The sequence below is a fragment of the Ischnura elegans genome, chromosome 9 (genome assembly GCF_921293095.1).
Source record: "Ischnura elegans chromosome 9, ioIscEleg1.1, whole genome shotgun sequence".
Classification (NCBI taxonomy): Eukaryota; Metazoa; Arthropoda; class Insecta; order Odonata; family Coenagrionidae; genus Ischnura; species Ischnura elegans.
Window position 1 is genome coordinate 96,677,993 of NC_060254.1, and position 70,232 is coordinate 96,748,224.

The window sequence follows — 70,232 nt, forward strand, 5'->3', positions numbered from 1 at the left end:
TAAACTAAAATTACTTATCAAATCAATCCTCAACCAACTTAAAAAAAACACTTAAATATTTATACTTGTGAGAAACCTTGGTGTGGGAGCAATGCACCAATTGTAATGGGAAGATCCTAATTTGAATCATTGTCGTAATGGAAACTCTAATGATTTTTTACCCCAATTATTTTATTCGTGCCCAAGCACTGATGGATTAAGCTATGAGTGAGCTTATCGTATCACTGACTCAATTCGTCCCTGTACTCGGGATTTGCCATGACTTTCAAAAGCTTAGTTTATGTGCAGTACCTCCTTCAATCAACCTTCGGGTTGAAACGTTGATTGAGTCTTATTTTCTCGTGGAGACGAGAGTTGTGTAAGCTAAAAAACCAATGAACTTCAATATTTTTTATATCGTACAGCGCGCGCGCGTGATGAAAAGTCACCGCGAAGCTATTTGCTGGGAGTTTTATCCATTTCCATAGATCTCATTATGCAATCGCTTTTAATCCTAATCCCACGCCCGTTTGCGCTAAGAAACGCAAAATATTCTCGCAATTTAAATTCATAGTGTGGAACTTCCATTTGATTCATTTTTACGAAGACGCATCTCTCCGTCTCCATCAGTTTTATTTCATCTTTTTTTGTCTCGGGTCAATTGCCGTTAATTTATTATATTTTCTCAAAATATTTTCATCAAATCCATGAAGTAGAGAATAGTTCTGAGATAGTAATGAGAAGAAAATAGTTCTTTTTTCAACATTTTCCTGTACCTTAAATATTCAACAATTACTTCTTTTAAAATCCCGATATGAAATCTTCACATTTAAGACATAATCATTTTTTGACTAAGATCGACTCTGTAGTTCCTGACATTTTCAGGAAATTTCCTGGGCAGGCTAAGGTGCCTTCACAGCTCTGCGTTGCGTCGACTCCACGAGAGCTCTTGCCCCGCCAGCAAATTTTGCCCTTCACAGCTTTGCGTTGCGAAAACAAATGAAAGGCAATAAGCGTCGGCTCCTAAAAATTGGCCTGGAAGCATATATAATCCTATGATTTCGAGCCAAACGTAAAATAAATATGTTGTTTTGTGCATTTTTACGCTATTTCATTCCTTAAAATATTATTCTTAACTATAAATAGCATTTGAAGTTAATATGGCGACCATAAAGTCGATAATCATACATGTAGTGACGGCCATTGCCTATGCATTATTGTGACCTTAAAATTTTATTTCCTAACTCCGAATATTCGAAAAATAACAAATTACATGCACTCAGTGAACATGAGTAACGTGGAATGTTATCAGGAATATTTATTAATGATAACTGTTGTTCAAACAGATTGTCCTAGTCATGTTATATAAATAGCTCCAGCTGAGCAGATCATGGGGGCACAATTATTAGATATCAATTGGAATTTAAACGACCGTAGTCACCAACAAGGAGCTCTCATACTGTATTTAGGTTGTGATACCATTGACGATTATGTGTTATATTAATCTATGCTCCTCAGTGCTTGCAGTCTAATTTAGGGTTAGCATTTGTCTTATGTTTGGGAAAGGTACAAAATATCTATGCTTAACTCTTCAAAATAATAGTAAATAATGAAATCAATAGCATTTATCACTCCCATTAGAGCTAATTTTGCATATTTGTATACCTAAGCTTCCCATAAACAAACACCAATGCGAAATCGTCGTCGTCCTGCCGCCTTTACGCAGAGAAAATCCGACAGGTTTAATTTTTCTGCGACGACGCAGCGAGCTGGCGTCATGACGTCATTAATCCTCAAAGACGTGCTCTGATTGGCTCGCGAGCCGCGGCGTCAGCGCAACGCCGAACTGTGAAGGCACCCTAAGAGGACAGCATAGTAAGCTGTACGCTGCCCCTGCAAATACCGTTTTATCAATTGTACAAACGGGTTTATTAGTTGAAATTCAATCTCTTCAAACTGGTACATTGTGCATATTATTGTGCACTGTGTATATTATGCTGTATAACTACTGTATTATGTACTGGGTATATTGTGTACTGGTATTATATTTCATACACTTTAAACAGTTTGGCGCATTTAATATCGATTTTATCTAAATATTTCTGGCCATTGTACCTTATTTTTTTCAAAACTAAATTAAATATCTGTGGTAGAGTTTTACTAAATTTACATTTTTAGGCTAATTTTTTATTTAAAAATTTCCGAGGAAATCCCTTTTTCAAGTCCTTTTAGTATATTTAAAGATCACTGACGAGGTTTTAATCGCATATTTATTTATTTTCCGGGAATTATTTCAATATTTCCGAACAATTTGGTTCTCAAAAAAATGTGTATAGAATATAATATATATTGTAATAGCACAGTATGTATATATATTCAAATAGCACAGTCTGTATCTAATTTACCTTGCTCATTCCTACAACTACAATTACACTGTCAATTTTGCAATTAATTACAATTCCAAATTACTCTGTGAAAATTTATCAGCCGGATTACTACTACGTTTACAATTAATTTAAATTACCATAGCAATTACTTTTAATTTTGTTATTTTACACAGTCCAATCGCTGTCAATATTTTCTCAAACAGGGAGTACTTACATTAAAAACTCACATTTTAATTATTACTGGAGATGGACGGATCCAGGAATATTTTCAGATCCAGATCGGATACTTGATACTTGTCGGATCTTCCGATACTTTCGGATCCAAATGCATTTATACTTGCCTGCTGCAAAACGAAGTGATTATTCAATTTTCTTACGGATGTCATACAAACAAAGTAATGCTATTTAGATTAACGTACACATTTTACAATTATTACTGATTAAAAGCTTTTAAGCTTTTCTAAGCTTTCAAATTATTTTTTTAACCCTAATATCTTTACACACTCTGGATCTAACCCGTTACACTTGCGTTTGAAAATCAAAATATGAGTTTCAATTTTCGGATAAACCATCGACTGAATTCAAATTTTCTTCACGCACGTTTCCCCCGAATTTCGTAATTTTCTCATTGCATTGATATGTTTTTCTTGCGATAATTTCACGCCTCAGTGCACGCACTTGGCATACATTGAGTTCTCCTAATCTCAATTAAAATGTTTCTACACAATGAAAGACATTTTTATTAGTATATCATTAAATTAAATTGCGACTGTGCAGTCTGTGTTATGTTTGTATTTTTAATTATGAGGTGATTCAATAAATGAGACTCGATTGGTTCGATCAGCAAGTCACCTACTCCGGCTCCTCAAGCGTCACTTGTTTAGATGGGAGTCAGTTAACTCCTTACCCTGCCGCCGGCCAGTCGGCTCGTTGAACTCACCACGGTGTTTGCACAGTAACCCGTAGTTGGCTTCAAAGCGAAGCCGGGCGGGCTATTTGATAAATGCAGTTGGCGTTTCCAGTCCGTCTCTTCTGGTTTGAAGATGCTATTGATACGATTGTTTCTTTGAAAGTTGTGCTATTTGGAAAGTATTGGCATAGTCTTGTTGTAACTAAAATATCTAAATGCTGTCAGAAATGCATCGCGTCTGATCTTATGCTTTTTTGAACCCCATGCATACCATTCAATTGCCGATGGCTATAGAGACATCTTCGTGCTCAGTCACTCACCGAGCATTTGTCCTCAAAAAGCGGAGAATTGAAGCAGGTGGGACGAAAAAGGTTAGTGGATGAGTTGGGGTAGGGACAGTGCTGTAGTTGGGCCGGTACGGCGTACCCCCTAAAATCCAAACTCGTTATAAGCGTATCGGTTAAACTACCTTTTTACAAACGTAAAAAATTTCCCTAATTTAAATTGTCCAACGGATTTCAGAAAGAAAAATCGGAACTGATTATTTACTTGTTCAGAGTTATCTCGTGGCACAATTTGGTACTAATATAAGAGTTGGAGTTCGACATTTCAATCGCGGCCGGAGGTATGTATAGTGCATGTTCAGCTGTTGGCAATTTTTGGTGAGTACCGCCTAATTTTTTTTCCCAACGACAGCACTGGGTAGGGATGAAACAAGTTTGCCATTATTCCCGTGTAACTTGATATTTTCCTTCGAAGATTTATCATCTGGGTTGTCTGGGAAAGGAAAAAAAATCAAAGGCCAAGGGTGGTTTTTCAAGAGGGAAGGCCAAGGGTGGTTTTTTGAAATTGCGGCGTACATAGTTATTTACGACTTGTTTATTGTCCTACATCGGTGAGATTCCCCCGATGGTTGCTAAATGTACCTTTCGTATTTTGCCTCGAAATTTTCCACGAAATTTGCTTGAAATCCTGTTACGTAACCCCTCGAGAGGCAACCCTTTTAAACAAAATGCTTCATGAGTAGGACAAGTATCACAGTGCGACGGCGCATGCGAAGAGAGAATCGGAACTCTTTGCACTCCTCTTATGGGACGCCCTGCGCTGAAGCGTTAATATAAAATTTCATATCTAGATCTGATGTATTCAGCGAATTTGGATCCGAAGTATCCAGTGAAGGGCAATATCCACGGATATTTGGATCCGATCCGACCATCCCTAATATTACTAAGTCCATTGCATAGAGTAATAATTAAAACTTTTTATTTAGACACTTTAGGCATAAATAAATTTGTTCTACCAAATATTTCCACATGTGGATGATGTTAATGTAGGCGGAAATGCCTTTCGATCAGCGCGCGTGGAATTCAAATATTCACTTTCGATTACTATAATTTAACGGCTACTTAAATGTAATGATCACACGTATGAACTTTGGAATTGTGTATAATGTGTCGATAAAAAGTAAAGGTTACCAAAGATGCAATCGTTAACCGTAAACATAATAAAAGGTACACTGAGTTGTATGTTCCACAGAACTTTTTTTACTTAACCGCCCCAGGTTTCGACATGAACACTATGTCAATCTCAAAGGGATATTGTGTAATGTCGAAGTCGGTGGATCTTTTGTTATGTTTCCTGTCACTAAGTTCCACAAAGTATCGCCATTCATCTTTAAGTTGATCGTTAACAATAATTCAATTACTTTCACATCAATTATCACACACATTACATCACATCACTGGTTATGACTGCCGCGTCAGATACCAAAAACACCATGGTATGGCCATCATTTGGATGTGAATAGGTGATATTTTCACAGCTTTGAACTCTTCGTCACCAGAGAAACTCTGTTCGGATCTGTTTCTGCGTTTTTTTCTTTAGTTTGGAAAAAGCATGCATTAATTGCTGGTAACATATATTAAGTATTTCTTTACAGCAAACTTTCTTCCTTGTACGTTTGTCAAAGTAGTATAATATCTGCCCTGATCTGAGAAACATTCAGTACTTGATTTTTATCCATTTGAATACGTAAATAAAATGTGAAAATGATCTGTAAGATGCTAATTAGTGGCAAAAATGAACATGAAAGACTCTATGGAAACAAGTTAAGCTGAAAATAATGACCGTAATTAAAACTACTTGCATTGTTCTACTCTATGCCTCAATTTAATTCAGCCAAATTATTATGACGTTTGCATATGACGTTTAAAAGCAGTTTCAATCAGCTTGAATCCACATCACGCACGGAGAATAAATTACATTGTGAGCTTTATGTACAATCAACATGTTAAAATAGAAGTTCACCTGCGTAATTGGTGATGTTCCACGTCACTCAAATGCATCAGTGCCCTTCACTGGAGATGGTAGCAGAAGAGCGTGTTTATTTAATGATAAAGGAAACAAATTCGCGACTCACATCGCCGTTTCTTCCAGAAATTGTATTGCATTTGCAATTGCATTTCATCGTTTCCACTCCTACGTCTTATTTCATGATGATTCAAAGAGAGACTGTGGATATGATTATGGGAGAATATGTTTTTACTCCTAATTTATATTTTTTACTATTTTTTCATAAATTGAGTCTATTCTTTCTCTTGACCTCCATTTCCAAACTGATTATTGTCATGGAGTGTCGGTCTTCAACCCTTTGTAACCCAAAGCTGCTTCCAAGAGAAATTAAATTTCAAGACTTCTCATTCTAAAAATGTGAAAATTTTCCACTCAATCATAATTACTGTGGCAGCTTCTTTATTTCGCCATTAAACTTTATAGCGCAAATGAACACGTAGTTTATATCTTTCCTGTGTAGAGCTGATAATGTACACATTTTTATGTTACTTAGAAGCAACATTGGGTTGTAATGAATGGGTTAAGTATTAAAGTATTAAATGCTAAATTTTGCGGCCAAAGCTTAGGTAAATGTGTATACCTTACTCAGGGCTATATATATAAGTGATTGAACGATCTACGGCCGTTGAGCAGTTGAAAGAATATAAATTCCATACTCTTTGGTTTTTTTCTGTTTTTTTTTTTTTTTATTGACACCAGGTGTTTCTCCTGCCAAGCAGGCCTCCTCAAAGGAGAATGTTCAAAAATATTGGAATATTAGGCGTAGTAATGATCGTTGTCGGGTAATGTGGAACGGTTGATGCAATTGGTCGAACGTCAGGGGCCGGAGGATGTATAGAGCCAATGATGTGGTGAGTCGGGTTTTGCGGGGGTGGGGGGATGAAGTGGGGGTGAGGTAGGTCGTTGGGATATGGGAGGGAGGGGGGAATGGAAAATTACGAAGCGGGTGGAAGAGAGCCGTTATAATATGTTTTGCTGTTTTTTGAAATCAGGGAAAAAAGGCAAGATGTGACTGGCCCTTGGTTTTTTTCTGGTTTTGCCTCGGTGTTTTTATGTGTGGATAGATTCATAAAAGTCTAATATTTGCATCTGGGGAGTGTTTAATTAGGCTGATGTCATTGATGGCAAGATGTGACTAACCGTAAAATAGGATTTGTAAAAAGAATTCTCGGTTGATGCCCAAAAAAGGTGAAAGAAATGAGCTACCTGACTCCATGAGTGAGGCCTCACTTAGAATATGCTGCTAGCGTCCCTTACCAAGTAGGACTAATACCTGAAATCAATCAAGTACAGCGCAGGGCGGCCAGATTTGTGATGGGTTGTGACGACAAAAAGTGCAGCGTTTCCCTGTATGCTGCACGAGTTGAGATGAGAATCTTTACAGGAGCGTAGATCGAAGTATAGGCTTAACTTACTTAGGAAATTCGAAGAAAATATTTTCTCAGACGACGTGAATCACATCCTTCGTTTACCATCGTACTATGGTAGACGTGATCATGAGAATAAAATAAAAGAAATAGACGATCGATAATGGATCATTACGTCAAAAGCGTATGGAAAATATTTATCTCGGAATCAATTCCGAGCATGGAAGATTACCCAGACTGTAACGATTTCCCGGAACGATTCAATGATTTTCCCCTTCCACACACTATCCCATTCTCCTGGTCAGTGTGAATGCTGCGTTGTGATGACTTCTCGCAAGCGACCGGTGTTTCTTCACTTGCGATGAGTCGACCCCATTGATTGGCTTCGATTTTTCGCTCGGTGTTAGTTTTAAGACTGGTTTTATCGCTACCGCCATGATGGTGCAAATCTCAGTAACTGACAGGTTAAGAGTCCCACACAGATACCACGTGTAATAGGGAACGAGTCATTCTTTTGCATTTAACACTGTCTCTAAGGTTTTTTGAGTGATTAGCCGCAATCATTACAAGAATTAAATTCATCTACAAGTACTACTAAGTACCATAAAAAATTAATACTGTGATATTTCGAAGCCTGCCGCGTGAAAGGCGGTGTAATATGCATGAATTGCCATGATATAAATTCGCCTGGACTGGGAAGCGAACCACGGACCTTCAATGGTCCAGTAGTTGTGAAGTGTAATCTTGGTGCGATGTTTATGAAGCAGGTATTTCTTATATCTTCACACCTACGTGCAGCAATTAAAATGTCATTGTCCACCATTTTATTTAAATTGCCGAATTGTAATTATGTTAAATAAGAGTTGATGCTTTCCTGGCGAATTATGTGGGTTAACTGTTTTCGGGATTCCCACCGGGTCAATTCTTTCATAACGGCCAATGTTTCAAGCTCTGTCTCGGCGCTCATCATCAGGGCTGAATGTAATAGGCTAGTTTCCTTCATCAAAGAAAACGAACGGTATTGATCGCGATTCGTTATCCACCATTAGTGTATTCATAATATACAAATTATTTGGTTTTTGAAATCCCAGTTTAGACGAATGGCAAGGGTCAATTTTAACTGCATTTGAAAAAGGCCAGATTGGCGCCCACGCGATGCCACTCCACACGACGTCACAGGTACCTAGTTTCTATAGATACGAGTAGATAGGAGTTTTACATCGTCTGTGATTACCAATGCATGCATGAGGCACAGAGCTCAGGGCAGAACAGTCTCTTAATAATCACTTATTAAAACTGCTTATGGTCGGAAAGTTTCCTTCGTTTGATAAGGTATTAATAATCCTTATTTAAGCCAAGCGCTACCTGCTAGCAGACAGCATCGCAGCGGCGCACAATATCCTCGCCCCAAGGCGAACCTCACACGGCGAAAGCGGGATGCAGAATCACACGCGCTTTTCCCAGCATTCATACTTAGCCGTCGCGTTTTCGCGCGCTGGAAAATTTTCACTTTTCAATTAATCGCGAAAAACAATATCGTCATTCAAAAATCTAAGATCTTGAACTCCAGGAGTAATAATCTTTCGATTTAGGCAATAAAAATATTACAGAAAACCACCCTATTATGTTACTTTCCAAGGGCTGTCTCGCGCTGCTATTTTTCTTTTGGGTGACAAAAAGGCTTCGCCACGGATTTAAATCGGCGGCACTTAGTTCAGTAGCCATACCCACTAAGTACTTCCGAGAACCACAATGGGTTCGTCAAACAATTTTGTCATTATCGATCGTGATTGTATTTTAAAACTGAAGTGACCCATTTCTTTCCGTTTTCCGATTCGTCCCCTACTTCTCGAGCGGAACGCGGCGAATAATGGACGGCCTTTAACCCTTTCGCAGAATAAGTTGATGAAATCACGAGCTCACGCCGAGCGGGTCACCCTCGGCCTTGTGAATGGTTGATTTGGTGTTTTTAAACACTCTTGCGAGCGATTCTTTCCCGCAATGAGCGGCTCTCCCTGAATGAATAAATGAACCCGAACCCTAATGACGTCCTCATCTCATGAACCGTATGCCACCACTTTTTCATTTTTAATTAACGATAGAATGGCTGACATGGGTAGATTACTTTCGCTGAAGCTTATCTCCCCTTCCATCTGCGGGAATCTTTTCATGAAGAGAAGTTTCCTACGATGTTGGTGATCCAGCTGCAAATCCGAGAGTAGTTTATAGCGTAGTGACGTGAAAAAATAGTGTTAGGTAAGGAAAAAATGAGAAAAGTTTTTTTTCACATTTTTTCATTCAATAAATTAAATTTTTACCACCAGATGTATGTCCTTAGAGCATTTAGTATATAATATTAGTCCCGAAATTTATGCACTGATATTTTATAATTTCCAAGGGTTCCTTATATCTTAGAAACATTGAAGCATAAAATGTGAAATCATTACGAAAGGTTTTTTCCATGAGATATATCCGAGGTACATACAATGAGATTCATGAGGTGTCTGTTAAATCGCATGTCAACACTCATCGTCACTGGACTCGATCACGTGCAATCGTGCATCTTGGGGACCCGTTATTGAGAAACCAGTGAAGAAACTGGAGGAAGGAGGTAATAACAATTCATAAGGTATTAAAAAAATGGCAATTATATTTAAGGTAATTAAATTCGCGATACATGTACTATGAAAAGCGCTATATATTGAGTTATTAAGAAAAACTTTTTTTTTTCAAGTCGAATGAGGAAAATAATTTTTTCAAACATTTACAAGGCTTCTTTGTTTCGAGTAGCTCATCTCTAATACGGCTTGAAAGTGGGCTCTGACTAATAAGTACATTTGACGTCAACGAGGGTGTTTTATGGAGACAAAATGTGGCTTATTTTAAAGCTAAGACTTTGCGTAAGACATTAAACGTGCAAAAATTAATAAAATACCATTTCAAATTATTGATTACACAAATTTTTTTAAAACTGTTTATTAGCTTTCCTTAAATAATCCATCTCAGAATTCACCGTAGTAATAAGACTTCAGTGATTACTATCAACGCAATCAATATATATTTTGTATATACATATTAAAAATGTGTTTTTGGCAAACTTATGCACTGAAGATTTTGATCAGGCGACCAGCTGGAATATGAGTCACCCGGGTAAAAATTAAAAATGCGGTCGCATTGCCGCATAATTTAAGAAGAGAGCACCATCATCAGCGGTATTATCTTTGGTAAAAATATATCCCTCCGGTTTTAAGCGCCGCTTCTTGCAAGGCACTCTTGAAGTTACATTAATGACGATCTTTCCATTTTGAATGGCCTAATTATTCCAGTTCTTATGTAGCGAGGTTAGCGAGAGTCTGCGCGCACATTTAAAATTCAACAAGCTTCATCTGCACATGACAAATGCTCACAATCAGCGTGAAATCAATGTGTGGCACCGTAGGTGGATATATTTGCCCTCACCAAAGAATTAAGAGAGATAAGGCGGAAAATTTATACTATACTTTACATATATTCCCATCGGCAAGCATACATATCGGTGTACAAGAATTTTTTTCAAGCTTTCTCTTCCTCAGTTAACTAATCGTAATCATGCCCAAATAGGTAACTACTACATTTAATAGCTATTTAGATTGGCTATAGGGAATTCACTATGTTCACCAGGAAATGGTGAGAATCGAACATGGATTCTGGATACTTTTCTTGCATTGAGTGCTTAGTTTTCTGGCGTGGTATTTGTGGCAGTACCAAAATGTTTACAATTTTTTTAACTTATAGTAGTAAATTTGCATTAATTCATACTTTTCATTGACATCACTTGGTTTTATAATAATTTTTGTGATTTTTTCCTCCTTGAGTTCCATTTGTCAATCCCTCACAGTTTGTTACGGACAATCTCAGATCTCCACCCATTTTCTCATCTTAGAGAAACATCGCTCGGAATGCGCGTATATACATACACTATAGGAATTTGCTTCTGCAACTTTTATACCAAACTGTAATAGTGGTTCCACCCGTATTCTTCCTAAGGCCATGGTGAGACATTTTCCGTCGAAATTCTTGACGTCTGTTTTCAGCTCTCTGGAAACTGTTTGTTTTCATTCATACTATCTTGACAATGGGATCATGTCGTTATGTACTACGTAACAATTGAGTTTTTTGTTTGCGCTAGAGTGTGTCTTTATAGGACACACCACTCCCACTCGACTAGTTTTTTTTCGCGACGATGCACTGACTTCCAGGGAGATTTTATGGGTAACACATCTGTCATCATTTGCCTGCATCTTAAATCTGAAAGTTTAACATCAGTATTTTCTCAGATAAATATGTTTTATGTGTATTATGCAGAAGAATTCCTGGATGAGGACTAATTCGGATTTTTTGCATGTTTCTTTATAGGAGCGAGGCCTGGACGTTGACTGCAGCACATGACTCAAGAGTGTAAGCATTCGAAATGTGGTGCTACAGAAGAAGTATGAAGATAAAAATGTATCGGCCTAGTAAGTGATAACTAAGTGCTTTAAAGAGTGGGAGAAAAGAGAATTATTCTAAAAATCTTTAGAAGAAGGTGGGACAAGTTAGTTGGCCACATTATGAGAAATGATGGCCAGATGAAAACAATCCTAGAAGGACAGGTGGAAGGGAAGAAGGGCAAGGGACGACCCTGAATGAATTATATAATAACAATATAACTTTACTCCATATACATTCAAATATATTACATTAGGAAACACTTAAATAATTATGGAATATATAGGTACCCCTTATTGAGTAGTTATGGGGCTACCATCTTACACTTTTTGCACAGGTCTGGTGCTAACATGCATGAGAAGTAAATTTATTTCTTTGCATTCAGTTATTTGTTATCTTACCGATTGCATTCATTATTATAATATGACACTTCAAGTATTTACACAAGGATAACTATCTTTCTCATATAAACGCATAATTACATACAAATAATATACAATATACCTTTTATTGTAAACTTTGTATGCCACCTTTCTTAGCAGAAACTCTACTTCCTCATACCTCATAAGCCATTTTTTTACAGCGTATGCAAATCCCCATCTTTTTTTCCGAGTTTGCCACATTACTTGGTAACATACTAAATAATTTATGCGCTAAGTATTTGTATGACTGTCGATAAATTTCAATCGTCGGCCTAGGTATATCAAATTTTCTCATAACATAGGACAGGTTATAAGGAATGTAAAAGAGAACTAATATGTCGCTATGAAAAGGTTGGCGGATAGGAGAGTGGAATGGGGAGCTGCTTCAAACTAATGTTAGGATTGTTGACTTATGATGATGATATGTGACGCAGGAAAATGTCGACAAAGGTCTACCCTGTACATTCAAAAATGCTTACATCAATTATAAACGAGTGATTCGTGGCGGAAAAAAAGAAAAATACGATCAGTTGGAGAGGGATTAATACGTTTTCTTAAGCTAATATTTTATTAAGCGGGTTTTTGCAGAGGCTAATTAATCGTGTTTAAATTTCGACTTGCTAACAAGATAGTTTCCGAAATTTTTCAACTCCCTCTAAAAATGATTTCTAGGCATTTGGCACCCGGGTGCTTTCCCTGGTGCATTCTCTAAAGAAAGTTGGTGTCAAGGTGCCCTGTCGCTTTTAGTTATATTCAAGTTTAAAACTCCATCTAACGTGTCACGGAGGAAAACTCGTGACGAATCAAACTGTGACATTAAATCAATAATTGCTCAGTATGGCATGCTATGCCTAAAATTGAACGCGAACTACTTGAAAATGGTTAATTCAATGAAAACGATTACTCTGTTTTTTTTAATCTATTAAAATCCTCCAAAAATTTGACATGATGGTTTAGTTTTGATATTATGAAAACCTCTACTTAACTGGAACAAATAGTGGATATATTTACGATTTTCGTCATTTCTGAATTTTTACATCTTACTTGAGCATTTTTTATATTAAAGCATGGAACAAAGTAATTGACGTTAAAAGAATATTAGACATGTTCAAAATGGAGATGTTATCGATGAAGAAAAATATGGTAAAAAATTGGAAGATGCCGGTTGTTTACGTGTGGAAGGGAATGCCATTTTCAAGAGAAAAATAATTGCAATTCCTTTCACAAATTTGCCGTTAACCTTCACGAGCTCAATACTGCAGAAGTTGTCTGAAGAAGAAGTCTGGGATTAAGGTCGGTGCTCACGAGGCCAACTAAAGGAAGTTATATTACAAATGAGTTTGTCAAAATATACGAGACATTCAACCAATATCATGAGTGTTAAGTTTCTCATATATTTAGACAGACGCATTTGCAGTATAACTTCCCTTAGATAGACTCATAGCACCGACCTCTATCCTAGGCCAACTTCCATAGTCTGGAGCTTATGAAGGTTAACGGCAAATTGGCGAAAGGAATTGCTATTATTTTTATCTCGAATAAGTCATTGCTTACTCTACGTAGACAACCAAGATCTCCCAACTTTTTTATTATGTTTTGCTTCATTGTTTTCATCCATCTCCGCTTTGAACATATATTTTCACCAAACGGTGCTCCACGTCGTAATTTTTTTCCATTTGTATTTTTTATCCTCGGCTATATCAACGTCGATGATTGTGTATGTGTGTCCCGCGTAGAAGAAATCAAAACAAGAGCGCGGGTTCTTCCATTTTACGCTCCTTCTTTTTTTCTCACTATCGTTCATTGAATTCTTTTCAATAACGGATACAGTCACGGAAATCGTCGCTTTTCCAACCGTGTTTTTTTATTGTTACCTGAAGCATACTGTGATTTTCCGTGATAACAAACGCGTTTTTTTTTTTCAAGAAGATCACATCGGCTTTCCTCAACTGCTGTTTACCAAAGCATTTACAGACATTCAAATGCTACACCCATGTTGACTTATTGTTTCCTAACTAGCTGTATTCGTGAATCATAAATTTAAGTAAAAGGTAGAAATAGCTGAAGACTATGGTTATTAAACAGGATAAAGTGAATTTCATGATGGCTCTCAAAAAAAATCTTTCAAAATTTATGATTCATAGATTGCCTTTACTGCATATCGGTCATTCCACCACAGTTCAACAAATTTTTATCCTTTAGCGTCTCATATTTTTATGAAAATATGAGTATGGCTATATATTCACCTCAAATTAAATACGCCGAGACCGTTTTGTGAAAAATATTTTGTGCGTTTTTTAATATTGTAATGTTTTCACACTTTTGCCAAAACAAAAGGTGCCTTTAATTATATGATTCATATATTCCACCAAATTCTCAAATGGCCCTGAAATGTGGCTTATTTTAAAGCTAAGACTTTGCGTAAGACATTGAACGTGCAAAATTTAATAAAATACCATTTCAAGTTATTGATTACACAAATTTTTAAAAACTGTTAATTAACTTTCCTTAAATAATCCATCTCAGAATTCACCGTAGTAATAAGACTTCAGAGAGTACTATCAACGCAATCAATATATATTTTCTATATTACTTAAAATCTGCTTTTGAAAAACCTTATGCGAGTGCTGTACTGAAGATTTGGATCAGGCGACCAGCTGGAAAATGAGTGTAGAAAGATTTAGGGCTTTCCCGGCGAATAGACTGAGTGAAGTGTTCTCGGGATCGCCACCGGGACAGGAAGTGCATTACTGCCGATATTTCGATATCCGACTCGTCCCTTGTCCCCGGGGCTTATGGTGGCCGAGTCATCCGTTTCGTCGTATCATCAATTTTGTTTTGATTCGACGATTATATTTATGTTTTAAAGAAGCGGAAGTTACAATAATTGCTTCGTACAGCTAACCTTACTTCATGTTAGGCTGACAATAGGGTAGTTTCCTTCATCTAATTGTAAGAAAACGAAAGGCAGTGATTACGATTCGTTACCCACCATTAGTGTATTCATTATATACAAGTTATTTGGTTTTAGAAATCCCAGTTCAGACGAATGGCAATGGTCAATTTTAACCGCATTTGAAAAAGGCCATATTGGCGCCCATGCGATGCCACTCCACGTGACGTCACAGGAACCTAGTTTCTATACGAGTAGATAGGAGTTTTACATCGTCTGAGATTACCAATGCATGCATGAGGCACAGAGCTCAGGGAGACATGTCTTAATAATCACCTATTAAAATAGCCTAAGGTCGGAAAGTTTCCTTCGTTTGATTAGGTATTAATAATCCTTATTTAAGCCAAGTACTACCTGCTAGCAGGGTACTCTGCTACCTGCTAGCAGCCTGCATCGTAACAGCCATCAAAGCCTCGCCCCAAGGTCACCTCACACGGCGACAGCGGGAACCAGAATGACGTCAGACGGGGTTTTCCCAGCATTCATAGATAGCCGTCGCGTTTTCGCGCTCTGGAAATTTTTCATTTTTCATTTAACTTTTTTCACGAAAAATGCATGTCGTATATATATTTATAAATCTAAAAGCGTGAAGTGCGTACTCCAGGAGTAATAATCTTTCGATTTAGGCAATAAAAAAATAATAGCAAACCACCCTATTCGTGACAAATCCAGCAATTTTTATTTAGAAAAAAGATTTGAACAATTTTGGAGTAAATACATAGACGCATAAAGAAATTTTCACCAAAATCTGGAACCCTATGGGACAAATGTTAGTTTAATTGAGTTGGGGTGACCCAAGTGCATCGAAGGCCATTTTGAATTTGAAACAGTGGTATACGGCGCCTATCTACCCACTCAGGCGTTCGTAGTAAAGATCAAGTAAAAAGTATTTGAAGCTCTATGCTACCGGGTATCGTCATTATCTTTTTTGAGGTCCTTGTATCCGTCTTTTTTTTCGAGATTTCTCCTTATTATTAATGATAATCAGCATCCGCTTTCATACTAACTGATTGCTTATTTTCCGGACCTGCCGATAACTTTCAGATCGAAGACAGCATTTTCAACTTCATCCACCACCAAAAATCCCTCTATAGGGTTTTTGAAAGTTGGATTCGAGAAATTCGATTGGAGGAATACAAGTATGGATCCAAAATATACCAAAAATTATTTTTAGTGTTCTATTTTTCATATCCTCATAATTTATTACAAATATCATAAATTCATTTTTAAATACGCGTTATATAAATCAGGTGATGTCAAAATAACAGCCATGTTGTAAAATTCATCTGTAATAAAACTCGAGGAAATTTAAGTTTATAAATTTCATGAAAGGAAACAAAATATTTCTTTAACAAATGAAGTTTTTTCGACTATTAAAAGTGTTAAAATTAGTTTTAAACCCATTACTTAGTGCCCTTTTTTTCATAAATTTCCCCCCCTGATTTTGGACCCCCCGAACGAAATTCTTGGCTACGCCACTGCATTGAACGATGAATTTAACCCTCAGCGTTACTCAAACGAAATTCATTGTTGATTTAATGAAATGTATCGTAAAATTGATAGTTTTAGGCTTGACTTGGTGATATTGCTTCATATTATATGAAAAACTTATGATAATAAGTGAAATTTGTAAAGTTTTTTATTTTAGAGAATTGTATGGTTTTCCGATGCATGCGAATTAAAAACAAAAGAGCATCATATGCAACCCGCATATCACTCAAGCACACCTCGAAGCAAATTTCTGGCTACTAGACCGATTGTCGGACACACACCCCTCGACAAAGGTCTGCTTTCTAAAAAATAACTTTTACATAATTTCTTACGTCTAACCTTCAATCCCTCTAACGGTTCTAGCATTGCATTCGAAGTGTAACCCTTACTAACTAATATTAGGCCTCTTTCTATCTTCACCATTTATTAATCCTGATATCTTCCTTGTTCTCTGAGATTGGTCGATATTTTTTTTATAAACAAAATATCTTTTCCTCTTTAGGCCAACGCCTATGTTTTCATTTAAACCATTCATAGGTTATTCAGAATTCTTTTTCAACTTTCTCCCTGAAGCCCTGATGATGAAGACTGACACGTTGGTATAGAGAAAAGATATAGGTATCTAAATGTTATTTCAAAATATATAAACCAAGCTTTGAGAGGCAGGAAGCTATAACTTATATGTGTATTTTTTTCCTGTTTATCACGTCTGAGTTATGAAATGATGTCCTGCCTATTGAATCAGGACTAATAACAATAATTAATCGATTTGAGTATTCCAAAATAACTGGAAAAATTGATTCATCCAGACGATGAGCTTGGATTATTAAATCCAGAATATTAACAGTGGCCTTCCATAACCTCTATGGAATCATTCTACTTACAATTACTGATTCCGTCAGCAAAGGTATTTTGATGCATGTTTATTCAATCCAGTTTTTTTGCAACATTTTGCGTTATTCTTTCCTGAGAAGGAAACAACTCTGACATAAGATAACTGTTTCTTTAGCTTTGATAGCTGTTTCTGATTATGAAATGTTGCCAGTCGGACTGCCATGTATTTAGGACGACAATAGACAACGTTTTTTTTTCTTCCATAAATTGTATCTTCTTGTGCCCCTTCATGATTTATTTATTCATTGAAATGTTGCATTTCTCTGTCAGTTGAACTATCCTTGATTTATAACGTTTCATTTGCTTATGTTCATCGTAGTGCTTTCTTTATGATGATTATGGTGTAAGAAAAATGTCAAGTCTATATAGATACTGTACCATTAGGAAAAATCTTCGTATTCAGAGTCAATTTATCAGGAATATTTTTGTTTCAAGGCTATTCCACAAAAATAAGGCCTCTGGACTTCGCCTCCGTACGGCTGAAATTTATGCAATTTTCCACATAATCATTATTTAGAGGAAATTAATGTTTATATTGTTTAACAGAATAACCTGCGCTTAAAGAAGCAACAAGGAAATAAAATGGATCGACCGAGTGAGCAATGAGGCTGCCCAAACATGTGTGGCAGAGAAGATGATCCTTATGAAGTATTAAAAAAGAATACCAGACAACTTATTCGGCTAAGTGTTGAGGCATGATGCCCTGATGAAGACAATATGGTAGTTTCCTTCAACAAATAAAACGAAAGGTATTGATTGCGATTCGTTACTCACCATTAGTGTATTCATAATATACAAATTACTTGGTTTTAGAAATCCCAGTTCAGACGAATGGCAATGGTCAATTTTAACCTCATTTGAAAAAGGCCAGATTGGCGCCCATGCGATTCCACTCCACGTGACGTCACAAGTACCTATTTTCTATACGAGTAGATAGAAGTTTACATCGTCTGAGATAACCACTGCATGCAAGTGGCACAGAGCTCAGGGAAACATGTCATAATAATCACCTATTAAAATTGCCTATGGTCGGAAAGTTTTCTTCATTTGATAGGGTATTAATAATCCTTATTTAAGCCAAGTACTACCTGCTAGGAGGGTACTCTGCTACCTGCTAGCAGCCTGCATCGTAGCGGTGATCATAGTCTCGCACCAAGGAGGCCTCGCACGGCGGCAGCTGGAACCAGAATGGCGTCAGACGGGGTTTTCCCAGCATTCATAGTTGGCCGTCGCGTTTTCGCGTGCTTGAAATTTTTCACGTTTCATTTAATCGGGTTTCATTCACACAGGTCGCCACAGGCGAATATACAATCATAATAGCATATAATAGAAATTGAAACAAAGAGATAGAAACATAAATACAGGACGATGACACACTGTGGCGTGGAGATGGAATGAAGGCCGAAAACACATGGAAAAAAGTTCACCTGAACCGGGAATCGAACCACGGACCTTCTGCTTTCCGGGCAGATGCTCAGACCACCGAGCTATCCAGGCTAATCTAATCTTCATTGTTTTCGGCGGGGGTTTATACACCAAATCCCCCGAGGTCTAGCCCTATCATTTGGCCAAGAGATGGCTCTGGGCGTAGGTCCCGCCACGAACGAAGAATTCAACGCGGACAGAAGAAGAAATGGAATTAAAGATGGTCACAATCACACACACAGTAGGATAGATATAGCACATGCGTTTCGGGGAACGCTGATCCCAAGAAGAGGAAACGAACCATATAGGTCTCATACATTTCAAATTCACATTCACACAGGTCGCCACAGGCGAATATACAATCATAATAGCATATAATAGAAATTGAAACAAAGAGATAGAAACATAAATACAGGACGATGACACACTGTGGCGTGGAGATGGAATGAAGGCCGAAAACACATGGAAAAAAGTATATATATATCGTCATTTAAAAATCTAAAAGCGTGAAATACGTACTCCAGGAGTAATAATCTTTCGATTAAATTCGGCAATTAAAAAATAGGAAACCACCCTATTGTTGACGAACAAGTGGATAACAAGAGTGGGAAAGGACAAAATATGTATTACAGGTAATGAGGAATGTAAATCAGGAGAAGTTGCTAATTAATGATTAGCTGATAGATGTATTGAATGGAGAGCTGCGTCAAATCAATCTAAGGATCATTTTAGTATGATGCCATAAGAAATGATACTATTTTTTCAATCTCCATATAAAATACAGTATAGGATCTAAATATTTCTATCTGTAGCACTTCCTAGCAACTGAATCCCTCCAGAAATTCAACACCCGAGAAGCATTTCCTGGTTACTTCCTTCATTTGTAGCCTTCCTGATACTAATTAAATTTTTGTAGTGGTCGCAGATCTTTTGCTATCGCTGATAGGTTGTGCTATACATCTTGATTTAATTTGCCTTGCCTTAATAAAAAAATAGAAAAATTATCTCGCCTCAAAACATTTTCCGAAATATCAACTTTACTGAAACACTATTAGTATATGGGATAAAATTATTTTTTTTAATTTATTAGCTCGTAATACATGTCTGCAATTTGGCATTACCTTACCCATAACTGCATAATAAGAAATTGCAGACTCTATGGATGAAGGGATAGAAGTGGATGCAATAATTGTCGACCTGTCAAAAGCATTCGACAAAGTAGAGCAAAATCGGCTTTTAGAAAAAATGAGAAAATTACCACCTCAAACAGACAGTAGACTGTATTTTTGGGTCGAAAATTTCCTGAAGGGTCGAACGCAAAAGGTTAAAGTGGGTGAAATGTGCTCCGAAGAAGCACAAGTAACGTCGGGTGTCCCACAAGGTAGTGTCCTTGGACCGCTTTTATTCTTAATTTATATAAATGACCTCCCAAATAGCATTAACTCCCATATTAGGCTTTTCGCAGATGACTGCATTATTTACAGGAGAATAGAAAGGGAAAGCGATCGAGAAGTGCTTCAAAATGACATAAATAAAATGACAGTTTGGGTGTCAAAAAATGAAATGGACATAAACGTAAAAAAGTGTAAATTTATAACTTTTAGTAGGAAACTAAATGGACCTAGGAGAGAATATTTATATTCAGGGACGGTTATTCCAAAAAGTGACCTATGTACTTAGGGGTGTATTTAATGAATGATTTAGGGTGGGAGGCAAATGTCGAACAATTAACAAAAAAGGCGTTCAAAATGTTACATTGGGTGATGAGGAATCTTAAGGAAAGTGATCGAACTACAAAGGAGAAGGCGTATAAGTCATTAATCCGGCCGATTTTAGAGTACGCGTCACTAGTGTGGGACCCGTATGAAAAGGGACAAACAGAATCCATCGAGAAGGTGCAAAGAAAGGCAGCAAGGTACGTCATGGGGAAACACAAAAAGACCGAAAGTGTCGGTAAAATGCTGAAAGAACTGGGATGGGATACACTTGGACGGAGAAGAAAAATAAATAGGCTTTGCGCACTCTTCCGCACACTGAAAGGGGAAAAGGCATGGGGGGAACTTCGGAGGAAGATTGAATACCCCAGCTATATTGGTAGGCATGATCACCAATTCAAGATGAAATGCCGGCCTTAAAGGACTAGCGTAAAGAAATTCTCGTACCTTAACAGGACGATTACGGAATGGAATAGACTCCCTGCAGAACTGTTTAAGCCCTAACCTAACAACGTAAGGATTTTCAAAAAGAGGTGTAGAGGATTAATATTGGAAAATTAATATCACTGAATTTTAATACTTTCTAGTTTCATTTTGGTAATGTATTTCTCATTTGCTATATTTTTCTTTTTCTTTTTATTTTGTATAACCTGTTACCACCTGGCAAATAGCCAACTTGTAACTTGTACTATATAATAATAATAATAACCCTTACCGCTGTGTGCAGGTTCAAATCATTTCTTTAGTCGGGGGTTTACTCTCCTTAAAATTCGCTACTATTGCACCACCCCTTTCGAAGTTATTAGCGGAGAAAATATAAATTTGCCGGTACAAGTAGGGGTGTGTTATTCTCCCTGTTTTTTGAAGTCACTTATGTTTGCGCATGAGACTCTGGGCCCGACTTTATTCTGTGAAACTCACTCATAATGAAAGACTAGAAAGTACTCGGTTAAGATTCAACACTTTATGTGAACCAACCATCTATCTTTCAACATCTCATGCCACTAATAGGTACGAAGGTAGTACCATAAGACGTTGAAAACGAGATTGTTGGTAAAAGTAAATTTAAAGGAATACTTTCTATTCGTTCTGCAGGTTACCTTTTTCGGAACATGTAATGACAGCATATGTTTTGTGGTCTAATTCAATATTAGAATTAAAATTCATAAAATTAAATTTCTCCAAGGCTTTCAATCATAAACAGTTGATCTTACTGATATTCGCGTACGATTTTTTATTCGCATCCTCGCCACTAACTACCAAAGTTGTGTGTCAGCAAGTCGAAATTCAATTTTTTTTAGTTTTAGAATGACTAATGATTTTCTGGTAACTTCTAACAGACTGCATTTTATAATGCTATTTGAAGCCAAGGTAGAAATATATAGTTATGATGCGCAAATGCATGACTGAGACAATTGAACGAATTTCTTTGAGTGATTTAAGTTTCTGCGCCAGAAGCCGGCCGTAAAATTTTTCTTGGGATGCAGAACGTATTTTAGCGAAAGAGCTCTTTCCTAGCACCCCCTCAAACTTCCGACTTTTTAAAAGTTTTAGTATAAGTGACAGTGAGGAATCAGGTTTTACCTTATAAGAAAAAATCGATGAAAATCGTTGACACGACCCAATAAGGTAGTTTCCTTCATCAAAGAAAACGAAAGTCATAAATTGCTATTCGTTACCCACCATTAGTGTATTCATAATATACAATTTATTTGGGTTTAGAAATCCTAGTTTATCATTTGAAAAAGGACAGATTGGCGCCCATGCGATGCCACTCCACGTGACGTCACAGGGACCGTCTCTATGTAAAACTCCTATCTACTCGTATAGTTTCTATACGAGTAGATAGGAGTTTTACATAGAAACTATACGAGTAGATAGGAGTTTTACATCGTCTGAGATTACCAATGCATGCATGAGGCACAGAGCTCAGGGAGACATGTCTTAATAATCACCTATTAAAACAGCCTAAGGCCCAGCGCACACGGTGTGACTGTTTTACAACTACCGTTTCAAACCGGTTGCGCGCGCAACTGTTTTGTGACCTCGACAATGTATTTGAGTTGGGAGGCGCACACGACGCGACTGGTTTTTGACGATCTCAAAACAGTCTGAAACCAGTCACATGCAACCGTGGGCCCGCGGTTGCAGTTGCGTTGCAGACTTCAGTTGCACGAGACCACGTGGTGTTTTGGTGGTATTTTGACGGCCGTATAGTGTCTATCTCAAAATGAATGATCAAGAACTCAACATGAAGCTCGTTGGAGCAGTAGAGAAGCATGAAGTCCTGAACAAACACAAACTATCTAACGTCTTTGGCATTGATAATAATAGCTCACAGCGTCTTCTTCGCGTGACTCAGCGGTAGTTAGCGCTGACGGCCAATGCAATGGCTAAAAAACAACATGTACCGCACTAAATAAACACTCCACTGATTGCAAAATAAACGAAACTGATTTACAACAGACCTTTGTCATTACACCCGTGTGCGGACAGAAGTTTTGTTTCAGTTGCATACTGGTTGCAGATGCAACTGATTCCCAACTGTGGTTACAAAACAGTCGCTTCGTGTGCGCTGGGCCTAAGGTCGGAAAGTTTCCTTGGTTTGATAAGGTATTAATAATACTTATTTAAGCCAAGTGCTACCTGCTAGCAGGGTACTCTGCTACCTGCTAGCAACCTGCATCGTAGCGGTGATCATAGTCTCGCCCCAAGGTCACCTCACACGGCGACAGCGGGAACCAGAATGACGTCACACGGTGTTTTCCCAGCATTCATTCTTAGCCGACGCGTTTTCGCGCGCTTGAAAATTTTCACTTTTCATTTAATCGCGAAAAATAAATATCGTCATTGAAAAATCTTAAAGCGTGAAATACGTTCTCCAGGAGTAATAATCTTTCGATTTAGGCAATAATAATAAAAGGAAACCACCCTATTTTTTTAAACCACCGAAATTAAGCGCTCGGCACATTGGAGATTGGGCGTAGTTTAGAGTCGCACGAGATTTAGCTGTAATCCACATGTCTATTGGCGACCCATCCTCACTGTCCCTCTGCCAGTCCAGTCAACGTGTATACAGTCCTGTATGCAGTGGCGTTAACGCTATGCGGGATGAGGGGATACATCCCCCCCAGAAAAATAAAAAAGTTATTTTAAAATATTTCCTAGTTTTGAAATATAATAAGCTTAGATCTGCTTAAATTTAAATTTTTAGTGCCAAAATGATGTAAAATATATATCGATGGCTAAGTTCTAACAACACGTATCTAAAAATATGGTCGGTTTTAGACAGGTATCTTGAACAAAGTGTAATGACATTAAAAAATATAATTCAAGCAAAAAACAAATCTTTGTTTGCAAATGTATTCTTCTTTTTCAGTTTTATGAACTTTTGGATTTCTATTTCAGTGTACAATTGAAAATATAAATCGCTTCCTTTGCTCTCCTGTAAAGTTCCTATGAGGATACTTGCTATTTTTGAGATTACTTTTGAGCTTTTTAAATGCTTTGGTATTTCTACAGGTTTCGAACTTTTTTCGGACAAATTACCATTTTAGTTGGGGGGGACCAGGCTCCCCCCCCATAAAACTCCGCCCATGTGGCACAGCTTCATTATTTTTTGTAAAATGGAAAAAGATGCATAGGAATAATGAAATCGTCATACGTCTCTTCTTTCGTGAGTATAACGTTAACGGAGATATTTAGAGTCGAAATAAACAGCATTCAAAACAATCGCTACTTCCGTTGTCAGCCAATGAGATCCATCGCGTGACCTCGGATTTCGCCATCACAATCTTGGTCTCATGCACAGAAACCAAAAAGCACTCTTGTCTGCATTTACTCTGGGAATGTAATATGGGCGTAGTACATTATACCGACACCACCGCTATTTTCACGTAACTGACGAAATTTAACTTCAATTACGTCATTCTTTTGCTAATTCGAAAGGAAACCAGCAAAGAGCGTAATTTTTTTAAATAATGACGCTTAATATATGTTGCTAGAATTATATCAGTTTTTTGTCAATACGACATGAATACTTAATAGAACAATGATAAACAATTTCCTTAAACTTAGATAATTATCTCCAAAAAACGGTGCAAAATGACGGATTTTCGAATGCAATCTCCGTAGAATGCAGTACGGGTTGCATATTTTTTTAGCCCACCAGTTATGATTAATATATCAGATATTTAAATTTTCATGACAATGATGTGAGTTACGAAAATGACGTTAGTTTCTCGGGCCGAGCTTCTTGAATATTTCCTCGGCTAATCAGCGTCGAAAACTCGTCGATGCGAGTCGCTAACGAACTGCCGACGTGACTGGAAGTTCATTTGGCGTCCGAAGGAAATCGCAATCACTAGTCATCTTTGTCGTTTTCCTTCCTGCTAGAACAATACCATGCGTTTCTCGACGCCGACCGCAGAGGCCAACCCAGTCCTCATAAATGCAAGTTTGCTCCGAGGACGAGTTGAAAACGTTTCTCAGCAAAAAAGCGTTGTATGACTCGAAAGGAAGAGAGTTAGAGGTTTTTCTTCCCTTTATTTCCTGATCACCCCTCAATCTAGCCGCGCGAAGGCAGATATCAATCTTCACCTTGGCCTGTGTTTTACTTGGTTGATCCCGAAGCCTAACACGCGAAGCCGGATAACCCCGGGAGGAACAGGTTGGCGCATTAAAAATCCTCGAAGTCATTTCCGAGTGATTAAGGTGTTTCAACTCGCTATCACGTGGAAAAACTTCTATTTTTAAATGCAGCGATTCGGCTTTGTTCTTCGTCGTCTCGACCACGGATATCAGGATAGAGGACTTTTCAAGTCGGTCATTAAATCTTTTGTCACCCTTTGCGCATTTAAATGGGTTTACAGAAATCGCCAATGGTGCTGCTGACGGGCATAGTGACCCGAATTTCATGGGAAAATGAACTTAATTCTATCTCTTCATCAAAGCTTATATTCTTTATGATGTAATCTATCAAAATCGTAACTTTTTTATGTTATTCCTCGCGAATGCATATACTTACAAGGGCGGATCCAGGATTTTTGTCTGGAGGGGAACCGGGGTCTTGACAGGCAATCGGTCTTCTCATATTTGGTATCAAAAACAACTATTACTAAGTACCCGAAAGATACTTTTTATTTTAATATAAATGTTATTAATACGAAAATATTAATATGTTACAGGTATATTACAACGACAGTTTTCTATTATGCTTCTCTAGACGGCTTATATTTTTTATTAACGATCGACAGCGGATACATTTGTACGGATTATTATTAGGAATGCTCGGGTCGGATACCTCGGATTCAAATATCCGCGGATATTCCCCCTCATCGGATACATCGGATCCAAAGTCGCGGAAGACATCGAATCTGGATCCGAAATTTTAAATAATAGCTTCAGTGAATGCAACGCCCCATAAGGGTGGAAAGAGTTCCGATTCTCTCTTCGAATGCCCCGTCGCATGCGATTCTTGTCGTACTCATGAACCGTTTTGTTTGAAAGCTTTCGCAGAGGTTACGTAGGAGAATTTCAGCCGTGGAAAATAAAAAAGGCAAAATACGACTGGCACATAGTGTTACTCTTCCCAAGAGATTGAACAATCATCGGAGGAATCTCAGCGTCGTAGGATAATAACCACGCAATAATAACGTCGCAGATTTCAGAAAACCACCCTCGGCCGTCCATCCGGCCGTGCCCACCCCTTCCTCAAGCCGAGCGGTCGAGCACCTCGTCGCACGTGACGTTAATGCTGTTTTAAATGTTTTAAGTACTGTTAATTGTGTTGCTGATTGCGCAGTTGCGATTTAATTTAATGATATACTGATAAAAATTTCTTTCATTTTGTAGAAATATTTCTATTGAGATAAGGAGAACCAATGTATGCCATGTGCGTGCACTGTGGCGTGAAACTATCGCGGGGAAGTGCTTAATACACCTCACCATACTGAAGCATTTTCGGGTGAAACACAAGTCGGCATGTAATGAGAAAGTGACAAAATTCGGGGTAAACGTCGTGAGGAAAATTTGAATGCAGTCGATGGCAGTGGGGTAGCCAGGGAATTCGTTAGAGGGGAGAGTCCAAAACCAGGAGAAAAATTTTTTAAACAACAGGGTACAAAGTAGAGGGTTTCAAACTAATTTTAACACACTTCATAATCGAAAAAAACTTCATTTTTCAAAGAAATCTATTGTAAATTCATGATTTTCCAAAATTTCTTTGTTTCCTTTTATGAAGGAAAGTAATCTATATTATATACAACCCGATGTGTGACAGATAGCACACTCACTCACTCATTCACGTATACAAATTCCCGACCACTTCCGGACGTGCTGGGAAGACGAAATTTTTACAGGTCGTGGAGAAAAAATATTCATCGGGGGGAAAAGTCCGAAAACTCGAAAAAGTCGATCGGTTTTCGAGATATATCGATCCGAATTAACATTGGAGCCTTATGGGACTAAAACTTTTTCCATTCTTCGCCTACTTGCAAACGTCACGGGAACGTGAAATTTCACTGACGGAAACTAGATTTTTTGGGCGATTTTTTGATGTGAAACATTTTCCCATATTTTGATTTAAAGTATTTTTTATAATTTTTTTAAATTTCCAATGCTTTTCTTATGGGCCTATCTTTGGATTTTTTTAAAACCAACTTATAATCGTTGTAGGAATAAGTCCCTAACGTATGAGACACTAGATTTTTTGGTTGATTTTTTGGTGTGGTCGCCTTTGCAATTTTTTGTTTAAAAGTATTTTTTTTTAACAATTTAAAATTTCCAATGCTTTTCTTATGGGCCGAATTTCGGAATTTTTTTCACCAATTTCCAATAATCGTAGGACAAATTCACTTAGATGCAAGATACTAGATTTTTTATTCAATTTTTCGGCTATCTTCATGTATCCTTAAGACGAACGAATTTCGAGTTATTAACGATTATGTATTTCCATTGAAATTGCGACTCCTACAACGTTTGGTAACTTACAATACATCCGCCGTGAAGTTTGCATTCCCTCAACACACGATTTTAAATTTTTCGGAATTTTTTTCTGCCACTTCCCGACGACATACGGCCACGAAATTAACGTGAGTGACGTCTTTTTGTTGCCCCTACGTGCCGCTACCCGGAGAACGCAGAATACTTAATTTAAACGGATGACACCGTCGAAAAAGCATGCTTACACTACAGCTACAGAGCCGAAATTTTTATCCAAGGTAAACGATGCCGCGTTATACAGAACAAGCACTTTAGGTCCCCCGAAAACCCCCTGTGAACCCCCCAAAAAAATAAAAATTACCTAATAAGTCGTATATTTCGTGTACCATTCATCCCAGGTGTATCGTTTTTATTGATTCCGAATGGGAATTGTGTCGGCTATATTTACGCGTCATGTTCAATTATCCTGCCCCAATTACTCACCCGCAATAAAACTTCAAATTTTTAAATGTACATTTCTTAACAAAATAGTAGAGTAATAAAAGGGGCTCATGGACATGGACACCTAAAGGCGAATTTTTTAAAACACTTCCTCATAAGGTACGGCTACGAAATTCACAGGAGTTATGCCTTATTAAAGCGCCTATGCACCGCTATGTGGAGAACACAGAATTGGAAATCTAAATATTAATAATACGGGAAAATTCATTGTTTCCCTACAGCTAGATCGCTGGAATTTTTATTGTAGGTAGACAAAGACCTTTTATGCAAGAAAACCCCTCTAAATTTTACGTGGCTTCCTTAAAGACCAGGGAAAAAATTATTTTTTTTCTGTAAATAGCATGTTCTTTGGTGTTTTAGCATATTTTAGCAGTAATTCCCTTCTCCTATGACTCATCGCTAAGTAATTTCTTACGATGATTGTGACCGTAGACAGTACACTCACAAAAAAACCCTGGAAACTCCCAGGACCGCCTTAAAAACATCGTTATAAATTAAAAAGATGCCACAATCACGGCTAGCATGCGTCTACATCCTCCAATTTTATCCCCCGGCAGCCTTCGTAAACGATAGGGGATAGCCGGTAGTTCTCACTGCTTGGTAAGGAGTGAAAACCCGGGCGGCGAAGCTCCCCCAGCTCCAGGAACGTCGGACGCACTCCGAGGAGTCAGAGGCGAGGAAAAACTCCGAAAACCCTCGGGCGGCGAATCCGCCCCGACACGCGGAGCACCCGAACGTGTGTCTTACGAGGGGGGAGGGCGACAATACCCCCTGGGCGGCGAAGCCACCCACGGGCGAGGAACGGCGAAGCCGTTCCGAGGAGTCGATGGCCCGGGGGTACCCAGGTAAACCTTGGGCGGCGAAGCCGTTCCCAGGAACTAGCGGGTCTCCGTCACAGGGCTACCTCGATATCTGGGCGGCGATGCCGACCCCTGACGAGGAACGGCGAAGCCGTTCCGAGACGTCGGGGGTGGGACGGCGAAGCCGTCCGGCGGGGGCAGCCGGCGAAGCCGGATTCGGGTCGCCAATAACCCTCAAAGCCTCCCACAGGCGAGGAACGGCGAAGCCGTTCCGAGGAGGCGACGGCTCGGGGGGACACAGGTAAACCTTGGGCGGCGAAGCCGACCACGGGCGAGGAACGGCGAAGCCGTTCCGAGAAGTCGATGGCTCGAGGGGACCCAGGAAAACCTTGGGCGGCGAAGCCGCCCCATCACGAGGAAGAGCAATGCCGTTACCAGGAGTCGAGCCTCGGGGGGACTCGGGTAAACCTTGGGCGGCGAAGCCGCCCTCCAATGACGACCGGCGAAGCCGTTCCGAGGTACAAGAGGGTCTCCGTCACAGGGCTACCTCGATATCTGGGCGGCGAAGCCGACCCCTGACGAGGAACGGCGAAGCCGTTCCGAGACGCCGCGGGTGGGACGGCGAAGCCGTCCGGTGGAGGCGACGGCTCGGGGGGACACAGGTAAACCTTGGGCGGCGAAGCCGACCACGGGCGAGGAACGGCGAAGCCGTTCCGAGAAGTCGATGGCTCGGGGGGACACAGGTAAACCTTGGGCGGCGAAGCCGACCACGGGCGAGGAACGGCAAAGCCGTTCCGAGAAGTCGATGGCTCGGGGGGACACAGGAAAACCTTGGGCGGCGAAGCCGCCCCATCACGAGGAAGAGCGATGCCGTTACCAGGAGTCGAGCCTCGGGGGGACTCGGGTAACCCTTGGGCGGCGAAGCCGCCCTCCCACGATGACCGGCGAAGCCGTTCCGAGGTACAAGAGGGTCTCCGTCACAGGGCTACCTCGATATCTGGGCGGCGAAGCCGACCCCTGACGAGGAACGGCGAAGCCGTTCCGAGGCGCCGCGGGTGGGACGGCGAAGCCGTCCGGTGGAGGCGACGGCTCGGGGGGACACAGGTAAACCTTGGGCGGCGAAGCCGACCACGGGCGAGGAACGGCGAAGCCGTTCCGAGAAGTCGATGGCTCGGGGGGACACAGGAAAACCTTGGGCGGCGAAGCCGCCCCATCACGAGGAAGAGCGATGCCGTTACCAGGAGTCGAGCCTCGGGGGGACTCGGGTAACCCTTGGGCGGCGAAGCCGCCCTCCCACGATGACCGGCGAAGCCGTTCCGAGGTACAAGAGGGTCTCCGTCACAGGGCTACCTCGATATCTGGGCGGCGAAGCCGACCCCTGACGAGGAACGGCGAAGCCGTTCCGAGACGCCGCGGGTGGGACGGCGAAGCCGTCCGGTGGAGGCGACGGCTCGGGGGGACACAGGTAAACCTTGGGCGGCGAAGCCGACCACGGGCGAGGAACGGCGAAGCCGTTCCGAGAAGTCGATGGCTCGGGGGGACATAGGAAAACCTTGGGCGGCGAAGCCGCCCCATCACGAGGAAGGGCGATGCCGTTACCAGCAGTCGACGCCTCGGGGGGACTCGGGTAACCCATGTGAGGCGAAGCCGCCCTCCCACGATGAACGGCGAAGCCGTTCCGAGGAACAAGCGGGTCTCCGTCTCAGGGCTACCTCGATATCTGGGCGGCGAAGCCGACCCCTGACGAGGAACGGCGAAGCCGTTCCGAGACGCCGTGGGTGGGACGGCGAAGACGTCCGGTGGGGGCAGCCGGCGAAGCCGGATGCGGGGGGTTTTAGGGGGCGTAGCCCCCTAACGAGCGCGAGTCCTATCTATAAACAGCCCTCGTGGTGACTGACTCACTGATGGATACAAATTCCCGACCACTTCTAGAAGTGCTGGAGAGCTGAAATTTGGCACGCGTGCGGGGAACCCGAAATGATCCGGAGGAAAAATCCGAAAACCGGAAGTTTCCTCCAGGTGTCGTCGCTAAGACGACAAAATGGCCGAAATCGGGCTTTTTCCGGTGACCGTCTTTCAGTTTTTATTTTACTGCACGCGAATCGTGCGTGCCACATGAGTCGTTAATGCATCTTTTGAAAGCTGATAAACGTAGGCACGTAATTAAGTAACTTTATTAGTTTCCATTTGAGAAAATTACAGCCAAAATGGCGTCCAAAAATTGATTTTTCGAAAATAATTTCAAACTTTCCCCTCCCCTCGACTTAATTTAAGGTGTTGGATAACGAAAATGATTATTATATATGCTCATAGCATCGTCTACGAAATGTAGGTAACAAATTTCTTTCATCGTGCTTGATTACACAGAAAAAAATTAAAGTATGCGTCTACATCCTCCAATTTTATCCCCCGGCAGCCTTCGTAAACGATAGGGGATAGCCGGTAGTTCTCACTGCTTGGTAAGGAGTGAAAACCCGGGCGGCGAAGCTCCCCCAGCTCCAGGAACGTCGGACGCACTCCGAGGAGTCAGAGGCGAGGAAAGACTCCGAAAACCCTCGGGCGGCGAATCCGCCCCGACACGCGGAGCACCCGAACGTGTGTCTTACGAGGGGGGAGGGCGACGATACCCCCTGGGCGGCGAAGCCGCCCACGGGCGAGGAACGGCGAAGCATTTCCGAGGAGTCGATGGCCCGGGGGTACCCAAATAAACCTTGGGCGGCGAAGCCGTTCCCAGGAACTAGCGGGTCTCCGTCACAGGGCTACCTCGATATCTGGGCGGCGAAGCAAACCCCTGACGAGGAACGGCGAAGCCGTTCCGAGACGTCGGGGGTGGGACGGCGAAGCCGTCCGGCGGGGGCAGCCGGCGAAGCCGGATTCGGGTCGCCAATAACCCTCGGGCGGCGAAGCCGCCCACAGGCGAGGAACGGCGAAGCCGTTCCGAGGAGGCGACGGCTCGGGGGGACACAGGTAAACCTTGGGCGGCGAAGCCGACCACGGGCGAGGAACGGCGAAGCCGTTCCGAGAAGTCGATGGCTCGAGGGGACCCAGGAAAACCTTGGGCGGCGAAGCCGCCCCATCACGAGGAAGAGCAATGCCGTTACCAGGAGTCGAGCCTCGGGGGGACTCGGGTAACCCTTGGGCGGCGAAGCCGCCCTCCAATGACGACCGGCGAAGCCGTTCCGAGGTACAAGAGGGTCTCCGTCACAGGGCTACCTCGATATCTGGGCGGCGAAGCCGACCCCTGACGAGGAACGGCGAAGCCGTTCCGAGACGCCGAGGGTGGGACGGCGAAGCCGTCCGGTGGAGGCGACGGCTCGGGGGGACACAGGTAAACCTTGGGCGGCGAAGCCGACCACGGGCGAGGAACGGCGAAGCCGACCACGGGCGAGGAACGGCGAAGCCGTTCCGAGAAGTCGATGGCTCGGGGGGACACAGGTAAACCTTGGGCGGCGAAGCCGACCACGGGCGAGGAACGGCGAAGCCGTTCCGAGAAGTCGATGGCTCGGGGGGACACAGGAAAACCTTGTGCGGCGAAGCCGCCCCATCACGAGGAACAGCGATGCCGTTACCAGGAGTCGAGCTTCGGGGGGACTCGGGTAACCCTTGGGCGGCGAAGCCGCCCTCCCACGATGACCGGCGAAGCCGTTCCGAGGTACAAGAGGGTCTCCGTCACAGGGCTACCTCGATATCTGGGCGGCGAAGCCGACCCCTGACGAGGAACGGCGAAGCCGTTCCGAGACGCCGCGGGTGGGACGGCGAAGCCGTCCGGTGGAGGCGACGGCTCGGGGGGACACAGGTAAACCTTGGGCGGCGAAGCCGACCACGGGCGAGGAACGGCAAAGCCGTTCCGAGAAGTCGATGGCTCGGGGGGACATAGGAAAACCTTGGGCGGCGAAGCCGCCCCATCACGAGGAAGGGCGATGCCGTTACCAGCAGTCGACGCCTCGGGGGGACTCGGGTAACCCATGTGAGGCGAAGCCGCCCTCCCACGATGAACGGCGAAGCCGTTCCGAGGAACAAGCGGGTCTCCGTCTCAGGGCTACCTCGATATCTGGGCGGCGAAGCCGACTCCTGACGAGGAACGGCGAAGCCGTTCCGAGACGCCGTGGGTGGGACGGCGAAGCCGTCCGGTGGGGGCAGCCGGCGAAGCCGGATGCGGGGGGGTTTTAGGGGGCGTAGCCCCCTAACGAGCGCGCGCAGCGCGGCGAGTCCTATCTATATACAGCCCTCGTGGTGACTGACTCACTGATGGATACAAATTCCCTGCACGCGAATCGTGCGTGCCACACGAGTCGTTAATGCATCTTTTGAAAGCTGATGAACGTAGGCACGTAATTAAGTAACTTTATTAGTTTCCATTTGAGAAAATTACAGCCAAAATGGCGTCCAAAAATTGATTTTTCGAAAATAATTTCAAACTTTCCCCTCCCCTCGACTTAATTTAAGGTGTTGGATAACGAAAATGATTATTATATATGCTCATAGCATCGTCTACGAAATGTAGGTAACAAATTTCTTTCATGGTGCTTGATTACACAGAAAAAAATTAAAGTATGCGTCTACATCCTCCAATTTTATCCCCCGGCAGCCTTCGTAAACGATAGGGGATAGCCGGTAGTTCTCACTGCTTGGTAAGGAGTGAAAACCCGGGCGGCGAAGCTCCCCCAGCTCCAGGAACGTCGGACGCACTCCGAGGAGTCAGAGGCGAGGAAAGACTCCGAAAACCCTCGGGCGGCGAATCCGCCCCGACACGCGGAGCACCCGAACGTGTGTCTTACGAGGGGGGAGGGCGACGATACCCCCTGGGCGGCGAAGCCGCCCACGGGCGAGGAACGGCGAAGCATTTCCGAGGAGTCGATGGCCCGGGGGTACCCAAATAAACCTTGGGCGGCGAAGCCGTTCCCATGAACTAGCGGGTCTCCGTCACAGGGCTACCTCGATATCTGGGCGGCGAAGCCGACCCCTGACGAGGAACGGCGAAGCCGTTCCGAGACGTCGGGGGTGGGACGGCGAAGCCGTCCGGCGGGGGCAGCCGGCGCAGCCGGATTCGGGTCGCCAATAACCCTCGGGCGGCGAAGCCGCCCACAGGCGAGGAACGGCGAAGCCGTTCCGAGGAGGCGACGGCTCGGGGGGACACAGGTAAACCTTGGGCGGCGAAGCCGACCACGGGCGAGGAACGGCGAAGCCGTTCCGAGAAGTCGATGGCTCGAGGTGACCCAGGAAAACCTTGGGCGGCGAAGCCGCCCCATCACGAGGAAGAGCAATGCCGTTACCAGGAGTCGAGCCTCGGGGGGACTCGGGTAACCCTTGGGCGGCGAAGCCGCCCTCCAATGACGACCGGCGAAGCCGTTCCGAGGTACAAGAGGGTCTCCGTCACAGGGCTACCTCGATATCTGGGCGGCGAAGCCGACCCCTGACGAGGAACGGCGAAGCCGTTCCGAGACGCCGAGGGTGGGACGGCGAAGCCGTCCGGTGGAGGCGACGGCTCGGGGGGACACAGGTAAACCTTGGGCGGTGAAGCCGACCACGGGCGAGGAACGGCGAAGCCGTTCCGAGAAGTCGATGGCTCGGGGGGACACAGGTAAACCTTGGGCGGCGAAGCCGCCCCATCACGAGGAAGAGCGATGCCGTTACCAGGAGTCGAGCCTCGGGGGGACTCGGGTAACCCTTGGGCGGCGAAGCCGCCCTCCCACGATGACCGGCGAAGCCGTTCCGAGGTACAAGAGGGTCTCCGTCACAGGGCTACCTCGATATCTGGGCGGCGAAGCCGACCCCTGACGAGGAACGGCGAAGCCGTTCCGAGACGCCGCGGGTGGGACGGCGAAGCCGTCCGGTGGAGGCGACGGCTCGGGGGGACACAGGTAAACCTTGGGCGGCGAAGCCGACCACGGGCGAGGAACGGCGAAGCCGTTCCGAGAAGTCGATGGCTCGGGGGGACATAGGAAAACCTTGGGCGGCGAAGCCGCCCCATCACGAGGAAGGGCGATGCCGTTACCAGCAGTCGACGCCTCGGGGGGACTCGGGTAACCCATGTGAGGCGAAGCCGCCCTCCCACGATGAACGGCGAAGCCGTTCCGAGGAACAAGCGGGTCTCCGTCTCAGGGCTACCTCGATATCTGGGCGGCGAAGCCGACTCCTGACGAGGAACGGCGAAGCCGTTCCGAGACGCCGTGGGTGGGACGGCGAAGCCGTCCGGTGGGGGCAGCCGGCGAAGCCGGATGCGGGGGGGTCTTAGGGGGCGTAGCCCCCTAACGAGCGCGCGCAGCGCGGCGAGTCCTATCTATATACAGCCCTCGTGGTGACTGACTCACTGATGGATACAAATTCCCGACCACTTCTAGAAGTGCTGGAGAGCTGAAATTTGGCACGCGTGCGGGGAACCCGAAATGATCCGGAGGAAAAATCCGAAAACCGGAAGTTTCCTCCAGGTGTCGTCGCTAAGACGACAAAATGGCCGAAATCGGGCTTTTTCCGGTGACCGTCTTTCAGTTTTTATTTTACTGCACGCGAATCGTGCGTGCCACACGAGTCGTTAATGCATCTTTTGAAAGCTGATGAACGTAGGCACGTAATTAAGTAACTTTATTAGTTTCCATTTGAGAAAATTACAGCCAAAATGGCGTCCAAATATTGATTTTTCGAAAATAATTTCAAACTTTCCCCTCCCCTCGACTTAATTTAAGGTGTTGGATAACGAAAATGATTATTATATATGCTCATAGCATCGTCTACGAAATGTAGGTAACAAATTTCTTTCATCGTGCTTGATTACACAGAAAAAAATTAAAGTATTCCGAAAATCACCGAAAATTACGATTTCCAAAAGATTAACACAAGGTTTTGTCAATTTTACCCGGACCGATTTCTTTCAAACATTGTAGTTACATACAGCTATGCATTGTCTTTCAGAAAACATAAACATTTTATAAATGATATAATGGATTTAACCGCGAAAAAATAAAAATGGCGGGCACTACTCACTTTTTTCGGGGACTGGTTTCCTTTTTATGTATAACTCCCAAAATATGGATGTCATAGGGCACACTACTGTTAGATATGACAGTAAATGAATGTGACCATATGGTAACTTCATCTTTAAACCCCCCGAACCGCCCTGAAAATTAAAATTTGCATAAAAGTAGCCTTTTCGGGTATTTTTCGTCACGATTCCGCCACTTTCCCAAGCCTTGCCACTCATCACTACGGTATTGATGTGGACGACTGATGACCCCTGGTAGGACAAACCTATAAACCCCCGGTAAACCCACATACACCCCCCTAAAAATAAAATTTTGCATATTAGTCTACTTTTTGGGTACTTTTCGTGACTACACCACCGCCCCCAACGACTCATCCCCACGGAAATTATTTGAACGGAAGGTGACCACCTGGATTACACACATATAAACCCCCATAATCCCCCTGAAATACCCCCCAAATGTAAAATGTGCCATTAAGTCTCCTATTTGGGAACTTCTCTCAAACATTATGCCGCACTTCCCGTCCCCTCTGACCTCTAGATCCGGAATATTTGGTGAGGACGAGCCACCGTAAACCATATGGGAAAAATACCAGAAAACCGTCGATCACCTCCTGGAACATCGCCGAAAAAAAAGTAAAAAATTAAAAGTCGCCTTTCCGAGTAGTTTTCGTCACAATTTAACCAGTGCCCCCACCACTTATTAAAAACCCTGATAACCCCGTGAAACCTCCCAAAACCATTTGCTAATAAATCGCCTTTCCGGTAAAAGAATCGTCAGACCACTGTTCCGCACCCCTAGGACTTATCGGCACGAATTTATGAGAACGATTTGTGACCACTGGTTTAACACAAGTATAAAACCCCCGGTATCCCGTTGGAACCCCCCGCAAAAAAATGAAAAAATTGCCATTAAGTCTTCCTTTATGGGTACTTACCGCCACTATAACTCCGTATTGCACAACCCTTTACAATCATCGCAACGTGATCACTGTGGACGATTGGTGACCGCATGCATAACACATTAAACCCCCGAATCCCCCTGGCCACCACTCTCGGTGGAGAAGAGCATTAATGAGGATTAAGCGGAGCAGCCGCGGGGGGGGCTCCTCAACCCCAAGGCGGTGAAGCCGCCCCACAACGAGGAACGGCGAAGCCGTACCGAGGAGTAACTGGCGTAGGCGAGGGGGAGCTCCAGTAACCCTCGGGCGGCGAAGCCGCCCCGATGTTCAAGCGCCGCAGCCGCTGTAGACTCCCCCCATCTCAACTCACGCTCAACCCCTGGGCGGCGAAACCGCCCTTCAGCGAGGAACGGCGAAGCCGTTTCGAGGAATGAGTGGGGCGCCTCCCTGCCCCCTGGCCGGCGAAGCCCCTAGCTGAGGTGAGATTATTCGAACTTTAAAAGTTTTCGAGCGACCACAAATGTAGACGGCGAAGCCGGAACCGGGGTTTTAAGGGGCGTAGCCCCTTAACGAGCGCGCGGAGCGTGCGAGTAGTTTTTATATTTCGGGCGGTCCGGACCGCCGGACTTCCCCCTCTCGCTACGCCACTGGTCTGTGGTTTATCCGAAGATTTTTCCTATTTTCATTTCTAAACTCAAGCTTAAGGGTTTAGGTCCTGAGAATGTAAAGATGTTATAAAAAACAACTTGAAAGCCTATAAAAATGATTATTTATTTATAAAAATATTAAAATGTGTATGAAAATCTAAAAAACATTCCTTTGATGGTATGTTCCCAGAATAAAGTTGAATAATTACTTCATAGCAAGAATTTGAAAATGCATTTGGATCTGAAAATATCCGATCCGAAAGATCCAGCTCTGAAAATCAAGGATCCGATCCGCATCCGGATCAGGAAAAAATTCTTGACCCGTCCATCCCTAATTATTATTAATATGCTACTTATGTATCATAAGACAGTTTTCTATTATGTTGCCTTTATACAGCTTGTATTTCTTAATTTTTAACTCGCGATCGATAGCGAATAAATTTGTACGAATTAGGTACTTTCATTTTTGCATCGCATGCTCTCTGTGGCGCAAAGGCGCATTAATGATTTTCCAATTTTCGCATCATACCATCTCGGTTTACTACCTTCTTTTTTTATACTACTAGGGCTAGGGATTTAACTTTTGATACCTGAATATACGTGCGAAAGAAAAGATGTTCAATTAGGCCACCCTCTTCGTTAAACTCTGTAACTGATTTCATTAAACAAAACGAAGGTAATGATAACGGGACCTTAACAAAAATCTCGTCTATTTTTTAAAAGTTTGGGAGGGAAGTGCCTTCTATGTGTATTTGCCTATGTGAAAATATTCAGATTAACAATTGAATCTGTTAGCCTACATTGCCGACCATTTAACACTTTTGAAGACCAATTTAAGAGCGGGCTAATTGACAGAATAAACAACCTTCGGGGGGTTATTTTAAATAACTACCTTTGTAAAAAAAATCCTGAGGACCTTTGCTGAATAGCAACAGGAATCAAGGCACCTGTGTGCATACAGGGTCCAGGAAAGCCAATAAAACTGTGTTCTTTAATAAAAAATCAATTTTTATTCTAGAATTTGTATTTTAATCATCTCCGCACTAAAACTGTGTTCTGTAATAAAAATTCAATTTCTATGTGTCTATTTGTGTTTTTATCATCTCCTCAATAAAACAGTCTTCTTTAATAAATATTATATTTTTTGGGCAATTTGTATTTTGTTCATCTCCGCACTAAAATTGTTGTCTATAACAAAAATGCATTTTCTCTGTGTAAATTCGCATTATAATCTACACCGCAATAAAAATGTGAGCTATAATAAAAATTCAATTCCAATGTTTCCCTTTGTAACTTCAACCATCTCCGCAATTTTTTAAAGAACACAGTTTTATTGCAGCGATGAAGAAAATACGAAGGGACACATATAAATTGAAATTTATTACTGAACACAGTTTTAGTGTGGAGATAATAAAAATACGAAGGGACATATTGAAATTGAATTTTTATTACAAAGCTCATTTTTATTGTGGAGAGTTTAAAAAAATCTTCAACATAGTAGATGAATTTTTATTACAGAACACAGTTTTAGTGCAGAGATAATAAAAGTACAAATTGTCCAATAAAAATTAAATTTGAATTAAAGAACACAGTTTTATTGTGGAGATGATAGAAATATGAATTGACACATAGAAATTGAATTTTTTTACAGAATATAGTTCTACTGCGGAGATGAAAAAAATACAAATTGTCCAACAAAAATTGAATTTTTATTAAAGAACACTGATTTATTACAGAGATGGTTAAAAATACGAATTGACACATAGATATTGAACATACATAACAGAACACAGCTTTAGTGTGCAGATGATAAAAATACAAATTGTCCAATAAAAATTTTTTTTTAGTAAAGAGCACAGTTTTATTGCGGAGATGGTTAAAAATACGAATTGACACATAGTAAATGAATTTTTGTTACAGAACACAGTTTTAGTACGGAGATAAAAAAATACAAATTGTGAATTAAAAATTCAATTTTAATTAAGGAACACAGTTTTATTGCGGAGACGATAAAAATATTAATTAAGACAAGAAATCTTATTTTTTTTACAGAAGACAGATTTAATGCAGAGAAAAAAAACACAAATTGTCGAATAAAAATTTAATATTTATGAAAAATCAGTTTTATTATAGAGATGATACCTATTCATACAAATGGGCACATAGAAAATGAATTTTTATTACATCACACAGTTTATGTATGTAGTTCATAAAAATACGTAATGAGACATAAAAAATGAATTTTCACTACAGAACACATTTTTAGAGCGGAGATGATAAAAATACGAATTGACATGTAGAAATTGAGTTTTAATATAAAGAACACAGTTTTAGTGCAGAGATGCTAAAAATAGGAATTTACACGTAGAAATAATTTTTGTTAGAGACCGCAGTTTTAGTGCGGAGATGAAAAAAATAAAAATTGTCCAATAAAAATTAAATTTTTATTTAAGAACACTCTTTTATAGCGAAGATGATAAAAATACGAATTGCCACATAGAAATTGAAATTTTAATACAGAACACAGTTTTAGTGCGGAGAAGAAAAAAATGCGTAATGTGACATAGAAAATGAATTTTTGTTACAGAACACATTTTTAGTGCGGAGATCACAAAAATAGAAATTGTCCAATAAAAATTGAATTTTAATTAAAGAGCAAAGTTTTAATGCGTAGATGATAAAAATACGAATTGACAAATAGAAAAAGAACTATTTTTACAGAACACACTGTTAGTCCGGATATGATAAAAATACAATTTGTCCAATAAAAAATGGTTTTTTATTAAAGAACACAGGTTTATTGCGGAGATGATAAAATTACAAATTGATACATAGAAACTGAATTTTTATAACAGAACACAGTTGAAGTGCGGATATGATAAAAATACAAATTGACCAATATTAATTGATTTTTTATTATAGAACACAGTCATATTACAGAGATGATTAAAATACGAATTGACACATAGAAATTGAGTTACAGAACACAGTTTTAGTGCGGAGATTAAAATAAATACAAATTGTCCAATAAAAATTGAACTTTTATTAGAGAAGACAATTTTTTGCAGAGATGATAAAAATATGAAATGAAACATAGAAATTGAATTTTTATTACAGAACACAGTTTTAGTACTTAGATGATAAAAATACGAATTCACATATAGAAATTGAATTTTTTAATAAAGAACACAGTTTTAGTTCAAGGTGACAAAAATAAGAATTGACACTTAGTAATTGAATTTTTAGTACACTGCAAAGTTATAGGGCGGAGATGATAAAAATTTGAATTCACTCATAGAATTGAATTTTTATTTGAGATCACAAATTTCTTGTGAGGAGAAAAAAAGGGGAATCGACACACTGAAATGTAATTCTTTTTACAGAACACACTTTTAGTGCGGAGATGAAAAAAAAAACAATTTGTCCAATAAAAATTGATTTTTTAATTAAGAATAGTTTTATTGCGGAGATACTAATCATACGAATTGACACATAGAAATTGAATTTTTATTACATACTTAACACAGTTTTAGTGCGGACATAATAAAAATACGAAGGCACGCACAAAAATTGAATTTTTATTACACAGCACATTTTTACTGCGGAGAGGATAAAAATAAGAATTTCACCACGGAAATTAAAGTTTTTTTTTCAGAACACAGTGTTGGTGTGGACATGATGAAGATACGAATAGACACATAGTAATTGAATTCTTATTACAGAGCACGTTTGATATTCCTAGTTGATAGAAATGCTTACTGAGACATAGAAATTGAATTTTTTTTAGGAACTCATTTTATTGTGGCGTGGATAAAAATACGAAGGCAACCATAGAAATTGATTTTTTAATGCTACATAAGTCTTTTATGTGGAGTTAATTTAAGTACGAAGGGACACAGAGAAATTGAATTTTTACAAGAAAGCTCTTTTTTATTGTGGAGAGGATTAAAAAAAAATATCAACATATTATTTGAATTTTAATTACAGAACCCCGGTTTGTTGCGGATATGATAAAAATGAATTGTTGTCCAATAAAAATTGAATTATTATTAGAGAAGACAATTTATTTCGGAGATGATAGAAATACGAATTGACACATAGAAATTGAATTTTTGTTACACAACACAAATTTAGTCCGGAGATGATAAAAATACAAAGCGTCCAATAAAAATTTATTTTCTTACTATAGAACAGTCTTCTTGCGCTTATGATAAAAATAGTAATTTACACAACGAAATTGAATTTTTATTTCTAGAACAAAGTTTTATTGCCAATGAATAAAAATAACAACTTCAACTTAGTAAATGCATTTCTATTATACAACGCGGTTTTCTGTGTAAAAATGCAAATAGACACAGAAAGTAAATTTTTATCGCAGAATACAGTTTTAGGGCGAAGTTGAAAACATTCAAATTGTCCCATAAAAATTGAATTTTTATAAATGAACAGTTTTATTTTGGAGATGATAAAATTGCAACTTTAGACTTAGGAATTGAATTTATGTTACAGATCACAGCTTAAGTGGGGTCATGAAAAAAATACAAATTGTCTGATAAAAATTGAATGATTTTGAATAAACACTCTTTTATTATAGAGATGATATAAATACGAATAGGCACATAGAAAATGACTTTTTATTACATAACACAGTATATGTATGTAGTTCATAAAAATGCGTATTGAGACATAGAAAATGAATTTTTACTACTGAGTACAGTTTTAGTGCGGAGATGATAAAAATACGAATTGAAACGTAGAAATTGAGTTTTAAATAAAGAACACAGTTTTAGTGTAGAGATGCTAAAAATACGAATTTACACATAGAAACAATTTTTGCTAGAGACCGCAGTTTAAGTGCGGAGATGAAAAAAACAAATTGTCCAATAAAAATTAAATATTTATTTAAGAACACTCTTTTATAGCGAAGATGATAAAAATACAAATTGACACATAGAAATTGAATTTTTATTACAGAACACACTTTAAGTGCGGAGATGATAAAAGTACAAATTGACCAATAAAAATCGATTTTTTATTATAGAACACAGACATATTTCAGAGATGATTAAATTACGAAGTGACACAAAGAAATAAAATATTTGTTAAATAACACAGTTTTAGTACGGCGATAAAAATAAATACAAATTGTCCACTAAAAATTGAATTTTTATTAGAGAATGCCATTTATTGCGGAGATGATAAAAATTTAAAATGAAACATAGAAATCGAACTTTTATTACAGAACACAGTTTTAGTGCGGAGATGATAAAAATACGAATTGACACATAGAAATTGAACTTTTATTACAGAAAACAGTTTTAGTGGGGAGAAGATAAAATGTACAATTTTCTCTGAGAATAGGAATTTTAACAAAGAACACAGTTTTAGTTCAAGGTGAAAAAAATAAGAAAAGTCATAGATATTGATTTTCTATTACAGAATACAGTTTTTGTGCAGAGATGATAAATATATGAACTGACACAGAAATTGAATTTTTATAACACTGTAAAGTTATAGGGCGGAGATGATAAAAATTTGAATTTACACATAGAATTGAATTTCATTTGAGAGCACAATTTTTTATGAGGTGAAAAAAGGCGAATTGACACACAGAAAATTAATTTTTTTACAGATGACAGTTTTAGTGCGGGGATCAAAACGAAATAATTTGTCCAATAAAAACTGATTTTTTAATAAAGAAAACAGTTTTATTGTGGAGATAGTAAATATACGAATTAACACATAGTAATTGCATTTTTGTTACAGAGCACCTTTTTAGTGCGAAGATCACAAAAACACAAATTGTCCAATAAAAATTGAATCTTAATTAAAGAAAAAGTTTTATTGCGTAGATGATAAAAATACGAATTGACACATAGAAAAAGAACTATTTTTACAAAACATACTGTTATGCCCTCTTGCAACGCCACTGGTCAGTGGTTTATCCGAAGATTTTTCCTATTTTCATTTCCAAACTCAATCGCAAGTTTAGGTCCTGAGAATGTAAAGATGTTTTTAAAAAACAACTCGAAAGCCTATAAAAAACATTTTTAATTTATAAAAATGTTAAAATGTGTATGAAATCTAAAAAGCATTCCTTTGATTGTATGTTCCCAGAATAAACTTGAATAATTACTTCATAGCAGGAACTTGAAAATGCATTTGGATCTGAAAATATCTGATCCGAAAGATCCGGCTCTGAAAATCAAGGATCCGATCCACATCCCGATCAGGAAAAAATTCTTGACCCGTCCATCCCTAATTATTATTAATATGCTACTTATGTATCATAAGACAGTTTTCTATTATGTTGCCTTTATACAGCTTGTATTTCTTAAATTTTAACTCGCGATCGATAGCAGATAAATTTGTACGAATTATTTTCATTTTCACATGGCATGCTCTCTGTGGCGCAAAGGCGCATTAATGATTTTCCGATTTTCGCATCATACCATCTCGGTTTGCTACCTTCTTCTTTTGTACTACTAGGGCTAGGGATTTAACTTTTGATACCTGAATATACGTGCGAAAGAAAAGATGTTCCATTAGGCCGCCCTCTTCGTTTAACTATATAATTGATTAAATTTAACAAAACGAAGGTAATGATAACGGGACGTTAATAAAAATCTCGTTTATTTTTTAAACGTTTGGGCGGGAAGTGCCTCTTGTATGTATTTGCCTATGTGTACTCGCTCAAATGAAAATATTCAGATTAATAATTGAATCGGTTAGCCTACATTGCCGACCATTTAACACTTTTGAAGACCATTTTAAGAGCGGGCGAATTGACAGAATAAATCAACCTTCGGAGGGTTATTTTCAATAACTACCTTTGTAAAAAAAATCCTAAGGACCTTAGCTGAATAGCAACAGGAATCAAGGCACGTGTGTGCATACAGGGTCCAGGAAAGCCAATAAAACTGTGTTCTTTAATAAAAAATCAATTTTTATTCTAGAATTTGTATTTTTATCATCTCCTCAATAAAACAGTCTTTAATAAATATTATTTTTTTTTTGGACATTTTGTTTTTTTTTCATCTCCGCACTAAAATTGTTGTCTATAACAAAAATGCAATTTCTATGTGTAAATTTGCATTTTCATCTACACCGCAATAAAAATGTGAGCTATAATAAAAATTCAATTTCTATTTTTCCCTTCGTATCTTCAACCATATACGCAATTTTTTAAAGAACACAGTTCAATTGCAGCGATGAACACAGTTTTAGTGCGGAGATAATAAAAATACGAAGGGACATTTTGAAATTGAATTTTTATTACTAAGCTCATTTTTATTGTGGAGAGTTTAAAAAAATCTTCAACATAGTGGATGAATTTTTATTACAGAACACAGTTTTACTGCAGAGATAATAAAAGTAAAAATTGTCCAATAAAAATTAAATTTGAATTAAAGAACACAGTTTTATTGCAGAGATGATAGAAAAATGAATTGACACATAGAAATTGAATTTTTGTTACAGAATAAAGTTCTACTGTGGAGATGAAAAAAATACAAATTGCCCAACAAAAATTGAATTTTTATTAAAGAACACTGATTTATTATAGAGATGGTTAAAAATACGAATTGACACATAGATATTGAACATAGAAAAATACATAACAGAACACAGCTTTAGTGTGCAGATGATAAAAATACAAATTGTCCAATAAAAATTTTTTTTTAGTAAAGAGCACAGTTTTATTGCGGAGATGGTTAAAAATACGAATTGACACATAGTAAATGAATTTTTGTTACAGAACACAGTTTTAGTACGGAGATAAAGAAATAGAAAATGTGAATTAAAAATTCAATTTTAATTAAGGATCACAGTTTTACTGCGGAGATGATAAAAATATGAATTACCACAAGATATCTTATTTTTTTTACAGAAGATAGATTTAATGCAGAGAAAAAAAAATACAAATTGTCCAATAAAAATTGAATATTTATGAAAAATCACTGTTTCATTATAGAGATGATATAAATACGAATGGGCACAGAGAAAATGAATTTTTATTACATCACACAGTTTATGTATGTAGTTCATAAAAATACGTATTGAGACATAGAAAATGAATTTTTAACTACAGAACACATTTTTAGAGCGGAGATGATAAAAATACGAATTGACACGTAGGAATTGAGTTTTTATATAAAGAAGTTTTAGTACAGAGATGCTAAAAAAAGGAATTTACACGTAGAAACAATTTTTGTTAGAGACCACAGTTTTAGTGCGGAGATAAAAAAAATACAAACTGTCCAATAAAAATTAAATTTTTATTTAAGAACACTCTTTTATAGCGAAGATGATAAAAATACGAATTGACACATAGAAATTGAATTTTTAATACAGAACACAGTTTTATTGCAGAGAAGAAAAAAATACAAATGTCCAAAAAATATTGAATTTTAATTAAACAACACAGTTTTACTGCGAAGATGATAAAATTACGAATTGGCACATAGAAATTGACTTTTTTTACAGAACACAGTTTTAGTGCGGAAATGAAAGAAATGCGTAATGTGACACGGAAAATGAATTTTTGTTACAGAACACATTTTTAGTGCGGAGATCACAAAAATACTAACTGTCCAATAAAAATTGAATTTTAATTAAAGTGCAAAGTTTTAATACGTAGATGATAAAAATGCGAATTGACACATAGAAAAAGAACTATTTCTACAGAACACAATGTTAGTCCGGATATGATAAAAATACAATTTGTCCAATAAAAATTGGTTTTTTATTAAAGAACACAGGCTTATTGCGGGGATGATAAAATTAAAAATTGATACATAGAAACTGAATTTTTATTACAGAACACACACAGTTGAAGTGCGGAGATGATAAAAATACAAATTGACCAATATTAATTGATTTTTTATTATAGAACACAGTCATATTACAGAGATGATTAAAATAGGAATTGACACACAGAAATTGAATATTAGTTACAGTTTCAGTTAGTGCGGAGATTAAAATAAATACAAATTGTCCAATAAAAATTGAACTTTTATCAGAGAAGACAATTTATTGCGGAGATGATATAAATATGAAATGAAACATAGAAATTGAATTTTTAATTACAGAACACAGTTTTAGTGCGGAGATGATAAAAATACAAATTCACACATAGATATTGAATTTTTGCTACAGAACACAGTCTTAGTGCGGGTATAAAAATAATACAATTTATCCATTACAAATTGATTTTTTTACTGTAGATAACAGTCTTATATCGGAGATAATAAAAATACAAATTGACACATAGAAAATGAACTTTTACTACAGAAAACAGTTTTTGTGCGGAGATGATAAAAATATGAATTGACACAGAAATTGAATTTTTATGACACTGCAAACATATAGGGCGGAGATAAAAAAAATTTGAATTCACACATATAATTGAATTTTTATTTGAGAGCACATTTTTTTGTGAGGTGATAAAAAGGTGAATTGACACAAAGAAATTTAATTGTTTTACAGAACACGGTTTTAGTGCGGGGATGCAAAAAAAGCAATTTGTCCAATAAAATTAATTTTTTAATAAAGAATACAGTTTTATTACAGAGTTAGAAAATATACAAATTGGCCCATAGAAATTGAATTTTTGTTACAGGAAACATTTTTAGTGCGGAGATCACAAAAATACAAGTTGTCCAATAAAAATTGAATTTTAATTAAAGAACAAAGTTTATTGCGTATATGATAAATACGAATTGACACTTAGAATAAGAACTATTTTTACAAAACAAACTGTTAGTCTGGATATGATAAAAACACAATTTGTCCAATAAAAATTGGTTTTTTATTAAAGAACACGGGTTTATTGCGGAGATGATAACACTTCGAATTGATACATAGAAACTGAATTTTTATAACAGAACGCAGTTTAAGTGCGGAGATGATAAAAATACAAATTGACCAATAAAAATTGATATTTTTTTATAGAACACAGTCCTATTACAGAGATGATTAAAATACGAATGGCCCATGGAAATTGAATATTAGTTACAGAACACAGTTTTAGTGCGAAGATTAAAATAAATACAAATTGTCCAATAAGAATTGAACTTTTATTAGAGAAGACAATTTATTGCGGAGATGATAAAAATATGAAATGAAACACAGAAATTGAATCTTTATTACAGAATACACTTTTAGTGCGGAGATGATAAAAATACGAATTCACTCATAGAATTGAATTTTTATTTGAGATCACAATTTTTTGTGAGGAGAAAAAAAGGGGAAAAGACACACTGAAATTTAATTTTTTTACAGAATACACTAAGTGCGGAAATAAAAAAAAAACAATTTTTCCAATAAAAATTGATTTTTTAATTAAGAATACAGTTTTATTGCGGAGATAGTAAACATACAAATTGAGATATAGAAATTGAATCTTCATTACATACTTAACACAGTTTTAGTGCGTACATAAAAAAAATATGAAGGGACACAAAAAAATTGAATTTTTATTACACAGCACATTTTTACTGCGGAGAGGATAAAAATAAGAATTTCACCACGGAAATTAAATTTTTGTTTACAGAACACAGTGTTGGTGTGGACATGATGAAAATACGAATTGACACAATAATTGAATTCTTATTACAGAGCACGTTTGATATTCCTAGTTGATAGAAATGCTTACTGAGACATAGAAATTGAATTTTTTTAAAGCACATTTTAGTGCGGCAATGAGAAAAATACGAAAGGACACACAGAAATTGATTTTTTAATGATGCACAAAATTTATTCGTGGAGTTAGTAAAAGTACGAATGGACACATAGAAATTGAATTTTTACAACAAAGCTCATTTTTTTGTGGAGAGGATTAAAAAAAATTTCAACATTGTATTTGAATTTTAATTACAGAACCCCGGTTTATTGCGGATATGATAAAAATACAAATTGTCGAATAATAATTTGAATTTTTATTAGAGAAGACAATGTATTGCGCAGATGATAAAAATTATAATTTACACATAGAAATTGAATTTTTATTTCCAGAACACAGTTTTATTGCGAATGAATAAACATAACATCTTCAACTTAGTAATTGCATTTTTATTACACAACATGGTTTTTGTGTAAGGTTAAAAAAATGCGAATAGACACATAGAAATTAAATTTTTATCACAGGACACAGTTTTAGTGCGAATATGAAAATATTCAAATTGTCCAATTAAAAATTAAATATTAATTAAAGAACGCAGTCAATAAGAGATAATGCAGAGGTGATAAAAATGCAAATTTACACCTAGGAATTGAATTTTTGTTACAGAGGAGATAAAAAAATACAAATTGTCCAACATAAATTGAATTTTTACTATAGATAAAGAACACAGTTTGGAGCAGTTTACGTTAGAAAGATAATGTTTTGTTTTCGTGCGGAGATAAAAAAAATTTAACATTCATATTTTATAAAAAAAAATTGATTTTTTATAAATAAAAATTCAATTTTTATTGGACAATTTGTTTTTTTTTCATTCCCACCCTAAAACTGTGATCTTAAACAAAAATACAATTTCTATGCGTCAATTTGCATTTTTTTGTTGTACAACAAGAATTGAATTTTTATTAAAGAACACTATTTTGTTGTGGAGATGGTTAAAAATATGAATTGACCCATAGAAATATAATTTTTGTAACTGAAGACAATTTAAGTGCGGAGATGATGAAAATATGAATTGACACCTACAAATTGTACTTTTTATTACAGATTACAGTTTTCGTGCGGAGATAATAAAAATACGAATTGACACATACATTTGAATTTATATTACAAAGCACAGTTTTTGTGTGAGGTGAAAAAATGCAATTTGATACATAGAAATTAAATTTTTATAAATGAACATAGTTTTAGTGGGGAGATGAAAAAAATACAAATTGTCCAATAAAATTAAATTTTTATAAAAAATCACACTATTATAGCGGAAATGATAAAAATATGAAGGCACTCATAGAAATTGTATTTTTATTACAAAGGTGTTTTTTTACTGTGGAGAGGATAAAAAAAATTTTCAACGTGATAATTGAATTTTAAATACAGAACACCTTTATTGTGTCAGGTTGAGAAATGCGAATTGTCACAAAAAAAGTGAATTTTGATAACAGAACACTTTGTTAGTGCGGAGATGAAAAATATGCAAATTGTCCAATAAAAATTCAATTTTAATTAAAGAACAATTTTAACTGCGGAGATAAAAATGCGAATAGGCACATAGGAAGTGAATTTATATTGCATAACACATTTTAGGTAAGTAGTTGATTAATATGCATATTGAGACATAGAAATTGAACTTTCATTGGAAAACAATATTTTATTGTGTGGATGATAAAAATACGAATTGACACATAGAAATTGAGTTATTTTTATAGAACACACTTACAAGGCGGAAAGATAAAAATACGAAATGACACGTAGAATATTTAATAAAGAGCACTGTTTTATTGCGGAGATATAAACATAGGAAATGGCACATAGAAATTGAATATTAATTGCAGAACACAGTTAGTGCGGAGATAAAAAAAATAAATACAAATTGTCTAATAAAATTGTATTTTTATTTAAGAATACGAATATTTATTTATTGCGGAGATGATAAAAATAAGAATTGACACATAGAAATTGAATTTTTATTATAGCTCACATTTTTATTGCGGTGTAGATTAAAATGCGAATTTACACATAGAAAGTGAATTTTGATAACAGAACACAGTGAAAATTTTTTTTCATATGATAAAGAACACAGTTTTAGTTCGAGGTGACAAAAATAAGAAATGACACTTAGAAGTTGAATTTTAATCGCAGGACAGTTTTAGTTCGGAGTTGAAAAAAATACAAATTGTCCATAAAAATTGAATTTTAATTACAGAACGCGGTTTTATTGCGGAGTTGATAATAATACGAATTGACACACAGAAATTAAATTTTTGTTACACAATATAGTTTGAGTGCAGAGATGAAAAAAATGCATATATAGACATAGAAAATGAATTTTTATTACGGAACACAGTTTTACTGCGGTATATGATAAAAATACAAATTGTCCAATAGAAATTGAATATTTATTTAAGAATACAGTTTTAATGCTGAGATAAAAATAATACAATTTATCCATTAAAAATTGATTTTTTTACTGAAGAACAGTCTTATTGCGGAGATAATAAAAATACGAATTGACACACAGAATTTTAATTTTTATTACAGAGCAAAATAATAGGGCGGAGATGATAAAAATTTGAATTCACACAGAATTGAATTTTTATTTTAGAGGACAAATTTTTTGTGAGGTGAAAAAAAGGCGAATTGGCACAGAAATAAAATTTTCTTTACAGAACACAGTTTTAGTGCGGAGATGAAAAAAAATCAATTTCTCCAATAAAAATTAAATTTTTATTAAAGAACTGAATAATTACGGAGATGGTTAATAATACGAATTGACACAGAGAATTTGATTTTTTATTATAGTACACAGTTTTATTGCAGACATAATTAAAATGCAAAGGGACGTATAAAAATTGAATTTTTATTACAAGGCAAATCTTTATTGCGGAGAGGTTAAAAATAAAAATTTCACCATGGAAATTGAATTTTATTTTATAGAACACAGTTTTGGTGTGGACATGATGAAAATTCAAGTTCACACATAGTAATTGAATGCTTATTACAGAGCACATTTGATGTTCCTAGTTGATAGAAATGCTTACTGAGTCATAGAAATTAAATTTATATGAAAGAACACCCTTTTATTAAACGGCCATGATAAAAATACGAAGGGACACACAGGTATTGCATTTTTATTACTGAACTAAGTTTTTTTTGTGGAGATAGTAAAAGATCTAAGGGGCATTAAGCAATTGAATTTTTATGACAAAGCTTATTTTTATTGTGGAGAGGAAAAAAAAATTTCAACATAGTATTTGAAATATAAGTACATAAACCCCTGTTTATTGCGGATACGATAAAAATACAAATTATCCAATAAAAATTGATTTTTTATTACAAGGCACAGTTCTATTGCGGAGATGATAAAAATACAAATTGACACATAGAAATTGAATTTTTATTGCAGAACACAGTTTTATTGCGTAAAGAATAAAAATAACAATTTCAACATAGTAATTGAATTTTTATTACACAACATGGTTTTTGTGTCAGGTTAAAAAAAATGCGAATAGACACACAGAAAGAGAATTTTTATTGCTGAACACAGTTTTAGTGCAGAGATGAAAATATTCAAATTGTCCAATAAAAATTAAATATTAATTAAAGAACGCAGTTTTATTGCAGAGATGATAAAAATGCAAATTTACACCTAGGAATTGAATTTTTGTGCAGGGGAGATGAAAAAAATACAAATTCTCCAACATAAATTGAATTTTTATTATAGATAAAGAACACATTTTGGAGGAGTTTACGTTAGAAATAAAATTTTATTGTTTTAGTGCGGAGATAAAAATTTTAACATTGATATTTTATGCAAAAAAAATTGATTTTTTATTAATAAAAATTCAATTTTTATTGGACAATATTTTTTTCCCCCCTTAAAACTGTGATCTTAAACAAAAACACAATTTATATGTGTCAATTTGCATTTTTTTTACCTCGCAGTTGAATTGTTGTCATAGACACAGTATGAAGAGATGAAAAAAATACAATAAAAATACGAATTCACACACAGAAATTGAATTTTTGTTATAGAACACAGTTTTATTGAGGAGATGAAACAAATACAAAATGTCCAATAAAAATTGTTTTTTTATTAAAGAACACAGTTTTATTGCGGAGATGATAAAAATACGAATTGACTCATAGAAATTGAATTTTTATTACAGAATAGCATTTTTATGCGGAGATGATAAAAATATGAATTGAACCGTAGAAATTGAATTTTTACTGCGGAGCAAAGTTATAGTCAGAGATAATAAAAATTTGAATTCACACAAAGAATTGAATATTTATTTCAGAGAACAATTGTATTGTGAGGTGAAAAAAAGGCGAATTGGCACATAGAAAAATTAATTTTTTTACAGAATAAAATTTTAGTGCGGAGATGATATAAATACAGATTGACACATAGGAATCGAATTTTGGTTACCGAACACAGTTTTACTGTGGGGATAAAAAATAAAGAATTGTCCAACAAAAATTGAATTTTTGTTAAAGAACAATGTTTTAATGTGGGGGTATTTATAAATACGAATTGAGACATAAAAATTGAATCTTTATTACAGAACACATCTTTAGTGCGGATATGATAAAAAAACGAAGGGGCACATTGAAATTGAATTTTTATTACAGAACAAAGATTTAGTGTGTAAATGATGAAAATACAATTTGTCCAATGAAAATTAATTTTTTATTAAAGATAAAGGTTTTATTGCAGAGATGATAAAAATACGAATTGACATATAGAAATTTAATTTTTGTCACGTAATACAGTTTTAGCGCGGAGATAAAAAAAATACAAATTGTCCCAAAAAATTGATTTTTTATTAAATTTTACTGTTTTATTGCGGAGATGGCTAAAAATACTTGTTGACAGATAGAAATTGAATTTTTTTACGGAACAAAGGTTTAGTACGGAGAAGATAAAAATAAATTATCCAATAAAAATTTATTATTTTAGTAAAGTACAAATTTTATTTCTGGGATGATACAGATGCGAACGTATGCAAATTGAATTGTTGTCAAAAACCACAGTATTAGTGTGGAGATGAAAAAAATAGAATTTGTACATTAAAAATTGAATTTTTATTAACGGACACTGCGGAGATGATAATAATACAAATTAACGCATAGAAATTGAATTTTTGTTACAGAACCCAGTTTTAATTCAGAGATGTTAAAAATACAAATTGACCCGTAGATATTGAATTTTTATTACAGAACACATTTTTAGTGCGGAGATAATAAAAAACAGAGGGACACACAGAAATTGAAATATTGTTAGAGAAAACACTTTAAGTGCGGAGTTGATGGAAATACAAATAGACACATTGTAATTGAATTTTTATTACTGAACACTGTTTTTGTCAGGTGAAAAAATGCAGATTGACACATTGAAAGTGAATTTTTATTACAGAGCATGGTTTTAGTGGATTCAATTTCCTTGTGTCGTATGGTAATTGTAACCATCTCCGCAATGTAAATTATTCTTTAATAAAAAATCAATCTTTAGTGGACAATATATATATTTATCATCTCCGCACTAAATCTCTGTTCTGCAATAAAAATTCAATTTGTTTGTGTCAATTCATATTTTAACATTTATTTTCTGAAATAAAACAGTGTTCTTTAATAAAAAATCGATTTTTTTGGACGATTTGTTTTCTTTATATGTCCGTAAATAATAGTCCTGTAAAAAAAATTCAATTTCTATGTGTCAATTCGTAGTCTTCTTTAATAAAAATTTAATATTTATTTGACAAATTGTATTTATTCATCTCCACAGTAAAACTATGTTCTGTAAAAAAATTAAATATCTAAGTGTCAATTTGCCTTTTATTAACCTCACAAAAAAATTGTGCTCTGAAATAAAAATTCCACTCAATGGGTCCATTCAAATTTTTATCATGTCCGCACTATAACTTTGATGTGTAGTAAAAATTCAATTCTACGTGTTAATTCAAATTTTTATCATCTCCGCACTATAACTTTGATGTGTAGTAAAAATTCAATTATATGTGTTAATTCAAATTTTTATCATCTCTGATCTATAACTTTCCTTTGTAATAAAAACTCAATTTCTGTGTCAATTCAAAATTTTATCATCTACGCAATAAAACAGTCATCTTTAATAAAAATTTAATATTTATTTGTCAAATTATATTTTTTTCATCTTCGCTCTAAAACGTTGTTCTGTGAAAAAGATTCATTTGTATGCGACAATTCGCCTTTTTTCACCTCACAAAAAAATTTATTTTCTGAAATAAAAATTCAATTTTATGTGTCAATTCTGAATTTCATCATCTCCGCAATAAAAGAGTTTTTTTTAATAAAAAATTAATTTTTATTGGACAATTTGTATTTTTATCATCTCCGCTTAAAAACTGTGTTCTTTAACAAAAAATCATTTTTATAAGACAATTTGTATATTTATCATCACTTCAGTTAAACTGTGTTCTGTTATAAAAATGTAATTTTTATGTGTCAATTCGTATTTTTAACCATCTCCACAATAAAACAGTGTTGTTCAATAAAAATTCATTTTTTATTAACCAATTTGTATTTTTATCAGGTCCGTACTAAAACTGTGTTCTATAATAAAAATTCAATTAACGTGTGTCAATTCGCCTTTTTTCACCTAAATAAAATCTTTTTCTTTGAAATAAAAAATCAATTCTATGTTTCAATTCGTATTTTTTTCATCACCGCATTGAAACTGTGCTCTGTAATAAAAATTCAATTACTACGTGTCAATTCCTATTTTTAACCATCACTGCAGTTAAACTGTATTCTTTAATAAAAAATCAATTTTTATTAGGCAATTTAGTATTTTTGTCATCTTCGCAGTAAAACTGTGTTCTGTAATATAAATTCAATTCATGTGTCAATTCGCCTTTTTTTCCCCTCACAAAAAAAAATGTTCTCTGAAATAAAAATTATATTCTATGAGTCTATTCGTATTTTTATCATATCCGTCCTCTACTCTCCTCTGCAATTAATATTCATTTCTGTGTCATTTTCTAATTTTATCACCACCGAAATAAAACTATGTATTTTAATAAAAAATTACTTTTTATTGGATAATTTGTATTTTAATTATCTCCGCAGTAAAACTGTGTTCTGTAATAAAAATTCAAATTCTGTGTAAATTCGTATTTTTAAACATCTCCGCAACTATACTGAGTTCCTTAATAAAAAATTATTTTTAGTAGACAATTTGTATTTTTATCATCTCCGCAGTAAAACTGTGTTCTGTAATACAAATTCAATTTCTATTGTGTCTATTCGTATTTTTATGATCTCCGCTTTATAACAGTCTTCTTTAATTAAAAAATCAATTTTTATTGGACAATTTGAATTTTTTCTCCGCCCAATTACTTGGTTCTGCGATAAATATTCAATTTCTGTGTGAATTCGACTTTTTTTCACCTCACAAAAAAAATTTTCTTTGAAATAAAAATTCATTTTTATGTGTCAATTTGTAATTTTATCATCTCTGCAAAAAAAAATGTGTTTTTATTTATTATTTAAATTGTAATGGACAATTTGTATTTTTATCATCTGCGCAGTAAATTGTTCTGTAATAAAAATTCTTTTTCTATGTGTGTATTCGCTTTTTTTTCACCTGACACAAAAAATGTGTAATATAAATGCAATTACAATGTTGAAAATGTTATTCTTATTCTTTCCGCAATTGGACTGTGTACTGTAATAAAAATTCAATTCCAATGTGTCAATTAGTATTTTTATCATGTCCGCATTAAAAGTGTGTTATATAATATCAAATCAATATATATTGGACAATTGATATTTTAATCATCTCCGCACTTAATCTTTGTTCTGTAATAAAAATTCAATTTCTATATTTCAATTCGTATTTTTATCATCTCCGCACAAAAACTGTGTTCTGTAACAAAAATTCAATTTTTATCCGTCAAAATATATTTTTTTATCGCCGCACTAAAACTGTGTTCTGTAATAAATATTTAATTTCTATGTGGTTATTGGATTTTTTTAACCTGAGTCAAAAACCATATCTTATAATAAAGTATCAATTTTTATTGGACAATTTCTATTTCTATCATCTCTGCACTAGGACTGTTTTCTGCAATAAAAATTCAATGGGTATATTTGTATTTTTACCATCTCCGCATATAAGACAGTGTTCTTTTGAAAAAAATTCAATCATTATAGAACAATTTGTATTTTTTTCATCTCTGTCCTAAAAACCTTGGTCTATAAAAAAATTCAATATTCTGTATGTAATTTCGCATTTTTATCATATCCGCAATAATATAATCTCTTTATGAAAAAACAATTTCTACTGGACAATTTGCATTTTTATCACCTCCGCATAAAAAATGTGCTCTGTAATAAAAATTCATTTCTAAGTGTCCCCTTTTATTTTTATTCTGCTGCACAAAAAACTGTGTTACCTAATAAAAATTCAAATTTTTTTGGATATAACTGTATTTCTTTTATCTCCGCACTTAAACTTTTTTCTTTTACAAAAATTCAATTTCTATGAGTCAATTCGTATTTTTATCATCTCCACAATAAAGCTACGTTCGTTAATTAAAAATCAAATTTTATTCTACAATTTGTATTTTTATCATAACCGCACTTAAAAAAAGCTCTGCAATAAAAATTCAATTTCATGTGTCAATACATTATTTAATCATCTCCGCAATAAAAGTGAGTTCTTTAATAAAAAATCAATTTCTGTTGGACAATTTGTATTTTTATCATTTCCCAACTAAAAAAGTGCTCTGAAATAAAAATTCAATTTCTATGAGTCAATTCAAATTTTGAACCATCTCCACATCTCCTCTTCTTTAATAAAAAATCAATTTTTATTGGACAATTTGTAATTTTTTTATCTCTGCACAAAAATGTATAATTCTGCTACAATAATTCAAAATCTATGTTTCAATTCGTATTTTTCTTATCTCGATAATAAAACTGTGTTCTGTAATAAAAACTCAATTTCGTGTGTCAATTTATATTTTTAACCATCTCGACTAAAAAAAAATGTTCTTTAATATATTCAATTTTTATTGGACAATTTGTTTTTTTTTCTTTCCCGCACTTAAACTATGTTCATTTATAAAAATTTAATTTCAATGTGTTGTTTCGTTATTTTAACCATCTCCGAAATTAAACAGTGTTCTTTAATAAAAATTCAATTTTCAGTGGACAAATTGTATTTTTTTTTAATCTCTGCATCAAAACTGTGCTCTGTAAAAAAATTCAATTTCTATGTGTCAATTTTTATTTTCATCATATCTGTAATAAAACTGCCTTCTTAAATAAAAATTAGTGATGGGTCGGTTCGATTCCTCGATTCTTCGATTCCTCGATTCTCGGCCAAGAATCGGAATCGAAAATGAGTACTTGTCAATGTGAAAAATCGATTCCGATTCCAGTCGTACTTCGAACCCCAAATTTAAATATGACCGCGTTTCCAACAGTCATTTGAATTTTCGCGCCGCGTTATCGTAGCAACAAAAAACATTATCTTCTAGGGATTTGCGAGTACTCGAAAGTTCGAGTAGAGTCGAGTAGTTGGTACTTTTATGCGCTTAAGTAGTTGGTACTCGACTCGAGCGTTTCGAGTAGCATTGCAAATGTCGAGTCGAGTAAGTTACACGGCTTTCGAGGCTAGTAGGTCCAGCAATCTGCCGACAGGAAGTGCTATCATGAAACTCATGTAGTAATACAGTTTTCAAAGCCGATAAGTCATTCCAATGTCTTGGCTTGGTAGTTTTAGCTTGCTGTACACTCTACAGTTGTCGACGTGGGCGCCGAATACCTTTACGCCAGCCGCGGCGGCCGATCGTCTTCCGACCCGGCGCACACCGCGGTGCACCGGTCCGAAATCGGAAAAAGCTGGAATCAAGTCCAAAATCACCTTTTTGGGGATATAGGCTTGAAACTTAGCGTAAATACTCATAAATCATTACCAGATGTATACTTATATGCCATTTTACCTAAATACGACGCTTTAGTGATGATACAATGGCCCAAACATGACCAACTTTTCAAAACCACGCGCGATCTCGTTAATCCTCGAAAATTTTTAAATTTATCCAGGTGGTGTTGCGTTGGTATGATTTTTATGGAATAAAAAACGCAATATTCCTTACACTTGGTGCTTTTTCTATACTTCTAATGACTTTTGAAGATTTTGGCTTTCATCTGTCTGGTTTTACAACGCGAAATGGTCGACCCGTTTTTCACTTGAAATTTGACATAAAGTAGAAAGTATCTTTCGTTTGCGAAAAATATAACTCGGAAAATTGAACCACAATATATAGTAGAGATTTCTAAAAAGTACTAAGCAGAAATCTTGGAAAAACACTTTTGAGAAGAAGGAAAAAAGAGCGATTTTTTAAAGGCGCGTCAAGGCTGAGCTACACGCCGTGGAACTCGGTAACTGAGGCCAATTTTTCAAGTTTTTTAAAACTTAAGTCTTGAAAATCGTTATTTAAAGCACGGAAAATCGTCTTCATTGACTTAAAAAACTAAAATGAGGGTGTTAAAAAGGGTAATGTATAGATCGACTTGACCATTTAACGCATTACTCGAGTGAAAATACTAAGGATTGGATATTTTTCGGGAACCATCCCACGCATAAGAAATATGGCTCGGGTATTGAAGTAAAGTGAAGAGATTAATTCGGCATGCTTAAGAGAGAGGAAAATGAACTGTTTCCTCGAAAGGCAACAGCCGATACCCTTTTTCCCTCTCCACCTTCGCAGAGGTGAGTCGCGCGGAAAGCAGAGTTTTCACATCACAAGGCATCTTTTAACCTTTTTTAATACTGCGTCCGTCCAATGTGATATTCATTTGTAGCGTTTAGTTTCTTTCTTGAACTTAAAAAAGCAAGAGTTTTAAGGCTGATTAAACGACGTGAGAAGTATAGGTATTTTTGGCTCTACAAAACTAAAGCTAAGTTCTCTAGTTCATTTGCTTAGGCAACTTGAGTTCCATGAGGTTTCAAGATCCACAAATATCGATGATATTCTTCAAGTTTCCGAAATCTTGCAATTTAAATGGTCAAGTCGATCTATACATTACCCTTTTTAACACCCTCATTTTAGTTTTTTAAGTCAATACTCGAAGTACTTTCCCAGTCACACAATTATGTAGCAAAAGGCAATTTTCTGCAGGCAGTAATACTGTAACATGGAGACATCAAAACCTACTGGCTGAGCTTGAGCATGTTGGTTTTTCTGCTTGAGAATTTGTAAGGGCCAAATATTACACAATTCATATAAGCAGTATTTAATCTTAATTATAACTGTGAAAATGACTTTACTCAGGGCTCTCCCTTGTATTTATAAGTGGTCTTTTTCTTGGAGCCTATGTCGTCAGAATCGATGGAATCGGTATCGGTAGAATCGGAATCGAAATGTCAGAATCGGAATCGGGATCGGAATCGATAAAATATTGGAATCGACCCATCACTAATAAAAATTCATATTTTATTGGACAATTTATATTTTTTTCATCTCCACGCCAAAACTGTGTTCTGTAACAAAAATTCATTGTCTATGTATCAACTGAAATTTTTTCACCTCACACAAAAAATGTGATCTGAAATAAAAATTCAATTCAATGTCTCTAATTGTATTTTTATCATCTCCACACTAAAGTAATGTTCAGTAAAAATCATTCAATTTCTGTGTGTCCATTTGTATCTTTATCATCCCTGCACAATAACGATGGTCTGCAATAAAAATTCAATTTCTATGTCTCAGTAAGCGTTTTTATCAACTAGTATCTTACACTGTGCTCTGTAATAAAAATTCACTTTCTAAGTAAAGTTGGAATTTTAATCATATCCGCACTTAAGGTGTGTTCTGTAAAAAAAATCAATTTTTATGTTAAAATCATTATTTTTATCCTCTCCACAATAAAAAAGAGCTCAGTAATAAAAATACAATTTCTATGTGCCAATTCGTATTTTTAACCATCTCCGCAATAAAACAGTGTTCTTTAATAAATTTCAATTTTTCTTGGACAATTTGTATTTTTTTCATCTTCCAACTAAAAATGTGTCTATAACTAAAATTCAATTTCTATGGGTAAATTCACATTTTTATCATTTCCGCAGTTCAATTTATATTGGACAATTTGCATTTTTATCATAACCAAACAAGAACTGTGTTCTGTAATAAAACTTCATTTTCTATGTGTCAATTCGTATTTTTAACCATCTCCGAAATAAAACTGCGTCGCTTGCTAAAAACACAATTTTTATTGGATAATTTGTATTTTTATCCTATCCGCACCTCAACTTCGTTCTGTATCAAAAATTCAATTTCTATGTGTGAGTTCTCATTTTTTCACCTTGCACAAAAACTGTGTTCTGTAATGAAAATTCAATTACTATGTGTCAAATCGTAATTTCATCATCTGCACACTAAAACTGAGTCTGTAAAAAAAATTCATTGGCTTGATGAATTGTTATTTTTATCCCACTATAAAATTGTACTTATTATCACCGCACCGAAACTGTGTTCCGCAATAAAAATTCAATTCCTATGTGTCAATACAAATTATTTTATAATCTCCCCAATAAAACTGAGTTCTTTAATAAAGAATAATTTTTTATTGGACAATTTGTATTTTTATAATTTCCCCACCAAAAAAAGTCCTCTGAAATAAAAATTCAAATTGTAAATGTCAATTCGTATTTTTAACCATCTCCATTATAAAACAGAGTTCTTTAATAATAACTTTTTTTTGGACATTTGTAATTTTTTATCTGCACAAAAACTGTTCTACTGCAAAAATTCAATTTCTATGTGTCAATTCGTACTTTTAATATCTCCACACTAAAACTGTGTTCTGTAAAAAAATTCAATTTCTTAGTGTCAATTTGAGATTTTAACATTCTCCGAAATAAAACTTTGTTCTGTAATAAAAAAATCAATTTCATTGGACATTTTTTATTTTTACTATCTCCACACAGAAAAAGTGCTCAGTAATAAAGATTCAATTTTTTATGTGCCAATTCATATTTAACCATCTCCACAATAAAACTGTCATCTAAAATAAGAAATCAATTTTTACTGAACAAATTGAATTTTTATCATATTCGCACAAAAACTTTTTTCCGCAAGAAAAATTCAATTTCGATGTATCTATTTGTGTTTTCATCATCTCCGTAATAAAACAGTCTTGTTTTATAAAAGTGCAATTTTTATCGGACAATTCGTATTTTTTTCATCCCTGCACTAAAACTGTTTTCCTAACAAAAATTCAATTCTTATTTATCAATTTATACTTTTATCACCACTGCAATAAAACTGTGCTATTTAATAAAAATTCAATTTTTTTGGATGATTTGTATTTTTTTCCTCTCCACAATAAAATTGTTCCGTAATAAAAATTCACTTTTCTTGTATCATTTTGCATTTTTTTCACCTGACGGAAAAACTGTGTTCTGTAATAAAAAATCAATTTGTCTTCGATATTTTGTCTATTTTTTATCTCCACACTAGAAAGATGTCCTGTTCAATTTCTTCTTCTTCTTCAAAAACTTCAATTTCTATGCGTCAATTCGTATTATTATGATCTACGCAATAAAACTGTTATTAAATCAAAATAAAACTTGTTTTGGACAAGTTGTATTTATTCATCTCCCAACAAAAACTCTGTTCTGTAACAAAAAAATTCAATTTCCGTGGTGAAATTTTTACTTTTATCCTCTCCGCAATCAAAATTATATATTTGTGTGTCACTGAGATTTTTATCTCCGCATAAATCTGTATTCTGTAATAAAAATTCAGTTTCTGTATCAATTCGTATTTTTATCATCTCTGAAATATGACAGTGTTTTTTAATAAAAATACATTTTTGGACAATTTGTATTTTTTTCTTCCCTGTACTAAAACTGTGGTCTATAAAGAAATTCAACATTCTATATGTAAATTCGCATGTTTACCACTTCCGAAAAAACTATTTTCTTTAATAAAAAATTAATTTTCATTGGACAATTTGTATTTTTATAATCTCCGCAATAAAAATGTGCTCTATAATAAATATTCAATTTGTAGGTGTCAATTAGTAAATTTATCATCTTCGAAATAAAGCTATGTTCTATACTAAAAAAAACAATCTTTATTGGATAATTTGTATTTTTGTCCTATCCGTACCTAAACTTCGTTTTCTAATAAATATCAATTTCAAGGGGTCGATTTGTATTTTTATCATCTTCCCACTAAAACAGTTTTTTTAATGACTATTCAATTTTTATTGTACAATTTGTATTTTTTCATCTCTGCACTTAAAATGTGTTCTATAACAAAAAATCAATTTCTACGTGTCATTTGGTATTTTTATCATCTCCGCAATAAAATTATGTTCTTCATAAAAAATTCAATTTATATTGGACAATTTGCATTTTTATCATCTCCAAACTAAAACTGTGTTCTGTAATAGAAATTCATTTTCTATGTGTCGATTCGTATTTTTAACCATCTCGGAAATAAAACTGCGTCGCTTGCTAAAAACACAATTTTTATTGGATAGTTTGTGTTTTTATCCTATCCACATCTCAACTTTGTTCTGTAACAAAATTTCAATTTCTTTGTTTGAGTTCTCATTTTTTCACCTGAGACAAAAAACTGTGTTCTGTAAAGAAAATTCAATTACGATGTGTCAAATCGTAATTTCTTCATCTCCACACTAAAACTGAGTTCTGTAAAATAAATTCAATTTTCGTGATGAATTGTTTTTTTTTATTCCGAAATAAAATAGTGCACCGAACTAATAATTCAATTTCTGTGTCCCTTCGTATATTTATTATCTCAGCACTAAAATTGTGTTCTGCAATAAAAACTGAATTTCTATGTGTCAATACATTATTTTATCTTCTCCGTAATAAAACTGAGTTCTTTTATAAAAAAAAAATTTTTGTTGGACAATTTGTATTTTTATCTGTTCCCCACTAAAAAAGTGCTCTGTAATAAAAACTCAATTTCATGTGTCAATTTGTATTTTTAACCATCTCGGCAATAAAAAAAAGTTCTTTAATACATACGATTTTTATTGGACAATTTGTATTTTTTTTCATCTCCGCACTAAAACTGTGTTCTGTAATAAAAATTCAATTTATATGTTTCATTTAGTATTTTTATCATCTCCGTAATAAAGCATTGCTCTTTAATAAGAAATCAATTTTTACTGAACAAATTGAGTTTTTATTATCTCCGCGTTAAAACTGTGTTCTATTCATTCAATTTCCACGTGTCAATTCGTATTTTTATCATCGTCGCGATTAAACTTCAATTCAATTTTGTATATATGATTTGTATTTTTTTCCTCTCTTCTTTATTGAAAAATCAATTTTTATTGGACAATTTTTCTTTTTATTGTCTATGCACTAAAACTGTGTTTTATAATAAAAATTAAATTTCTATTGGTCAATTTGTATTTTTATCATCTCCGCAATAAAACTGTGTTGTTTAATTAAAATTCAATTTTTAATTAACAATTGGTTTTTTTATCATCTCCGCACTAAATCTGTATTCTGTAATAAATATTCATTTTCTATGTGTCAATACGTATTTTTATCATCTCCACAATATGACAGTGTTTTTTAATGAAAATATAATCAATGTTTGACAATTTGTATTTTTTTTTTCTGTACTAAATCTGTGGACTTTAAAAAAAATTCAACATTTTATATGTAAACTCGCATGTTCATCATTTCCGAAAAAATTGTTCTCATTAATAAAAAATTAATTTAATTGGACAATTTGTATTTTTCTCATCTCCGCAATAAAAATGTGCTCTGAAATAAATATTCAATTTCTATGTGTTAATTCGTAATTTTATCATCTTCGAAATAAAACTGTATTCAATAATAAAACAAACAATTTTTATTGGATAATTTGTATTTTTATCCTATCCATACCTAAACTTTGTTTTGCAATAAATATCAATTCCTATGTGTCGATTTGTATTTTTATCATCACCGCAATTAAACAGCGTTCTATAAAAAATATTCAATATTTGTTGGATAATTTGTTTTTTTTTTACTGACACTGTGCTCTATAATAAAAATTCAATTTCTGTGTGTCAACACATTATTTTATCATCTTTGCAATAAAATTTTGTTCTTGAATAAAAAATCAACTTTTATTGGAAAATTTGTATTTTTAATACATCCCTACTAGTAAAAAACTCTGTAATAAAAATTCAAATTCTGTGTCAGTTCGTATATTTAACTATCTACGCAGTAAAACAGTGTTCTTTAATAATAACTCAATTCTTGTTGGACAATTTGTAATTTTTTTATCTACGCACTAAAACTGTGTTCTGTAACCACAATTCAATGTCTATGTGTCAACTCAAATTTTTTTCACCGCACTCAAAAACTGTGATCTGAAATAAAAATTCAATTCAATGTGGTAGATTTTATTTTTATCAACTCTGTACTAAAGTAATGTTCAGTAAAAATTATTCAATTTCTATGTCACCCTTTGTATTTTTAACATCTCCGCACGATAACTGTGCTCTGCAACAAAAATTCAAATTCTATGTCTCAATACGCTTTTTTATCAACTAAGATCTTTCACTCTGCTCTTTAATAAAAATTCACTTTCTATGTATAATTTTGCATTTAAATCATATCAGCACTTAAAGTGTGTTCTGTAAATAAAGTCAATTTATATGTTGAAATCATTATTTTTATCCTCTCCTCACTAAAAAAGAGCTCTGTAATAAAAATACAATTTCTATGTGCCAATTCCTATTTTTAGCCATCTCCGCAATAAAACGGTATTCTTTAATAAATTTCGATTTTTATTGGACAAATTGTATTTTTTTCTTCTTCCAACTGTGGTCTTTAACAAATATTCAATTTCTATGGGTATACATATTCGCAATTTCATCATCTCCGCAATATAATTGTGTTCTTTAATAAAAATTCAATTTTTGTTTGGACAATTAGCATTTTTATCATATCCAAACAAGAACTGTGTTCTGTAATAAAACTTCATTTTCTATGTGTCAATTCGTATTTTTAACTATCTCCAAAATAAAACTGTGTCGCTTGCTAAAAACACAATTTTTATTGGATAATTTGCATTTTTATCCGCACCTCAAATTTGCTCTGTAACAAAAATTCAGTTTCTATGTGTGAGTTCTCATTTTTTCACCTGGCACAAAAACTGTGTTCAGTAATGAAAATTCAATTACTATGTGTCAAATCTTAATTTCATCATCTCCACACTAAAACTGAGTTCTGTAAAAAAAATTCAATTTTCGTGATGAATTGTTATCTTTTTCCGCATTAAAATAGTGCTCTAAACTAATTATTCAATTTCTGTGTGTCCTTTCGTGTATTTATTATCTCTGCACAAAAACTGTGTCCTGCAATAAAAATCAATTTCTATGTATCAATATAATGTATGTAAGTGTATGTATGTATGTAAATAAATGTATGTATAATCTCCGAAATAAAACTGAATTTTTTAATAAAAAAATCAATTTTTATTGGACAATTTGTATTTTTATCATTTCCCCATTAAAAACATGCTCTGAAATAAAAATTCAATTTCTACATATCAATTTGTATTTTTAACAATCTCTATATAAAACAGAGTTCTTTAACAATAACTCTTTTTTTTGGACATTTGTGATTTTTTTATCTCTGCACTTAAACTGTGTTCTACTACAAAAATTCAATTTCTAAGTGTCAATTCATGTTTTTAATATCTCCACCCTAAAATTGTGTTCTGTAAGAAAAATCAATTTCTTTGTGTCAATTTGTATATTTGACCATCTCCGCAATAAACAAAAGTTCTTTAATGAAAATTCAATTTTTATGTGTCAATTTGTGATTTTAACATTCTACGCAATAAAACTGTGTTCTGTAATAAAAAAATCAATTTTATTGGACATTTTTTATTTTTATTATCTCCACACAGAAAAAAGTGCTCTGTAATAAAAATTCAATTTCTATGTGCCAATTCATATTTTTTACCATCACAACAATGTAACTTTGATCAAAAATAAAAAATCAATTTTTACTGAACAAATTGTATTTTTATAATATCCTCACTAAAACTGTTCAGCAATAAAAATTAAATTTATGTATATAAATATCCACAATAAAACTTATAATATATTAATATATTTATAATATATAATATATTAATATATTTATAATAATTTTAAATAAAATTCACTTTCAGTGTCACAATACACATTTCTATCAACTATGAACTAAAACTGTTCTCTGAAATAAAAATTCACTTTTCTTGTATCATTTAGCATTTTTTTTACCTGACGGAAAAGCTGTGTTCTGTAATGAAAAATCAATTTCTACATACCAATTCGAATTTCTAACCAACTTCGCAATAAAACAGTGCTCTTTAATAAAAATTCAATTAGTCTTCAACATTTTGTCTATTTTTTATCTCCACACTAGAAAGGTGTCCTGTTACAAAACTTGAATTTCCATGTGTCAATTTGTATTATTATCATCTATGCAATAAAACTGTTTAATTAAAATTAAAAAATTTTTTGGACAAGTTGTATTTATTCACCTCCCTAAAAACACTGTTCTGTAACAAAAAAATTCACTATCCGTGGTGAAATTTTTATTTTTATCCTCTCTGCAATAGGAGTGTGCTCTGTGCTTTGTAATAAAAATTTTATATTTATGAGTCCCTGAGAATATTGTTATCTCCACACTAAAACTGTGCCCTGCAATATAAATTCCACTTCAACGTGACATCTTGTTATTTTATCATCTCCGTAATAAAATAGTGCTCTTTATTAAAAAATCAATTTTTATTATATAATTTGTATTTTTTTCATGTCCGCACTAAAAATGTGCATTGTAATTAAAATTCAATGTCTATGTGTCAATTCGTATTTTTAACCTTATCCTCAATAAAACTGTGTTCTGTAATAAAAATTCAATTTATATGTCTCATTTAGTATTTTAATCATCTCCGCAATAAAGCATTGCTCTATAGTAAAAAATCAATTTTTTTGAACAAATTGAATTTTTATTATCTCCGCATTAAAACTGTGTTCTGTTATCCATATTTAATTTCCATGTGTTAACTCTTATTTTTATCATCGTCACAATTAATCAGTGTTCTTTATTGAAAAATCAATTTTTATTGGACAATTTGTCTTTCCATCGCCCTAGCTCTAAAACTTCTCTTCTGTAATAAGAATTCAATTTCTTTGTGTCTATTCGTGTCATTATCATCTCTGCAATAAAATAGTCTTCTATTATTAATATTCAATTTTTATCCGACAATTTGTATTTTTTTCATCTCCGTACTAAAACTGTTTTCCTAACAAAAAATCAATTCTTATTTGTCAATTTGTATTTTTATCACCTCCACAATAAAACTATGCTATTTAATTAAAATTAAATTTTTATTGGATGATTTGTATTTTTTTCCTCTCCACTGTGTTAACTGTGTTATTTAATAAAAAATCAATTTTATTGGACATTTTGTATTTTTATTATCTCCGCACTAAAAAATGCTCTGTAATAAAAATTTAATTTCTATGAGTTATTTCGTTTTTTTATCGTTACCGCAATAAAACAGTGTTCAGTAAAAAATATTCAATTTTTGTTGGAGAATTTGTTCTTTTTTATCTCCGCTCTAAAACTGTGTTCTGTAAAAAAAATTTGAAAACTATGTAGCATTTCTATTTTTAAATTCTCCTCAATAAAACTGTGTTCTGCATTAAAAAATCAATTTTTATTGGACAAAAATGTATTTTTATCATGTCCGCACTGAAACTGTGCTCGTTAACAAAAATTCAATTTCTATTAGTCCATTTGTATTTTTATCATCTCCGCAATAAAACTGTGTTCTTTAATTAAAATTCGATTTTTATTGGACAATTTGTATATTTTCATCTCCGCACTTAAACTATGTCCATATATAAAAATTTAATTCCTATGTGTATTTTGTTATTTTAACTATCTCCGCAATAAAACAGTGTTATTTAATAAAAATTCAATTCCCAGTGGACAAATTGTATTTTTTTTATCTCCGCATCAAAACTGTGCTCTGTAAAAAAATTCAATTTCTATGTGTTAATTTTTATTTTCATCATCTCCGTAATAAAACTGCGTTCTTAAATAAAAAATCATTTTTTATTGGACAATTTACATTTTTTTGATTTCCGCTCTTAAACTGTGTTCTGTAACAAAAATTCAATGTCTATGTGTCAACTCTAATTTTTTTCACCTCACACAAAAACTGTGATCTGAAATAAAAATTCAATTCAATGTGGTAGATTTTATTTTTATCAACTCTGTACTAAAGTAATGTTCAGTAAAAATTATTCAATTTCTATGTCACCCTCTGTATCTTTAACATCTCCACACGATAACTGTGGTCTGCAACAAAAATTCAATTTCTATGTCTCAATACGCTTTTTTATCAACTAAGATCTTTCACTCTGCTCTTTAATAAAAATTCACTTTCTATGTAGAAATTCGCATTTTAATCATATCAGCACTTAAAGTGTGTTCTATAAAAAAAGTCAATTTTTATGTTGAAATCATTATTTTTCTCCTTTCCACACTAAAAAAGAGCTATGTAATAAAAATAAATTTTGTAAGTGCCAATTTGTATTTTTAACCATCTCCGCAATAAAACGGTGTTTTTTAATAAATTTTGATTATTATTGGACAATTTGTATTTTTTTCTTCTTCCAACTAAAACTGTGGTCCATAACAAAAATTCAATTTCTATGGGTAAATTTGCATTTTTAGCATCTCCTCAATAAAATTGTGTTGTTTAATAAAAATTCAATTTATATTGGACAATTTGCAATTTTATCATTTCCAAACTAGAACTGTGTTGTGTAATAAAAATTCATTTTCTATGTGTCAATTCGTATTTTTAACCATCTCCGAAATAAAACTGTGTCGCTTGCTAAAAACACAATTTTTATTGGATAAATTGTGTTTTTATCCTATCCGCACCTCAACTTTGCTCTGAAACAAAAATTCAATTTTCTATGTGTGAGTTCTCATTTTTTCACCTTGTACAAAAATTGTGTTCTGTAATGAAAATTCAATTACTTTGTGTCAAATCGTAATTTCATCATCTCCACACTAAAACTGAGTTCTGTAAAAAAAATTCAATTTTCGTGATGAATTGTTTTTTTTATTCCGAAATAAAATAGTGCTCGGAACTAATAATTCAATTTCTATGTGTCCCCTCGTATATTTATTATATCCGCAGCGAAACTGTGTTCTGCAATAAAAATTCAATTTCTATGTGTCAATTTGTATTTTTGACCATCTCCGCAATAAAAAAAAGTTCTTTAATAAAAATTCAACTTTTATGTATCAATTTGTGATTTTAACATTCTCTGCAATAAAACTGTGTACTGTAATAAAAAAATCAATGTTATTGAATTTTTTATTTTTATTATCTCCGCACAGAAAAACGTGCTCTGAAATAAAAATTCCCTTTCAGTGTCTCAATACACATTTTTATCAACTATGAACTAAAACTGTTCTCTGAAATAAAAATTCACTTTTCTTGTATCATTTTGCATTTTTGTCACCTGACGGAAAAGCTGTGTTCTGTAATGAAAAATCAATTTCTACGTACCAATTCGAATTTCTAACCAACTCCGCAATAAAACAGTGCTCTTTAATAAAAATTCAATTAGTCTTCAACATTTTGACTATTTTTTATCTCCACACTAGAAAGGTGTCCTGTTACAAAACTTCAATTTCTATGTGTCAATTCGTATTATTATCATCTATGCAATAAAACTGTTGTTTAATTGAAATTAAAAAATTTTATGGACAAGTTGTATTTATTCACCTCCTTAAAAACACTGTTCTGTAACAAAAAAATTCACCATCCGTGACAAAATTTTTATTTTTATCCTCTCTGCAATAGGAGTGTGCTCTGTGCTTTGTAATAAAAATTATATATTTATGAGTCCCTGAGATTTTTGTTATCTCCACACTAAAACTGTGCCCTGTAATATAAATTCAACTTCTACGTGTCATCTCGTTATTTTATCATCTCCGTAATAAAATTGTGCTCTTTATTAAAAAATCAATTTTTATTATACAATTTGTATTTTTTTCATGTCTGCACTAAAAATGTGCTCTGTAATAAAAATTCAATGTCTATGTATCCATTCGTATTTTCAACCATATCCTCAGTAATACTGTGTTCTGTAATAAAAATTCAATTTCTATGTCTCAGTACGCGTTTTTATTAGCTAGGAACTTAAACTATGCTCCTTAATTAAAATTCACTTTCTATGCGTCATTTCGCATTTTTATCATATCTGCATTAAAACTGTTCTTGAAAAAAAATAATTTTTATTGGACAATTTTGAATTTTTATCATGTCCACACTAAAAAAGTGTTCTGTAATAAAAATCCAATT

At 35.5% G+C, this 70,232-nt stretch overlaps 1 non-coding gene across 1 annotated transcript; it reads right to left on the reverse strand.

The window, feature by feature from the left end:
* Nucleotides 1-18,646: 18,646 nt before the first annotated feature.
* Nucleotides 18,647-18,719, reverse strand: Trnas-gga. The gene has a single exon. It is a non-coding gene; the product is annotated as a tRNA-Ser (tRNA).
* Between the last annotated feature and the right edge of the window lie 51,513 nt (nt 18,720-70,232).